The sequence below is a fragment of the Ictalurus furcatus genome, chromosome 12, assembly GCF_023375685.1.
Source record: "Ictalurus furcatus strain D&B chromosome 12, Billie_1.0, whole genome shotgun sequence".
In the NCBI taxonomy this organism is placed as follows: Eukaryota; Metazoa; Chordata; class Actinopteri; order Siluriformes; family Ictaluridae; genus Ictalurus; species Ictalurus furcatus.
In genome coordinates, this window is record NC_071266.1 from 28,003,514 (window position 1) to 28,075,602 (window position 72,089).

Here is a 72,089-nt window from a genome sequence, read left to right on the forward strand (position 1 = left end):
ATCTTTAGAAGAGGCTTCCTTCTGGGATGACAGCCATGCAGACCAATTTGATTCAGTGTGCGACGTATGGTCTGAGCACTGACAGGCTGACCCCCCACCCCTTCAGCCTCTGCAGCAATGCTGGCAGCACTCATACATCTATTCATTGAGGGAACCATGAATGCCAACATGTACTGTGACATACTGAAGCAGAGCATGATCCGTATGCAGTATTCCAGCATGATAACGACCCCAAACACACCTCCAAGATGACCACTGCCTTGCTAAAGAAGCTGAGGGTGAAGGTGATGGACTGGCCAAGGATGTCTCTAGACCTAAACCCTATTAAGCATCTGTGGTGCATCCTCAAACGGAAGGTGGAGGAGCACAAGCTCTCTAACATCCACCAGCTCCGTGATGTCGTCATGGAGGAGTGGAAGAGGACTCCAATGGCAACCTGTGAAGCTCTGGTGAACTCCATGCCCAAGAGGGTTAAAGCAGTGCTGGAAAATAATGGTGGCCACACAAAATATTGACACTTTGGGCCCAATTTGTACATTTTCACTTAGGGGTGTACTCACTTTTGTTGCCAGCGGTTTAGACATTAATGGCTGTGTGTTGAGTTATTTTGAGGTGACAGCAAATTTACACTGTTACACAAGCTGTACACTCACTACTTTACAGTGTAGCAAAGTGTCATTTCTTCAGTGTTGTCACATGAAAAGATATAATCAAATGTTCACCAAAATGTGAGGGGTGTACTCACTTTTGTGAGATACTGTGTATATATATATATATATATATATATATATATATAGAGAGAGAGAGAGAGAGAGAGAGAGAGAGAGAGAGAGAGAGAGAGATAAGATCATAAGACTTTTATTGTCCTGAAAAATCCATAATGATAATCCCTCCACCCCCAATACTGGAGCACAATCAGTTGAAGATAAATCAGTTACTGATTAAGTCACAATCAAAACAGATAAATATTTATTATTGATTTCATGCCACTCAGTGCAGCAGAAACACAAACCAGAGAAACAGCACTATACGAGTTAGATAAGTGATAAAGTTTCTTTTATCTTAGACATTTCCGTTGAACTTTCTTCAAAGCCAAAGTGAAGAGCGATAGAAAAATAAGCCTCATCTTCAGATTAATAGAAAAGTGTTCGGAATTAATGAGGCCACACTGCAAAACAGCCAAATAACTGAGACAGGGTGGGTGACTTTTTGTAACAATTGTGCAGAACTGTTCATGAAGATCACAGATAACAGCTTTATTATTGGCTATATTGGTTTATCCCACAACCCTTCCGAATCCTGGATTCTGATTGGGTAGAAAGTGTTGATTAAACACTCGGGAACATGCTGTTATAGGAAAACAATGAACACCTACCCTAAAATAGTGTTTAATTCCTTACATAGTCCTTTTACTGCTAACACTTTTAAACAGAATAGTGTTTGTCATTGTAAATCATTCACAGAAGTGAAATTAAATGAGATGATAGATAGTTAATCAGAACCACTTCATTTCTGTAATACTGACCTGTGTTGTACAAACTTGCTGAGTCAACAGCTGTGCAATCAAGTAGATATAATCAGTTAAGATAAGAGCAAACTTTGCCCATTAATCTGAATGTAAAAAGGAAACAGCAGTGAGAAAGGGAGACCAGACCTGACAAAGGGAGAGAATGAGAGAAGGTGCTCAGGATTTCATGAGGATAAATCTAACAACAAAAGTCGAGATTATCCCTAAGCGGGACGCAGAGCAGATCTGTGTGTAAGAGACAACAGAACGGATACAGGCATGTGGAATTTCTGGGTGTGTCTGTGTGTATTTGCATGCTCTTTGCAGGCCATGCCTCTCATCAGAAACAAGTTCTTAGATTGCAGCAAGGTGCTGCTGGTCTCCTTTGACGGGTTCAGGTGAGACACACATTTGTTGGAAATTCAGTGTTTTATCAATATGAAAAAAAGTCATTTTTACATAACTAGTTTAAATGTATTAATTAATATATTTACTTACTGTTAGCAAAAAAGTATGAATTTAAACAAGTAGCAGACATGCAGTAAAAATCATATTTATAATAACAGATCATGTCCCACACATTTTGACCCAAGAGTAATAATAATAAATGCGCTAGAATTTTAAAAATACGTATAGTGTGAATTTGAAATAAAAACCAGAAACTGGGTGTCCATTACCATCAATGTGTCTTATGACACATGCAAATTTAACATTTGCATAACATTCACAATAGATGCACTGATTTACTGACAGTCTCACAATTAAATGGTACAATACTATACCATTACTTATCACAAGGGTGGTACCGTTAAGTATGTATCTTTTACCTGAGAAGGTGCATTAGCGTTAAAATTCAAATTATGTACCATACGTTATTTTAAAGGTGTACTATATACACATTCTCATGTGAAAGATCTTATAATAAAGCTACAAACGGTGCCACCAATTGACAGCAGTTCTACATGCACATTTAGTGTCCAATTAACCCTTACTGTTCAATTCAATTCAATTTTATTTGTATCTATTTTACAATAGACATTGTCTCAAAGCAGCTTTACAGAAACATATAAGGGTGAGGAGAAACTCCCTAAGATGTTAAGAGGAAGAAACCTTGAGAGGAACCAGACTCAGGAACCTGTCCTCATCTGGGTAACAATGGATAGTGTGAAAAAGTTCATTATGGATTTATATGAAGTCTGTTTGGCCTTAGAAGCAGCCGTAGTCCCAACAATCTGGAATTGGAGTAGATAAGAGCTCCATCCAGAGGCAGGACATCCGAAACGGATCAGGCAGGTCCGGAGAGCAGAGAGAATCAGGATCTCTAGTATCTCTCTCTAGTATCTCTAGTATCTAGGGCGGTTGTGGCTCAGGTGGTAGAGTGGGTTGTCCACTAATCGTAGGGTTGGAGGTTTGATTCCCGGCCCACATGACTCTACATGCTGAAGTGTCCTTGGGCAAGACATTGAACCCCAAGTTGCTCCCAATGGCAAGTTAGCGCCCTGCATGGCAGCTCCTGCTACCATTGGTGTGTGTGTGAATGGGTGAATGAGACACAGTGTAAAGCGCTTTGGATAAAAGCGCTATATAAGTGCACCATTTACCATTTATTTTATCTCCATTAAATCGTACTGTTAAGTGCCTTAATGTAATTCAATTGCCTCTCTTAACAGCACTTTATAAAGGCACCAAATACCATAATGATTTACTAAGAAGTTCCCTGGTTAATTGCATGTTCTTGTCTGGTGTTACATGTTTGCTTTAAGGAATAAGCAATTAGGGGCATTTCAACATGAAATTGCAAGGGGGGTGGAGTCCATGCAATTAGATTTATAAATTAAGGTGTTAGTCACTTTCAGATGAAGCCAACATGATACTATTTACTTTATACTTTGCTTTACAGATGAAAATGTTTTAAAATTAAAGCTCAGTACCGCAAAATAATCAGGATGTGAAAAAATGTTTCAATTCCTTCTCCTATAAACCGAACACACAATCTTTTACTTTGCATTTATTTTCTGCATCATCCCATAGAGAGAGAATTATCGATCTGGACTTACATAATTATAGTTACATAATTTAGGTAATTATGAATGGCATTTTTTCATAATAAACCTGCAACATATCCACTTTCTGTGCCTGCAATTTATCCACTATACACAAATAGTGCACATTACATTAGATCAGGGGTGTCAAAGATTTACAGAGATTTACCCGCTTCTAACACACCAAATTCAGCCCATGAAATTCTTGGGAATTGGCTGATGAGTGGAATCAAGTGTGTTAAATGAGGTTGAAAGCTAAAAACTTTGGAACTGGAGTTTGACACCTCTGCTTTAGATCGTAGTTAAATAAGTAAATAAGTACGTAAGTAAGTAAGTAAATAAATACATTGTTATTATTACTACCGTGTTAATAATTGCTGCTGTTTCAGGTGGGATTACGACAAAGACGTAGACACGCCTCACCTGGACCAAATGGCTCTAGATGGGGTGAAAGCAACTTTCGTGACACCAGCCTTTTTTACCATGACCAGTCCTACTCACTTCACAATACTTACCGGTAACGATACATGCATCATTCAATAACCACATTAAAATTCACTTATCGCTGTGTGTCCTTCACGTGACCCCATTTTCTAAACTGTACACATGCAACCTGTCTTATCAGTAAAAGGTTTTTATTTATCTTATCAAGACATATCCTTTATCACGACAGTTATCCAATGCACTATACACTCTGTGGCCATTTTATCAGGCAACACCTAACAAACTTTATATCTGTGCCCAAAAGCTGTTGCTGTAATCATAAAGATGGTCCTGCTGCTCGCTCTATGATTCTTATTCACAATCTGCTCATACTGCACATCCTGTGAACAGACAGTACTCTTTATCTTCGTTCTTCTACACTTGTATAATATTTCAAAGTGTCACCAAAAAGGTTCCCTTTTAAGTCAAGGTTTCTTTCTCATGCCATCTGGGAGAGTTTTTCCTCACCACTGTTGCCTTCAGCTCGTTCAACAGGGATCTAAATGTACACCTGGATCTCTGTAACGCTTTCTGTAAGGCTGTGACAATATCTATTATTAACAGAACCATATAAATAAAATTGAGTAGAATTGTATTGCTGAGAATAATCCACCACATCTTTCAGGCTGGAGAGTTGCACATAGCACCAGATGTTGTACGTACCTCGAAAATACCCATTATAATGCCACAAAGCGTATACACCCTTTTTAATTTTTGTAAAGAATTTTAATAATTCCAAATCCATTAAAAATGTTAACTTCTGGCTTGTTGAATTTTGGATTCTGATTAATCAACACCTTCTGAACAATTTCAGCAGCTCTGACAGTAGTGCAGCTGCAAATCGCAGGTTTATATTAATACATTCCTTCTAATACGTTCTTGTTTCTATAGTAACAGCTCATTCATAGAGACTTGTACGACAGACTGTACAAGTCTTTAATTAAAAACCAATTGGAAATGGTCTGCACTTCTATAGCGCATTTTTAACCTTAGCGGTTCTACAAAGTGCTTTACACTGGTTCTCATTCACCCATTGACCCCCCATCAATGGTAGCAGAGCTGCCATGCAAGGTGCTAGCTTGCCATCAGGAGCAACTTGGGGTTCAGTGTCTTGCCTAAGGACACTTCAGTATGTTGACTCATGTGGGCTCGGAATCAAACTGTCAACCCTACGATTAGTGAACAACCCGCTCTACCACCTGACCCACAGCCGCCCGTAAAATTGTAAAATCATTGGCAATTTTACGTGTTATAAAAGAAACAAAACGGTTGGGGATGTGCTGTCATAAGAAAATAATCATCTTCAGGCTGGTAACAGTAACTCTGCTTCCTCACACCACCGCATTGTTAACTATTTTATCGTAACATTATGATGGGGTGTAATCTCTACTCTAATCTTACCCAAGACTGGCATTGTCATTTATTCTGCAGGTAAATATATTGAGAATCACGGTGTGATACACAACATGTGGTTCAACACCAGCTCGTCTGAGAAGAAGCCGTACTATCAAACGCAATTTGTGAACGAGTGGTGGGATAACGGCAGCCTGCCCATCTGGATCACTGCTCAAAGACAGGTACTGAAACCCTAAATGTGAATCTTCTTGTACAGTATTTTAAAGTTTCAACATGTATGTCAACTTTCTAAATCAATCAATCATACAAACTGTGGACTGAAATTTTTTAATTGGTATCCATTATATTGCAGAGATAAAACATTATATATCTTAGCTGTTTGGAGAATGGTAACATGGCATACAATAGATCATCTTGTGATAACCAACATGATTAGACTTTAGGTTTAGACCCATTATAATTGGTGCAAGCCTGAGATAAACGCCACAGTGCCTGGACATCTAATGCCCGAGGTGGACAAATAAAAGAAATTATTAGATAAGTGGAAACTCGTGTGTATCCCAGTCTCATGTTATAGTACAGGAGAACATGGAGTCCAGGATTGAATCAATGACCCTGAATTTGTGAGGATGCAAACCACTGCACCACCATGCAGCAAGATTATTAAACAGATTCAGTCGCTTAATACTACTAGACTACTCAATGTCCTGGATGATTATGTTTACACAACATTCACATTTAGTGCTGCAATAACATTTGACATCTGAACTGATGTTTTCTTTTCTTTTCCTTTTTCTTTAACTCAGGGTCTCCGAGCTGGCTCACTTCACTTCCCTGGCACAGCTTCAACCTACGATGGTGAGAAAGCAGTGGTGTCTGAAGTGGAGCCTCGCTTCTATGACTACAGCAATGAGACGGTATGGCGCCAGAACATTGACAAGATCATGGATGTCTGGTTTAGAGAAAAAGACCTGGACTTTGTGGCCTTGTATTTCGGAGAGCCAGACGGCATAGGCCACAAATATGGTCCAGATTCAGAGCAACGCAGGAAGATGGTGAGACAGGTGGACCGAACGGTGGGATACCTCAGATCTGCAGTCGAGCACAACGGCCTCACCCAGTGTCTCAATATCATCATCACTGCTGACCATGGCATGACTACGGTGTTACGTGGTGGTGAGGTGAACGAGATTGTACTCTTCAAGATCCCAGGATTCTCATTCCAAGATCTAGACTTCCATCTGGTGGACTACGGGCCATCTGGTTTGCTCCTCCCTAAAGCAGGAAGGCTGGAAAAAGTGTACAATGCCCTGAAGGGTGCTCATCCACACCTCCATGTCTACAAAAAAGAGGAAATGCCCTCCAGACTGCACTTTGCTCAAAATGACCGCATATTGCCCATTATCCTATGGGCCGACTTGGGATATGTCATTAATGGGGTGAGTAACTTGACTATTTAACCAGTTAAAAAATGAATTGTATACCTGTGAAATTCTAGTGTTGTTGAATTCTATATTCTGATTGGACAGTTGGAGTTGATTTATTTCCTGTAACAGCAGCTTTAACAGGAGTGCAGCTGCAAATCACTGAGACAGTTACATTTTGTTGTATGTGCCATGACAAATGTGTCAAAAAAGATGATCTTGTGAAACTTTACTTGCTAGTACCTCCCAGTGCAGTTCAACAAAGGAGAGCATGGCTTTGACAATGACGATTTGGACATGAAGCCTTTCTTCCGCGCAGTGGGACCTGCCTTCCGGAAGAATCTTATAGTAGAGCCGTTTGAGACAGTGCACATATACTCACTGATGTGCCACCTGCTGGGCATCACACCTGAACCCAACGACGGACACCTGAACGCCACGCGTGCCATGCTGCTCTCCTCTGAGCAACCTCAGGGTTAGCGAATTATCAATTATCATGATTTCACTTAAAAGCGTTATAGCGATAATCATTTTTTAGATATTGCCCAGTCCTAGTGGGAACAAGTAGCAAAGGTCTGATAGAAAAGGGATCTAATGTCTACAGCAATCCGTTTTTAAAAGCCCTGTCCAGTTGACATTAAAATCCACAGTTGTTTTAACTAATCAAATATAACAAAAGGAGCTAGTCTAGTAGTTGCCTTTGAAGCCTATAGTTCGACATACAGTATATTCTTGCACTTTTTTTGGATGCTAAAGGAAAAAATCCACCCTTAATAACTTGTCTACTAATACTTAAAATTTAAATATTATCTTCAATGATGTCCTAGATTTAATTTAAAATGAAATTCTAAGTTTTCTTATTTAGTTCACACTTCTTTTATTGACATGTCGGTCTCTTTACACTTTCACCTTTTTATGCAAAGTCTTCTATTCATTCCAAAAATCTCAAGTGTCCATCATTGGCTCACTGGTGTTCCTGGAATTTAAAGTCACAACCATCCAATTACAAATCATAATTTAACTGGCACTTAAATGTAAAATCTCACCACTCTTTTATACCACTTTTTTACTCATACTCTGTGCTTGTGCTGCAGAAAAAAACTCTGTCCTGCCCGGAGTGTTCATTGGCCTCGGGGCTGTGGCTGGTTTGCTGCTGATCTTGTTTGTTGTCATGGTGACCCGCAGCGTCCTTAAGCGCAGGAGGAAAAAACAGAGGTATGGGGATAAAAAATAGACTCAGATATTAAGAATAAGTTTTTAAAAAAATGCAATTTGTAGTATTAATTCATGCAATGTTAATAATTAAATACATCAATGATTTAATAAATGAAAAATAAATAATTTGAATAAAATAAATTTAAATTGTTAGCATTTAATTATCCATTATTAATTCATTAGGTTTCATTAATTCATTTATTCAAACCTGTAATACAGCATATACAATATTTGCCACTTAATATATTATTTGTTGTCCCCCCCCCTCCCCCCTCATTTTTTAGAGCTGGTAGTTGTGAAAAACCTGAAGGTGATGACAGAAAACAAACATCATTTTAGCCTGGTGTTGCATTTGTACCTTCTTGCCCAATCCACTGGGCAGAAAATTAGGAAATTTCAATAAACCACAACCAAAAAACAAATAAATTGTCTCCTCTGCCATACAGCAAAAAATAACTACGCTACATTTATTAAGCATAAACATATTATGGTCAATTTTTTGTGTTTGTTATTCTAAGTACTATAACAATTATGTTTAAAATTTTATAATTGTTAAAGTTTGCTTACCTGCCAAGATGTAAAGGTTTTAAAATGTTCATACACATGTTCAATATGGATATGTTTGTACACATTTTATATGAATATTCATGTCAATATAATTTTATATTTCTGAATTATTTCCATAATGTTCAATTAAAACATTTCACTCTTTTGTTCAAAAAGATAAGTACTAAATAAGGTAAATCATAATTTGCTCAATAAAAGGAACAAAAAAAAATACATTACGTAAACAGAAGAATAATGAGCAGAAAAGACATTTTTGCCGAGTCATTACCAGAAACACTATGTACCCTAGCTAAGAGTTTTGGGGCTACTGTAACCTAAACCTACATAATTATTCTTTCACGAAGACAATGAAAACAGATTCTTAACTTTTCCAACAAGTTTATAAAACTTGGACTCAAACTCTCTGGAACAGGAAGTGGTGGTGCCTCTGAAACCTTCTTGTCTCTTTCCCACTCAGATCCTGGATCCTGAAGATACAATTCTCCATATGAATCACACAAATAAAATAAAATGTTAAAACAAAAACTAACGAAAAAAATGCTCATCCAAGTTAAGAACTGAGCGAATTGATACATTTACAGAAATTATTTATGCTTATTGACGAGTGATGTCTACATAAATAGAAAACAAATGGATGCAAATTGTGCTTTGTTATCGCTCGAGATATATATATATATATATTACCAGTCAATGTGGTTTATTTATTTATTTGTTTATCTGAAACAAGTTCCAAAAAGTTCCAGTTGAAATCTGCCAGTCCCAGTGGTTTAGGCATTAATGGCTGTGTGTTGAGTTATTTTGAGGGGACAGAAAATTTACACTGTTACACAAGCTGTACACTCACTACTTTACATTGTAGCAAAGTGTCATTTCTTCAGTGTTGTCACATGAAAAGATATAATCAAATATTTACACAAATGTGAGGGGTGTACTCACTTTTGTGAGATACTGTATGTATTGCACAGAGAGTACAGCATAAGCTAATTTCCATCTCGACTCCCTAGAAAGGCTTTTCTTTAAAAAAAATTAAAAAATAAAAATAAATAGAAAAAAATGCTTATCATAAAACAAAACTTTTAGCTAAAGTGGCATATCATTAGGGCTACAACTAACGATTATTTTAATAATTGATTAGTTGGTCATTTTTTTTTTGTTTTTGTTTTGATTAATCAGATGGTGGGCAAACTTTCTGTACCTTTTTTTATTTATTTAAAATAAAATCCACAAACAGTGTTACAAATATAAACTTCAGACTAAAACTTTACACAACTGTTTGTCCAATTATATAAGACTGAAAAAAACCTAATACACATAGACACACACCATAATATATATTTTTCATTTAGGACTGTAGTTTAATTCAGTGTACTAATTCAAGTATATAAACAGTAAACTGAAGAAAGTCATTGTCGTTGACTCTGGGTGTCTGCTAAAGCAAGTGGCGTCACATTACGTGCATGACATCATGCACTGTCGACTAGGACGTGGCTTATACTTCCAGGTAGTAAAAAAACGCTAGTGTTTCTTTTGAGATAATATTACCTTTCTAAAATTCATACACTAGACGGTAAACAGTGCATAATGTAAGTGTATAGTACGTCATTTGGGACACAACTTTAGCATTTACTCTCCGAAGCGTGTTTTCGGAACACAAATAACGTAATGAGTAAACGTGTCCCGTGCTGCGCGCTGACCGACTAATCGATAATGAGATTCGTTAACAAAGATTTTCATAATCGATTATCATCGATTAGTTGTTGCAGCTCTACATCTCATTTATACATACATACATACAATATCGTTCATTTCAAACAAAGCGAGGAAACACCTGGAATTTGGCGAAGCACCTGGAAGACGGCCCTATATTATGTTTGTTTGAGACAGCTGGCATTGTGGTCATGAAACCAGCTAACGTTATGCTCCATGTAATGTTAGTGATAGCCAGTTATTTGTTAACGATGCTAACGCACTGCAGTGTTGCATCGTGTTGCACTTGTAGCCTCTACACGTTTACAAGTTAATAAAATGACCACTTTATTAGTCATTGTGAGACAGTGTTTGATAACTAAAATATCCCTCTCTCTCTCTCTTTTTGCAAGTATCAGCAAGAGGAGAATGTCCTCCAGGAGTTTTTAATAAAATTTTTAAACCACACCGTGGTATTGACTTTGGTATCGAGTATTGTGTACTTTTGGTGGTATTGGTACCGACTACTAGATTTTTGGTATCGTGACATCCCTATACTACACTGAATAATACTTAATAATAATAATATAAAATAATTGGGGGGGGGGGGGGGTCTGTTAGAAATAGTAATATAACAATAGTAATATATTTCTGACTTAATTCACTTTTTTGTGTTAGACCTTGAGGCTTTTATTTTGGCGGAAAACCGCAGGAAGACCTCCATTTATTTGGCAACAAATAAGTGAATTTTTTAATTCACTTCTCAATCAGGTCAAATGCTGTAAACCTCTGCCCACAGAAATATTTGAGATTACGGCAACATAAAACCAAAGTGAATCTGGTGCGTGTCTAAATGCAGGTTATAAGCGACTCAAACTCACAGCACAGACAGAGATGAATTTGTTGTGGAGTGGCGTTTACTGTGAACAGAGCCGCTCTAAAACACCAATGAGCCATTCACACACACTCTGAGTGCAATAAGGTGACACGGCTTTACCGTCTCAAAAATCAAGGAGCGAAAATAAAATCTAAATCTGCTTCACAGTGTCGGTTCGGTTGAATTTTTAAGACCTTTGAAATTGATTTAATTTTCACATTTTAATTCTAATTACGGCATAATTTTTACATTAAGGAATTTATCACTAATAGTTTATTAATGATGAATACAACGGATCATTGGGATACACTGTGTTAGTACCCCTAAGTGGGGTGTAATGAAACTTCCTACTATTCTTCCTTCCTTCCGTGGGTGGTTCAATCTGGAGATCAGAGGTGACCTCTCCATTCAGTTGCTTCATTCTCGCAGATGCCCAAGTTTCTGTTGGAAAAAGAGAACATCCATAAATATGGGCGAAACTTATTTCCACATCCTTTGTACTCTTGTCTTATAGAATATATATATTGATAAAGTGTAATCTATAAAGTAATATGTATAACCAACATTAAGGATTATTAAGATAAGATGATAAGATAATACTTTATTAATCCCCAGATGGAGAAATTAGGGTGTCACAGCAGCAGTCAAAAAAAAAAAAAAAAAGAAAAGAAAGAAGAATTAAAAGAGATAGTAATGAGAACAATACAGGGATATATAAAGAGTATATACAGGATGTATAAATATGTATAGACATAAGCACAAAACTCTATATACATTATATCTATCTAGCTCTCTCTCTCTCTCTCTCTCTCTCTCTCTCTCTCTCTCTCTCTCTATATATATATATATATATATATATATATATATACACACACACACACACACACACACACACACACACACTAACATATCGCATATGTGCAATATTATATACATATTCCAGCTGTATGGTATAATCAGTGTGGACATATAACAACAGCTTTGAAGCAGTGATGTGATATGTGAGCAGTGTAAAAAGTACAGTACTCATATGAAAACAGTGTAGCAGTGTATTTGTAGTGTAGTCAAAAGTCAAAAGTAAAGTAAAGTCAAGAGAGGGGGTGGCTAGGTGTTTTACAGCCTGATGGCTGTCGGCACAAAGGAACATCTGAAGCATTCTGTCTAGCACCTGGGGGGGATGAGCTTGTGGCTGAAGGTGCTCTCCATCTGCCGCAGCTCAGCAGACAGTGGATAAAGAGGGTTTCCCAAAATTTACCTGATTTTGTTTCTTATTCTCTTCTCCACCACTGTCTCCAGAGTGTCCAGTTTGTGACCAACAACAGAGCTGGACTTCTTCACCGACTTGTTGAGTTTGTCACCCTCCCTAGCCTTAATTCCTCCTCTCCAGCATGTCACAGCAAAGAACAGGGCACCGGCTACTACAGACTGATAGAACATCTGCAGTAGCTTGCTGCTGCTCATGTCAAATGGCCTGAGCCTCCTTTGAAAGAACAGTCTTCTCTGTCCCTTCTGGTAGAGAGCTTCTGTGTTTTCTATTTTCTTCCCCTGGATGGTAATAGGTGTTGGGGGCTTTCTGTTTCGGTGGAAGTCCACTATCAGTTCTTTGGTCTTGCCGATGTTGAGCTGAAGGTGGTTATCCTCAGACCATCTGACAAAGCTCTCCACTAAGCCTCTGTACTCCTCCTCCATATCTTCAGGAGGAGTACAGAGGCATAGTGGAGAGCTTTGTCAGATGGTCTGAGGATAACCACCTTTTTATTACTTAGAAGCATAATCTAAAACCATAGAACACTTTTTAATCAGGTTATATTCCAACTGTATATTGAGATAAATTAATTGTCTTACTACACAGAAATTGTGTTTCTGTATCGTCCTGCTCAGCAATTAATTGGCATTAGACAGTCGCTGAGAGTCGCTTTTTTAAGTAAACTACCTTGAGGCCCAATATCAATTAATGGGTTACTGTAGGCTAGGGCCTCAGGAAGGGAGGCAGATATCAGCTAGGACGGCAGATAAAAGCAGACAGAAGCTCATTGAGATATATGAAGGGAGTCTTGGTCAGAGAGAAACAAAAAACAAAGACTCTGTCTGAGTGAAACCTTGTTTTTTGATTGGTCTGTTTTTAATGAGAAAGGTAAAACCCAGCCTAAGATGAGTCTGCTGGGGCAGAAAGGTATGAAGAGGGTGTGAGTGTGTTGGCATGTTTTAGACATTCTACAGACTGTCTCACATTGTTGTTTCAATAAATTTTGATTATTTTTGGCATCTACAAACCCTGTCTCGTAAGTTATTTAACTTAAGCGGGAAAGTTTTTTTCCCCACGACAGTCTACACTGAACTGAATAGATTAGCTGGCTTCAATGGCATCATTACTAACGAGACTCAAATTACATTGCCTTTATTATAGCAAAATGTGGAATTTGCAAATAAAATTAAAACACAAACTTTACTCTCTTTTAAGTGGCGCACAGCATATCAGGCTTTCCCAACAGTTAATAAGCATACTGTTACCAATACACAGATTAAATGTATGAGTACAGCTACACAAGACAAGGGAAGTCCAGCAAGAACACACAAATAAAAAGCGAATGTGTGCAGTTATATATATGGTTAAATATGGTTTTAGTCAACATCAAAGTGCTGAATTTTTTTTAAATCCTAAGTTTACATACGTAATAATGCTAAAACTATTTGTATTTTATTTAACTGTGTCTTCAGGTCTTAGCCAGCAAGCTCGCTTAACATCGACTGGAAACACATGAAAAACAGTTTTTCTGAATTATACCTCTCAGAATTAACACACTGAGGCACGCAGCAATAAAGTGAAGAGCTGATTTAATGTCTTTGGTAAGAAAACCTTCTCTGTTAAACGGCCAAAACGCTCATTCTGATGACAAACAACTTCTTAACAAGTCACATAAAACACTTCTCTCAGAAAGCGGCGCTGAACCGGCAGCAGTAACGCGCGCGCTCGTAGCCGCTGAGGTAAGACAGACAGCGCCATCTTGTGTAACTATCCGCCATCTTGTGTAACTAACCGACTGAACTTCAGCTAGCAGCAAGCTAGTGTTAATATGTTCACTGAGAACTTTTAAAAAGCATACAAAAATCAGCTATTTACAACTTCAGATAAAATGTGATTTAAAGCCAACAAATTTTCACTCAGCTCATGTTAGCTAAAATTCAAGCTGTGCTAAACTAAACTCTTCAGTAGTATGCTAGCTACAATGCAAAATTTTTCCGGGAAATGAGTATCTTAGGGCTAACCACTAGTTAGCTGTCTTTTACCTTTAATCTTTGTAGCTGAAGCTCTGTTTAACGATTTAATTTAATTAAACTACACAACAGATTTGTAACTGTGAAGATTATGAGAAAAAACATTACTTGCTGTGAGCTGCTGCTCCTCCACTCCACAGATGGCGCTGTGAGAGAGAGAATGAACTCCAGCAGGAAAAAAAATGTTCAGTTGTTTTCCCTGTGGGGGAGGGGCAACTCTCTCTCATTTACATATACATTTACATGTATTTATTTAGCAAACGCTTTTATTCAAAGTTACTTACAAATGAGGAAATACAAGCAAAATGATATAACAAGCAGAGAACAAGTAATGCTACCATACAACATTTTTACTTGAGTTCTAGAGGAGCAAATCTGTCACTTTACATGTTTATCTTTATTATTAAATGAATATCTAAGTCTGATGCTGGTTTTAACACTGAAAAAAAAACTCTAAAGTTATTTCTTGAGGTATGATTTGATGTATTATTAATTATATTTTAAATCTTCTGTCACTCAGAAGTTCTAGTGAAATATATAAAATAACAAACGTTATATTAACTCACCAGGCCATAGCAGCCTAATTTTGATTTCTGGCAGGGGAACCCCAGACACTAGGGACTGCACTCAATGCCGGTCCCAAGCCCGGATAAAATGGGAGGGTTGCGTCAGGAAGGCAGGAAGGGTATCTGGCATTAAAAAAAAAACTATGCCAATCAAATATGTGGACCTATGATCCACTGTGTCAAACTGTAACGGGGCAGCTGAAAGAACAACATATTAACTTATAGGGCCCAGGTAGAGCTGTATTATTTAAATTATACGTGAACATGCATATACAGTCCAATACCACGCAATATTGTGTTAATTCAAACCTACAAAATTAAGCAAATTTACAGATATACATAGATATAGATGAAAACAGACAAACCAAATTTTCCTCGGAAGACTTTATTAATGAGAATGAATAACTGGCTGTTGGAAAAATGCAAGAACAACCATGCAGTTGGCAAGCAACTAATTCACTGTGCCACATATTTCATCTATTGTTCCCTAGAGCAATGAAATCATGCAAATGGAAAGTGTCCTCAGAGTACGAAGCATGAACACATCATCGGGAATAAATAGCTGAATTTAGAAAAGATTTCCAAAAAAGATCACAAAATTGGGAATGTTAGCTCGGTCACTATCAAACCGGCTAACTTTAGTATTTACAAACAGCAGTTAGCATAACTTTAGCTCACTGTGGGTAATTTTAGAATTTACACACAGTGGTTAGCGTATGTTAGCTCGCTTACCAGCAAACAGGAAGTCTTTAAAAATTAAGGTAAAGAATTTACGTTAAACGAAGTGTCACTAACCTGTGTGTATTCTGCAAAAGCAGTGGTATGCGTCATTTTAGCGAAAATAGTATTAACCGCCTCACATACATTACTTACAGCACTACCGTACACTAAAAATACAGTGAAATTGGAGATATTTTGAAACTTTAGTATTGCGACACTACCATAGATATGGAGTGTACTATGACATCACACCCAAATGATAGTCGTTAGCATGTTAGCATGTTCACCTCACACCTCCAGGGTTGGGGGTTCGATGTTTGATGGTGTGTGCATGTTCTCCCCGTGCTACGGGGATTTCCTCCAGGTACTCCAGTCTCCCCCCCAGTCCATAGACATGCATGGTAGGCTGATTGGCATGCCCAAAGTGTCTGTAGTATATGAATGGGTGTGTGAATGTGTGTGATTGTGCCCTGCGATGGATTGGCACCCTGTCCAGGGTGTAACCCACCTTGTGCCCCATGCTCCATGGGGTAGGCTCCAGGTTTCCCCGCGACCCTGAAGTATAAGCAATATAGAAAATTGATGGATGGATGGACTGTATTTTTTAAAAAGCAGGTAGCAATCTATATAGCAAAACACCAGTCACTAATGCTGAGCTAATACACCAATACACATATGGGTCATTCAAATTTTTTTAATTAATGGCTTATTCTGGGAACACTGGAAACGAGATGGGAATACACCCTTAATGAGACGACAGCCCATCGTAGGGCATAATGCGCGCACATATTCGTAAACCCTTCTACACTTTATCTTAGCAATTTCTTTTTCCAAGCCACCTACTGGCAAGTTTTAGGGCGGTGGGAGGAAACTGGAGAACCCAGAGGAAACACACGCAGACATGGTGAAAACATGAGAAACTCCACACAGACAGTAACCCAAGATCGGCAAAACGACTTAATAAGTAATAAGTAGGTTTAATGCCTTTTAAAATGATCAGTTTTTTTTTTGTTGTTTTTTTTTTACTGATAGCTCTGCTGAACAAAACCCAACAAAAACCATCACTGAAATTCTAATGGTTTCCACTACACATACCATTACAAAACATCGGCTAACAATTAAAATCATTACCATTATTGGTCCTTAATGGTATCCACTACACCACATAACCACATAACATACCAGCAATAGAAGGTAACAAATTACCACTAGAGACACATATGGACCATTACAGCTTCCATTAAAACCAATACATTTTGCATTAAAACCATAACAAATTCTAAATAATGAGATATTAAACCTCAGCAATTTTGTTTGTAATTTAATAAACTGGATTTGAATTTTATATTTATGTCATGTTACACTCCTTCTCCCTACTGTTTATAAACGACAGATAACCAAATCCAGTTTGTTTTCATCATCTGGTAAGCTGAAACGTTGTATTGTTCTTTTTATTCTAATTGACTCCTTGCAAATGATCCAGGAAGTGTGGAGCGACGAGCCATGACGTCAGCACCGACGGTGTCCGCGGAGGGCCAATATTTTCCGGGTTGTTTTGATTCATTCTTCGCCTTTTTCCCTCCCCCTCGTGGTTCCTTGTCTTTCAGTGGTAGTAGAGGAGGAGGAGAAAGAGGAGGAGGAGGAGGAGGAAAGCTGCTGCTGTAGCAGACATGGAGGAGTTGAGCGCTGTAGGAGAGCAGGTTTTCGATGCCGAGTGCATTCTCAGTAAAAGACTACGAAAGGTAAGATTACACTTTACTTGATTTTTTTTGTGTAATATTAGGTATTTGCGCGTTTGGGGATTGATATTGTTGCATTGTGTGACCTGTTTGAACGCTTGTGTGTGTGTGTGTGTGTGTGTGTGTGTGTGTGTGTGTGTGTGGTACAGGGAAAGTTGGAGTATCTGGTGAAGTGGAGAGGATGGTCGTCCAAGTAAGTCCCAATTTGAAACAATGAAAACAACAACAACGTGTGGCTTGTTGCTTCAGTGTAACAGTTCTAGTGCAACTCATCCCTGCGCAAAAAAGGGGGGAAATGTAACAATAATCCGGGATTAGTAACACATTTTTCCTCTTTGTGACACACGGTTGCGTTTGTTTTTCGTTACTGTTTCAACTCTTTCACTCTTTTGTTTTAAGATTAGCCTGAGCGTTATAGCATTTCAGGTTTAGATTATTGACACTGTCGGACAAACTTTATATCTAGCTATATGTATATATATAATGTGTGTGTGTGTATTTTCAGATTTTAAATATGTTTCTCAGTAGCATTGTCTTTAATCTCTGTGTGTTTAATGTTAGTGTTAATGTAGTTTTCATATCCATCCATCCATCCATCACACAGGGGTGTACATATTTACTCTCCGGGTAACAGTGTTACAACAATATATATATTAACATCCGTCGTCTTTTGTTTTCAACCGCTTTTGGCCCTGTGCCGTCTTTCATAAGCAACTGCAGCTGCCCTTTTACACACACACACACACACACACACACACACAGAGTTCACCGTTTCCCTTATAATAGTCCCTCATCCATACTCTCTGTTGCTTTCTTTGTTGTTCCTCTTATTCTTTCTAAGCTGTTTTTATTGCCATACTTTCTATCACTACATTCTCCCTTCTGTAATAATAATAATAATAATAATAATAATAATAATAATAGTACTATGTTCCTAAAGTTCTGCGTAAAGAAAATAGCCATAAGTAAGTTAATAAGCACGTAATAGAAAGTCTAAAAATATACATCTCTGTATTCTATCGTTTGTCTTAATAGGCTATAAAATAAATGTATATCTAGCACCTTAATATAAATGTAAACCAAAAATATCATAGAAAATGCAGTAAACTTTATTATTAATGCAACATACTAACACAAATATATATAAAAAAACAAAGATGCAAGAAAAAATTAAAATTAAATCTATATATTAAAAAAAGCAAAGAATAACAAACAAAGAAGAAGCAGAAAAACAAAACTGCAATATAAATTAAATATAACTATAAATAAATAATCCTACAATGATTAATAAATAAGTAAGCAAGCTAAAATAGTAATAACAAAAAGGGCAAAGCAGAGAATCGTACCTCTGGCGGGGAATCCAAATTATATATATATATATATATATATATATATATATATATATATATATATATGAATACGTCTATTTGTTTCTCTTCTGTCGTTTTTTAGTCTTTTCCTATCTCCCTGTTTTCTAAAATTTTGTCTTTTATTTACTGTCTCTTTCTCTCTCTTATTTTTCCTTAATTTCTATATCTCTGTGACATCACCTTTCTCTATTTGACTCTGTCTTTCTCCTTCCTTTTATATCTGTTCTTTTTCTTTATCTGTTATCTTCTTAAATCATTTTTCTGTTAGTCTTTTTTTATATTCTGTTTGATTTGTTTGATTTTGTGTTTATTCTCGCACGCTCCCTCTCTCTCTCTCTCCCTCCCTCTATTGTCACTCTTTAATCCTAGGCAGTGGGTATTTTATCTGTCAATCACACTCAGTTTTTTTCCCCAACGCTCCATCTGCTTCCACTTGCTTGGTGGCTATTGATTATTTTAATCACTTGCTTTTAACGTGCGTGTCCTCCTTTGTGCTGCTCGAGAGCCGATTTCACTCTCTCACTCTTTTGCGCAAATCTCTTGTGCTGTAATTAAAAATATAAATAACAGCGGCTTTGTTTGTTGAAAAGTAAATACTTTCCCGAACATTGAAACATTTTTTTTATTGGAGAAGAGGTGAAGAGTCTGATTATGAGGTGATTAAGGAATAATTAATGATAAAGTATGTGGTTTACGTGTTTCGAAAAATTTCTTAATTTTTCATGCTGGTTGTGTTGTGTGAAACTGCATTGCTGTAATTTTGTAAAAATGTTTTCCTTCCAGAACGTGACACACTTGTTATTTATGTGGAGCCATTTTATTTCTTTCTACTATTGCATGTTTATTTCTTTCTTTTTTTCTTTCTTACATCCTTTTTTCTTACTTTTCTATGTATCTCTCTCTCTCTATCTCCCCCTTCCTTTCTGTCTCTGTGACAGTGCATGTGTGTGTTGTTCATTAACATTGTTTAAGATCTGTTTAAGATCCTGATAAACTCTGCTTTGTGTAATAAAACTCATGGCATGGAGTTTGGATGATGGGGTTGTGTGTGTGCACATGGAATTGAATAACAGCTCTAATTTGTGTTTTTTGTGTTTTCAGGCACAATAGCTGGGAGCCTCAGGAGAATCTGCTGGACCCGAGACTGCTGGCTGCGTTTAATAAGAGGTGAGGGGGGTCGGGGCTCGCCGAGGAGAACGCTCCTCCTGCTTTGAATGTAAACAATACAGGCTGAAACGCTCCAGCGGGCGTGAGTGCTGCACCGTTTGTATTCTTTCACCTCTGTGGACATGCAGATAAGGCTTTAGTGGTGCCAGTGGGGCTCGTTTACAGAGACATTACACAAACGAATCACAAACTGTTGCTTTATTTATTTTTAGGTACAGAGACATTACACAAACGAATCACAAACTGTTGCTTTATTTATTTTTAGGTAGACTCAACTTTGATTATGAAAAAGACTCCATAGCAAAATAAATAAATAGCAGCAGGTTAATCGTGACGAAAATGTCTAGAGAGCTCCTGTAGAGTGCCATAGAGCAGCAATTAACGGTGTGGGATGAGGAAATAAGTTACTCCATGATCTGTGCTAATTTTGATAAGTTTGAGGCGCTTATGCATTTTTAACAGATGTCAGACAGCAGGGTAAGCAGTGATGCAGGAATTTGATATCTAATCTTTTCAGGCATGACCAAGCACCAACCAATCTCACCATATTAATGTTGGCATACATTCGGGGTGTAAACCACAAGTTTCATGATGATACAAACTAATATCAATTCTTTTAACCAGCGATACGATATTTGCTGATACCCCAATGTCTGCCACTCTGCGATTTCGTGTTGAATGATTCAGAGGCCTGCGATCCACATTAAACAATGTGTCTATTTCACACAATAAGTAAAATTCACAGAGGCAAACAAAATATTTTTTGAAAACTGTATTTAACTTTTTGCCACTACGAAATGCTACATATTTCATTGCAAATATGGATGAACTTTGACGGGCGTCACGTCCGGACGTGGTTGGAATTAGAATGTCCTAAATAAAGGTCCATCTTTAAAAATTATTCATTCCTCGATGTTCATGCATTGCAACGGTACATCGGATTGTTGATTATTTATCGATACATCGATCCATATCGATGGATCGTTACACCCCTACCGCATGTATAATAATCTGTAGTGTGTCGGTCCGTACAGGATTTTGCTGAGTGTTTTTTGCGATTGTTGCAGGCAAAAATACTTGATTGTGCTGCGGGTTTTTTCAAAATTATGCTTTTTTTGCAGAAAGCTACTTGAATTGATGATATTGCATGAAATTTTTCTGCACGGTCTTTCACAGTGATGTTTGTTTCTAAATATAGCTAACTGTTAGCTGTACTCATGTTCGACGCACGTGAATCAAATTTGGCTGAATTAGGGATGCCACCATGCCAAAAATCTAGTAGTCGATACCGATACCACCAAAATTACACGATATTTGATACCAAAGTCGATACCACGGTGTGGCGCACACACACACACACACACACACACACACACACACACGCACACACACACGCACACACCTTATACTCTGAATGCAAGCATTAGTTTAAATTCACTGATATGGTGGCAGGCCAAAAATATTTTTATTAAAAGCATGAACGTGAATAATTATTAGTGATATTAGTCTACATGTTGCTGACAGGTCACGGGCTGAATGGTGATGCATGGTGGTCCATTAGGAGGTAGTTTATAACACTGCAATGTGATAGCTTCATTAACAAATAACTGGTTATCGCAAACATTACGTGGAGCATAAGGTTAGCTGGTTTCACAGAACAACAATGCCAGCTGCCTCAAACAAACATAATATAGACCCGTCTTTCAGGTGCTTCGCCAAAGTCGAGGTGTTTCCTCGCTTTGTTTGAAATGAACGATAGAATCGGTTGCACACCGGCTTCACAGCATCAATTATATGTTTGTTGTCATCCACCTCAAATGCGAGGAATTTCCATTTTTGACTCGTACCACCTTTTCTCTCAACGAGTTGGGGCAGAGCTAAACGTGTCACCATCTTCTGTAGTTTTCCCGTGTGCTTGTAGGCGTTCTTCTTCTTCTTCTTTACCACTTGACCGACTAAAACACTGCCCCCATAAGTTCCGGAAGAATTGCAATCTCAGTACCTCCGTTTACATTTATTTACATTTATTAATTTAGTAGACTCTTTTATCCAAAGCGACTCACAAATGAGAAAATACAAGCAAACGATATCAAGCAGAGAACAGTACAAGTAGTGTTACCATACAAGATCTATTAATAGACTTCCAGAAGAAGCAAAGTGCACATAGTAGAGGTGTAAGTGCCAGAGTAAGTTTTTCTTTCTTTATATTTTTTTTTTATAGTTTGATAAGGTGTTCATGGAAGAGGTGGGTCTTTAGCTGTTTCTTGAAGATAGTGATAGGTTCTGCGGTCCGGATTGAGGTTGGAAGTTCATTCCACCACTGAGGAACAGTTATTTTGAAGGTTCTTGAAAGGGACCTTGAGCCATGCTGAGTAGGCACTACTAAGTGTTAGTTGTTGATTGATCGCAGATTGTGTGAGGGAACGTAAGCCTTCAGGAGAGAGTTGAGGTAGGAGGGTGCTGTTCCAGACAATATCTTGTAGGTGAGCATCAAGGCCTTGAATTTGATGCGGGCGGCTACAGGAAGCCAGTAGAGGGAGATGAAGAGTTGATGTTGTACAGGATGAACCTACAGGACTGTGCAGTTGTTGAGATGTGGTCTGTAAAGGTCAAGCTGTCATCAAGAATTACCCCAAGGTTCCTGGCCGTCCTGGTTGGCTTGAGTGTGGATGAGCTGAGCTGTACAGTGAGGTTGCGGTTGATTGAGGGACAGGCTGGGATGACGAGAAGCTCAGATTTTGCCAGGTTGAGCTTAAGGTGGTGTTCCTTCATCCAGACCGAGATGTCTGACAGGCAAGCAGAGATTTGTGCAGAGACGGATGGATCATCAGGCTGGAATGACAAATAGAGCTGGGTGTTGTCAGCATAGCAGTGGTATGAGAAGCCATGAGACTCAATCACCTGCCCGAGAGATGTAGTGTAAATAGAAAAGAGCAGTGGACCCAGAACTGACCCCTGTGGAATGCCAGTTGTGAGTTGCTAAGTTTCAGAAATGCCTCCCCTCCACAATACCTTGAAGGATCTGTCTGAGACATAGGATTCCACCCAGGCTGGAGAGAGTTGACAGGGGGATCTGATGATTCAGTGTCAAAAGCAGCAGAGAGGTCGAGTAGGATGAGGACAGATGATCTAGAGGTTGCTCTTGCTAGTCGTAAGGCTTCAGTGACGGAAAGCAGAGCAGTCTCCGTGGAGTGATTGCTCTTGAAGCCAGACTGCTTGGTGTCCAGGAGGTTGTTCTGTGTGAGAAAATTGGAGAGTTGATTTATAAACTGCTCTTTCAAGGGTTTTGGAAAGAAAAGGGAGGAGGGAAGCAGGTCTTTAGTTGTCATTACCAAAGGTACCTACGCTACTGCAGAAAAACAAGTACCGTCACGTTTTAAGAATGTTGGTGCCGACTTGGTACCGAAGTATCGGTTCTCGTGACATCCCTAGGCTGAATGCATGTTGTGATGACGTGATACGCCGCGTCTTTGCCCAAATCCGCGGTAATTTAGAAGAATTGCAAGCTCCTGTGAATATTGCGGTGTTTCCTTGATTGTGTTAATTTCTGCGATCACAAAATCCTGGAGAGACTGATGTATGCTATGTTAACCGCCCACAAATAAACATTTGGAACGGTCGTAAAATATTTCAGGGAGATTCAGTCCTGAACCTCTGCTTTATAGGGCTCGTTCTGGAAACTCTGGAAAGTCACAGGAAATAAACACCTGCACTGTCCTTGAAAAAACAATCAAATCAAATAAAAATGGTCTTCAAAAGGGTCTTTAAAAAGACCTTGACATGTTTACATACTAATAGTAAAAACTATTAAATGTGATGGATTATTCTTAGCTCATGCTAATACGTGGGCTGATGTTTTCAGTCAGGAAATGTTTCCAGACACTGGTGGTGATTGCATTGAGAGATTTCACTTCCCACTTCATGGGACACACCGACGTTGTGGTCGTTGCGACTAGATTTCAACGTAATACAGTTTTAAATGTTTATATAATTGGTGAATATTCATTCAATGGAGTACTTACGTTTTAGTCCTGGGTGAGTTAAGACAATTTGAAGCTTGTTAAAATGTACAAATCCTGATTTAAAGCATTAACTTAACTCATAAAATAGTTAAGTGAAATGACATTTTTTTGGTAAATTCTGTTTATCTCAGTGTTGTAATTAATTTGCATAATATCTGACTCTTTCTATATATATATAATATATATAATATATATATATATTATACTACAATGGATGATCAGAAATGCTCATTTGTTGCATCTCTAGACTGGTTTAAAAAAAAAAAAAGAGCGACAAGAAAAGAGAAAAGCCGGTCTGTCAAAATAACGTTTCTGCAACGAGGCCTCAGCAAGGGAGGAAGTGTGGAGGCGATGGTTTTAACTTATAAAAAAAAAACAGGAACTAGATTTCACAACCCGAGTTTGTGGCACAATGAAGATGGGGATTTTTTTTTTTTTTGATCAAAGAAAAATCTGTGTGACAAAATAACATGTTAAGCACATGCTGATCTGACATCAGACATTTAGAAATGGATTGAAAATTAGATTTCTTTGTATTTTTGAGAAAATGCATCAGTTCAGTTTTAATCTGAGGCAAATTTGGAGTGAATATTTTTTTATGGAGGGAAATAATTAAGGATGCGTCCACACCTATCTGTTGGTTACGTCCAAATCAGAGGAGGGGGGAAAAAGTTGTGTGAGGAGTGTATGAGGCTGAAACCATACTCCTAAAACTCTTATTTCACTGGTCAGAAATATGGCGAAATAATGAAGAATGTTAAACAAATCCATATTGGGTGTACGTAAAAAAATCTCCTGACTGGAAATCTCTGAGCTGGCAGGAAAGAAATAGTTAAATAAGTAGATTATAAAACATCAAAAACTTTTTATGTGTCATGTCCAGAGGTTTTTTTTTTATTTTATCTAAATCTCCAGAACACATGGCATTTCTGCAGTAGTACATTTGTTTTTTGGCTCAGTTTAACAGCTCATATCTACAGAAAATTGCTGCAATCCAAAACACCTGGCATATTTGATTCGCTTTCTACAGTTGAGTAAATTCAGTCTCAAATCCTTTCTTAGTAGGGATCATAACTCACCCGGAAGCGGGGCGTAAAAAAAAAGCTATAGTCCTTTTGGTAGCACAGTTAAAGATACACTTTTTCAAGGGGTACTCTTGGGCAAACTGTCTGGAACACTAAACAAAATGACTTCTTGTGTTTTATCTTAATTAGTTCAACTTCAGTTCCTTCATTATTGAGAGAGGTGCTCATCAACCGTGTTATTTCTTTCAACGTTGATGACTGTTTTGTGCTGGCATTTCTGACTTTTGCTATTCTGTTTGGCCAGGGAGCAAGAAAGAGAGCTGCTGATTCGGAAACGAGGAAAACGGCCACGTGGAAGACCTCGGAAAATCATGGTGAGGACCTCATATTAGATATGAATGCAACACTGTAGCTCGCCATTCAGTGTGCCAGGAGAACATGGCGGTGCATGCATCGCAGGGCTTGAAACATTATTTTTATCCACTACTAAGTGATTTTCTTTTCACCCTTTGTCACTTCAGCAGGAACCGGTTCAGCCAGTCTCAAAGTCAAGCAGCTCCTCATCATCTTCATCTTCCTCTGATTCATCATCATCATCATCATCTTCTTCATCCTCCTCATCCTCTTCATCTGAGGATGATGATGATGACCAGGATGACAATGACAGAAAGGCAAAGCCAGGCCCTCGAGTGCGGGAGCTGCACCCTGTCCCGCAGAAGAAGGCTCAGATCGTGCTGGCCAAACCGGATCCTCCAAAGAAAAAGAAGCGAGGAAGGAAGCCTCTTGCTCCAGAGCTGAGGGCCTTGAAGCAGAATCAGGCCAAAAATGCACGCAAAGTCATGAAGCCACCGCTAAAAGACTCTCTCTCAGACCTGCGTAGCAACATTAAGAAACCACTGATGCCTGCCAGTTTCACCTACACAGGCCTGAATCGAGCAGCCAACAGGGAGACGATAGCGGTGCAGAACCGAGGATCTTTTAACGCCAATGAATCTCCAAAGAACACCCTGGGATCCATGCAGTCCCAAGGGAAACCTGTCACAGAGTTTAAGCTTTCTGTCTCAGACATGGGTAATGGGGGAGGCCTGGATTTAAAAAACTCATCCTCTAAGTCTCCAGGAGTGGCTTCTCTGAGTTTGCACAATTCAAAACTTACCAACAGTACCAATGGACAGGCAGCAGGGGGAGCTCCTAATTGGATGAAAAAACAGGAAACTCCAGCTTTGCAGCGACCAGTGAACACAAAACCATCTGTATCCCCTCTCTCCTCAGTGAAAATCCCCAGTACTCAGGTCTCCAGCTTGTCTGGTGTCAACAAAACACAACTGGGTGTCAGTGCCTCTCCAAAAGATGTTACCAGCCTTAGGGATTCTGGGAACATAGTGAAAAAAGGTCCAGTGCAGGAAAAAAGTGCTCTGGCAGAAGGAGGGATTATGGGTCGTGCAGGATCCCGTGATATCAGCACACCAGCAGGGGTAGAAAAAGTGAAAATGGAGGATCCATTGGACAGATTGGGGAAAGTGACCCCGGGAAGGCAGCGGAAAGTACCGACATTTACTGGTTCTAAAGATGGTGGCAAAATGACAAAACCGCTAAGCGAGATGAGCACGGGTGAGGAGGGAAGCAGCTCAGAATCCGAGCAGGAGTTACCATTCACTGGGAAAAGGCAGGAGTTGTCATTGGAAGTGCAGTCGGAGTGCAAGGACTGGAGGCCAACACGAAGCCTCATCGAACATGTTTTCGTTACCGATGTCACTGCTAATCTCGTCACTGTAACTGTGAAAGAATCTCCCACTAGCGTGGGTTTCTTTAGCATCCGGAATTACTAAGAGAGTTGGAGAAAAGATTGTTTATGTATCTATTGATATCAGGTATCTTAGCAAAGTTTCGTAGATCACAGTTTCTTGTTACAACCACCGAGTCCGTTCTGGAAGCTTCTTCTTGAAGAAGAAGAGGATACCTGAGACAGGGCTATGAAGGAGTGAAGAAAGCATGTAAACCAGTTGGTGCTTTGAAGTGACTCAGTTTTCAACATTTGAGGTTTTTTATTCCTACTTAAAGTTGAACTCCGATTCAGGTGCTTAGCCATTTGGTGCTTTTTTTCATTAAACAACCACAGTGTCTTATAGTAAGACTGGAAATTCTGGAAACGTCTGGAAGCCTGGAAAATGATAAAACCTGAGACTTGGCTTTTACACTAGGACTGAACCATTTGGTGCTCGGCGGTTAGGAAACATTTTCTGGATTTTAAATTCGGAGCTTTTGGTTTTCAATTTTTTTGTTGTTGTTGAATTTCCCTGATTTATCACTTAAGTCAGTGGTTCTTAAAGTGGAGTCTGGGAGCCCCCTTGGGCCTGTGAAGCATACCCACGATTTAGTTTTTTCATTTTGCTATTGTGGAGGAATTCATTATTCACCCTCACTGATGTTGTAATATGCATCATTGCAGTCTTGAAGGTTCAGGAATAAAAAGCCCCAGTAAATATCCAGAGTAATACTTTAGATAATTAAATAACGAGTATAATATTTTTAATTGGTTTATGTTCATAAAATTAATCGGTAATGTGAAGTTTATTATAAAATTAAAGGGCTCCCTGGCTCCATAATGTTTGGGAACCACTGATCAGTAAGAATCCATACTGGAATATATGATACTCAGACAGGGCAAGGGGGTTTTTACATGCTATGGTCAGTTAATGGGGGGAAAAAAGTGGAAGAAAACATGACCTACAGTTCTCAGTGTTTTCAGAAGTGTAAAACTACAAAAGGAAGAAAATTTATCCAAAGTTCTTCTTGTTTGTTTTTATCTGAACCCTTCTGGTCTTTTTATATTTTTATTTTTATTTAAATGGCCAATTTTTTAGAGATGTGAACTTTTTTTTTGCCTTATTATAATCAGCAGCGTAGAACACGTGGCCTTCTCTCTGACAGAACACATTTCCTTCTTTATTTATTATTTCGTACTATCTTTATTATTTTTTTAGATCATATGCAAACAAAAAGGTTGTTTTGTTAAAAAAAAAATGCTGGCGACTCATTTTAAATCAAACCTTTTGAATTAAACTTGGGCGTGAGCTTCAATGTGGATATGTCAAATATGCATCTGTTATTCTTCACAAAAGTAATCCCATCTACTGTACACCATCCGTCAGAGGAAAAAGACCACCATACGAGCAGCATACTGCGCACTCATAGTTTTTGTGTGGGGGGGTGACGGGATCCCAGTGTCGATTCACACCAGTATTTCCAGCCCATGACCCATGAGTGGACCGTTTTAATTGAAATGTTGATTTTATATAATATAATATAATATAATATAATATAGTATAGTATAATATAATAATACAGTACTAATTTCTGATATGACAAAATCTTACTCAATAGAAACCTAGTCTAGTTTTGTGTCAATGAAAAGTTAGCACCAATGTTTGCACCATATAATTAACCTGGGACAAATGGACCCATTTAAAATTTTCACTTAATGTGGAACCATACTCATGTTTTGTTTTTCAACATGAAACTTTCGGTGATTGTCTCATTTTCTCTGCAAAAGAGGACAAATTGACTTTTGTTCTCATACGTTATAGTATATTTCATTACATTACACCAGTTATGTTCTGGTCATTTTGACCCGGGGGAAGGAAACAAATCGCAAATAGTGGTGATGCACACTAAAATTAAAAAGTATGTGGACACATCATCATCACACCCATATGTGGTTCTTCCCCAAATTGTGACTACAAAGTTTGAAGCACACAATTGTATAAAATGTCTCTGTATGCTATAGCATTATAATTTCCCTTCACTGGAACTAAGAGGCCCAAACATGTTCCAGCATGACGACGCCCCTGTGTAGAAAGCGAGCTCCATGAAGACGTGGTGTGTGAAGGTTGGAAGAAGGTGGAAGAACTCGAGTCCTGCACAGAGCCCTGACCTCAACCCCACAGAACACTTTTGGGATGAACTGGAACTGGAGTCTCCTCACCAAACATCAGTGCCTGACCTCAACCTCACTAATGCTCTTGTAGCTGAATGATCACATATCCCCACAGCCACGCCCCAAAATCTAGTAGAAAGCCTTCCCAAAAGAATGGAACGCGTTACAACACCAAAGGGGAATAAATCTGGAATGAGATGTTTAGCAAGCACATATATGTGTGATAGTCAGGTGTCTACATACTTTTTGGCCTATAAGACAAATTCGCTCTGTTCTTCAATCATTCCTGCTGGGAAAAGCATCTGCACGCATGGGAAGGTTTTTTGTTGCAGCTAAAAATTGCTGCAAATTTTTTAAAATGCAATGCAACTTGCTGAGTTTGTTTTTTTTTTTTTTTTTTTTTTGCTGAAAGCTACTTGAATTGGCCTTTCACAGTGATGCTTGTTGGTAAATGAGACCTTTTAGCTGTATTCATGTTCAACGGATGTGAATCAAAGAATGTGCGTTGTCATGACGTCTTGGCCCAGATCTGCAGTAATTTTGTAAATTGCAACCTCCTTCGAATATTGTGTAGTTTGCTTGACTTTGTGTTAATTTCTGCGGTCGCAAAATCGCTAATTCCTGGAAGGACTGTCTTTCTGTCTTGTCTACTCCGAACAGAGCACAGAAGGTTTAAACCATAGTCCCCCCTTTTGGAGACAGCATGCAGTTCAGCAGATAATGAAAAGTTGTTTTTGTTGGGGTTCTTTTTTTTTTTTTTTTTAATGCAAAGATTTGAAAGAACAACCAGTACACAATATCTACTTTTCTTGTCAAGGAACCATAAGTATTGTGTCATGGACAACACTGAAGTAAAGAATAAACGCTACAGCCAAGTTAGCATCTGTGCCACAGAACACTATAGTCTACAGCTAATCCAGGTTTCCCACAGCACTATCGAATTCTGGATTTTGACTGGTGTTGATTAATTCTCTATGCCAGCAGCTCTAAATCAGATTCATATTAATGTGCTCGTTCTAATATGTTATCATTTCTATAGTAACAGCTCATTCACAAGGGCTTGTACAGCAGATGCTCCACGCATTCTTATAGTTTTCTGTGTGGAGACGTTTGTTTAATGTTCGTGGAAGGAGTCTCCAGTGCCAGCGCTTTGTAAACAGTCAGAGGTAAAGCGGTGAGTTTTAAGTTTTCCGTCATGTTCAGGACAGAGGAGTTTACGCTTTGTAGTATCAATTAACATGACAAGCTGGGCTTTTTTTTTTTGTTTTGTTGTCTTATTACAGTTTTTTATGATTGCTATGACTATTCTTTTAACAATTTTTCTGAACTATTAACACACCTACAATACACACAACTGGCAACACGGTTAATTTCACGCTCAAAATCATACTGTAAACTAAACTCCAACACTAAATACACTAATACAATAAACTATGTCTACCAAAACAATAACACACTTTCTCTTCCAACAGAACATTTAGTCAATCATAGCACAATGTCATAAAAACACTAACATCAGATGGAATTACAGAAACTGAATTATTTTACATGTGTCAGGTCTGCACTTATACAGTAGACTGTATATTGTATTGATCATAGATTGTGCTTTGCACTGCAGTTTTCTTTTGAAGCCTCTCTACATTTTGGTTTTGTTGGGTTTAGAATTTCGCATTTTGTTTCTTTTGCTGCAGAAATTCAATGTAAAAAATGAATGACCCAATCTCAGAGTAGCTTTATAGAATGTAGGGTTTATGAAAAAATAGAAGCCAGAGACAGAATTGCTGCAGTAAATGCTCTATTTGCAATAGGACATTACTGCAAGATAACAAAAATATGCAATATAGCTGCTGTTCATTGTGTGAAAATACAAAATATACAAACAGAAAAAGCCATAGAACAATAAAAAAAAGAAAGAAAAAAGTCATCTTCTGGTCTGCCATACAGTCACTGTACAGTAATACATGGTAAAATGACTGTATTTACACTTTGCAGTAGGAGGAGCCCTTATGACTTATCCTACCTGTTGGATTCTTGAAAAATCCAGACAACGGATGCCACTGTGTCCCGGCCGATATTTGTTTGTTCTCGTTCACCATCCTCACTGTATGATAGCCCGTGGTTTATGACATGGTCTATGATAGTAGCGCTTATTTCATCAGGTACCCTAGATCTGGCCCTTCTCTGAACGCCACCATGAATTCTAACTCCTCTCTCCCCCTACCTTGTCCTGGTACTCATCTTCTCTTTTTGCTGATCTATATTGTTCCTTTTCCACACAAGATCAGCCCAAAGAGGTCATCTTTTACTGTATACCATATGGTCATGCCACTGGAAGAACCTCAATACCTGCGTGTTTCCTAGATGAGAATCAGCTGTGATTGATTTATTTGCACTTCATTCAGCTGTTTCTCAGTAGCAATGGAATAAAATACAGGGGAGATATACAGTATCAGTACACAGCCATTAATGTCTAAACCTCTGGCAACAAAAGTAAGTACAAAAATAACATAGTTTTATGCCAGAATGTCTCTTTACAGCCCTTTAAAAAATGAAAATTAAAAACATGCATCTTAATTTGACATTCACGTGTCAAGATCTGATGGCTTTATGTTAGAGCACTTGTGTGTCCTTAAAGAACCCGAATGAGTATAGCTCCGTCCACATTGTCCGCACAGGTACGGCTTCTGTCCTGTATGACTTTGCTGGTGTCTACGGAAGGCCCTCTGGTCACGAAAAAATTTCCCACACTGTTCACAGTGATACGGCTTCTCTCCTGTGTGAATACGCTCGTGTACTTGGAGATTACTCAGAGAAGTAAAACTCTTCCCACACTGTCCACAGTAATATGGCTTTACTCCTGTGTGAATGCGCTGGTGTATTTGGAGATTACTCTGACAAGTAAAACTCTTCCCACACTGCGAGCAGTGATACGGCTTCTCTCCTGTGTGAATACGCTGGTGTATTTGGAGATTACTCTGACAAGTAAAACTCTTCCCACACTGTACACAGTGATACGGCTTCTCTCCTGTGTGAATGCGCTGGTGTATTTGGAGATGACTCTGACGAGTAAAACTCTTCCCACACTGGGGGCAGTAATACGGCTTCTCCCCTGTGTGAATGCGCTGGTGTTTTTCGAGATTACCCTGGAGAGTAAAACTCTTCCCACACTGTCCACAGTGATACGGCTTCTCTCCTGTGTGAATGCGCTGGTGTATTTGGAGAGTACTCTGGCAAGTAAAGCTCTTCCCACACTGTCCACAGTGATACGGCTTCTCTCCTGTGTGAATGCGCTGGTGTATTTGGAGATGACTCTGACGAGTAAAACTCTTCCCACACTGGGGGCAGTAATACGGCTTCTCCCCTGTGTGAATGCGCTGGTGTTTTTCGAGATTACCCTGGAGAGTAAAACTCTTCCCACACTGTCCACAATGATATGGCTTCTCCCCTGTGTGAATGCGCTGGTGTATTTGGAGATTACTCTGACAAGTAAAACTCTTCCCACACTGTCCACAGTGATACGGCTTCTCTCCTGTGTGAATGCGCTGGTGTATTTGGAGATGACTCTGACGAGTAAAACTCTTCCCACACTGTCCACAGTGATACGGCTTCTCTCCTGTGTGAATGCGCTGGTGTGTCTGAAGATGAACCTCTTGACTAAAACTCTTCCCACACTGTCCACAGTGATACGGCTTCTCCCCTGTGTGAATGCGCTGGTGTTTTTGGAGATTACTCTGACGAGTAAAACTCTTCCCACAATCTGAGCAGTGGTACATCTGGAAAACATAACATTATACAAGATGCTTAAATAATTTTAGATTTTGTTCCCATGTATTTATGGAATTGTTTTTGGAAACGTCTCCTACAATACTGTAATACAGCTTGGCCACACAATCACCCACCTTTAATGGCTGTAACAGCTTTGTAATTTTAGATTTGTCATGTAATTCAATTGATTGCAGTCCAATTTTACTAATGCCAAAACCAGTGTCACTGATCATTTTTAGGAGCCAAGATGAACAACAGTTGACCAAACTTACACATCATTTCTCATCACACAGAAATAGTTAATGTAGATCTTTACGTTTATACAATTTAGAGACTGGCCATACAAATATGACCTTGCTCTGTGCGTCAATGTTTTTTTCAAGCTAAAGCACTGAATGTGTTTAGACTCTGGAAAATCAACATGGAACTTTGTTTCCAAATACAACAGATTACAGTATTACTGTAATCTACTCACATTCTCTGTTAAAAAAATTTTCATCATTCAGGTGTGAAGTTACAGCTCATCCCACATCCATGCTTCTTAAAATCCCATTACGCTGTATTCCTGGGGACTCGTATGGTGGTCACTAGGTTTGTGTGATATAAATCAGTCCATACAGGATTTTGCTGAGTTTTTTTGCAAAGTGTTGCAGCCAAAAATGATTAATTTCGCTGAGGCTTTTTATTTTCAAAATTTGCAATGCAATCTGGAGCGGGGTCTTTTTGCTTCTTTTGCAGATAACTGGATAATCAGTGAAAATGTTTTGCATTTCACAAATGCAAATTGGGGGAGTGTTAGAGAATCTGCTTTTTAAATCTGCTGACTCACACATTATTCTTTTGTTTTTGTGTGTGGAAGTAAAATGGACTGGGAATAAATGACACCCATTTAGCACACTTGTCTGAAATTGTGGATATTATCCAAAAGTGGCAGAAAGTTTACAGAACTGTGGTCCTGGAGCTCACATTATGGAGATAAATTTGTGCCAAAACAAATAAATTTACCATTTTGCAAACAAACACAATCTGCTTTGCAAAGGAAAACTCGACTCTCAAACAAACAAAGCGATTAGCAAATACAAACTGGAATTTTAGAGAAAACGCAGAGGTGTAACAAAAATGCCGCTAATTTTGATGGTTGTTTGATGGATGTAATGCAATGCGTGTTGTAATGCTTTGCTCGAGAGACTAGTGTAAATTAACCGATAGCACGGTTGTTGTGTGAATAATAAAGTCCATCTTTTCACATCAAAACCCCGAGACTCTTAGAGAGCTTTTTGCTGAAGATTCCACGACACTATCTAACAAGTGTTACACATTTCCGTCTAATGAACTTTACTTATCTAGCTAACACTTAGCAGGCTTATCTTTTGGTTTGCTAATCTGCTAATTGTATGGAAAATTTCTATGAAGTGTAAACAATATGTGTGACTGACATTTGGATATGTTAATGAAGTGTATTCAAAATGTAACCAACATTTAGAATTATTACTTAAGCATAATCGTATAATCAGTATTCGTTAAAAAACAATCTATATGTATAATCAACAGTTAGAAGCATAATCTAAATCCATAGAACAATGTTTGATCAAGTTATATTCTGAGTGTATTTGAGTTGAATGAACTCTGTGTTTCAGTGCACAACAGTAGTTATTCTGTATTAGCTGGCACCTGTCTCCACAGCAATAAAAATTGGCAGTAGATATTCGCATGTGTAGGTAAATAACCTTGAGGCAGATTCCAATTAGGGAGTTAGGACAGGGCCTCTGGAAAGCAGGTAGATATCAGCAGGGACAACCAATAAAGACAGACAGATGCTCATTGAGGCCTAAGAAGGGAGTCAAGGTCAAGACACACAAGCCTGTGTGAAACCTTTTTTTGTTTTTTTGTAAAAGAAACCTTGTCCTCGTGAAACCTTTTCCAGAAAAACCACTAACTGGGCATACTCCACAAATTTAAGCTAACACATAGACATGAATATTTAATTGTGGCAAAAAAGATTGTTTTAATTTAGAAAGGCAAAACCCCACCTACAAAGACTATGCTGTGGAGAAAGGTATATAAAGACATGTTTGTGTATGTATAATTCAAACTTTCTGCAGACTGTCACACTTTATTGATTTTCAATAAAGTTTATTTACTTTTTGACATCTACTAAACTCTCTGTCTCTGAAGTTTTTGACTTAGGCTAAAAGGTTGATTTTAGTCACAACAATTGTTTCAGAATTTACAACAGAAACATGCAATGAAATCAGTTCCTTTATTAATAATCTGAAGAGATTAAGTGTTACACATTTCCATCTAATGAACTTTATTCATCTAGATAACAGTTAGCAGGCTTGTCTTTTGGTTTGCTAATCTGCTAATTGTTTCAGAATTTCCAACAGAAACATGCAATGAAATCAGTTCCTTTATTAATAATCCGAAGACCACATAAAGTGTGAGTCCTGACCTGAAGTCTTCTGCTTGTTGTATATAGTGTTGTAAAGGTTACTTAATTATAAATAAGTTCTCAGAGTTTAAAAACTAAAAGAGAATTCAGACACATGAGTAAACTTTACCTTTGAGCCAGTAGCAGCAGGAGTCTGTGGAGATTTTCCTAAAGAGCGGCGTCTGGACTCTGATTTCATTATAAGAGGTGTAAAGAATCAGGACACTGGAAGGAAAATACAGAGATTCATGACTCCAGAATCTCCACTAACCTGTTAACCGAGCAGCTCAGGTGGTAAGTTTCAGATGAACTCACCTTTAGTGATGTTACGCAGAGTATCAGAGATCCGAAGCCCGTGTGGAGAAAGAAGAGCTTCTTCTTCTTCTTCTTCTACCTCTTCTTCTTCTTCTTGTTTTAATGGTGGTTGGCAAACCAACTGAAGGTGCATTACCGCCACCTACTGAACTGGAGTGTGGGCAGCAGATTCTCAGGAAAAAAGAAAAAACTCATCAAAAGGGCTCATGATCCCCCCCCGTTCTTCTTCCTGGAAAACTAGACGTTTTTAGTTCTTATATCACTCGAACCTACGTAATAGATGTTTTGATTTCATCTGTTACCTGCTCCAATTGACATTTATCAGTCTTTATCAATATTTATTGTGTGTATGTATACTATTCTTTCTTTATCATTAAACTAAGAAGCTTTCACTGAACGATGGTGTCAGTGTGACTTCTTACCGAGCTTGGATGAGAGGAAATCAGCCAGTGCAGGGTCCAAATTCTGGTTCTGTGACTGGTATCGGATGAAGAACTTAACACTGGGCCCAGTGGGCAAAAGTCATAGCCCAATAAATACTATATCCTATTTCAATCCTATGTGATATGTGTATGCTGTATTGATGGATTAGATATAATTAGAAGCGCTTATGAGGCTAAACGTTGTCAACCTGCACAGGGCTTTGAAAGTGAGACTGACTGCCCAGAATTTCATAGAGTTAAGAGCCCATGTACAGTCATTCAGAATTTTAGGAAGAACAGGGACTCAAATAAAAAGTTACAGAAGAACTGAGGCAGTTGTTGGCTGCTGTGAACACCACACCAATCTCCAGTGGAGCTTGAGCAGGGTTTCTCCAAAATCAATGTCGTTTGTAGCTCACAGCGTGCATCTCTTCTCGTCCACATGATCTCGTCTCTGATGTTTGTGAACATCGTCAGTCCACGGCTTACAAAGTTCAATCCCGAACCATTTGTGCGCTCATGGATATGTAAGGGACACAGGGAAGAGTAGAAGGACACTGACATGACAGCTTTGTTGAATATATTATCTAAAGTAAGACAATTTTTTCTTATGTTGTATAGTTAATGTTTATTGTAAGTACGCTTACTGCATGAAACGTAGCCTTGTTTTTGAAGTGCTTTGGTGAAGTGTGTTTTTTAACTAACTAAGGTGACAGCACATAAGCTGATAGACTGTGCAATTCATAAAATGTTTCCTTTTGTACTGAGAATACTCACTGCTATTAAGTTTGTTATGCTATTATTATGTCGCTGTAGCAGTGTGATCAATAACATAGGATTATTATCATCATTGAATATCATTGGCTACGTGAGATACTGGAAGCACTTTTACATGTCTGTAAGTTCGAGGACCGTGACCTTTCACGTGCCTCCTGACCTGCCGGATCACTGCCCTCTTAGTGTTCCAGGACTTGTAGATTTACAAATTAACCACTGCCAAAGAATCAAGTCTCACAGACATCCCATAAAAGCACAATGTGTTGTTCATTAATAAATAAAAAATAATGGTAATTGTTGGCAAGACAGTTGAAGCCCAAAGTCATTTGTCCATATTTTGTAGCTAACAACTAACTAACGCCCTTTTTGTTCTTTTACAGCTTTTCAAATGGAAAGGAGTGGAAATCTTCTTCCCAGTTGGCAGGGAGCTTTGTAAGAAGATGCATCAACTCCAATTCTTACATCTGTCAAATGTTTTAATGATTTTAATAAATGTCACCTGAATTTCTTTCAATTGTTTGTTTATTTTGTGAGCATTTTAGTAGAATATTAGCATACAAACAAATTGCATTTTAGAATAACTTTATGGAAAAACGTATAAACACCACATCTGTTATTTTGTGTTATTTGGTAAAACATGTAGTATGAAGTATTGAGCATCTGTGGGGCATCCTCAAACGGAAGGTGGAGGAGCACAAGGTCTCTAACATCCACCAGCTCCGTGATGTCGTCATGGAGGAGTGGAAGAGGACTCCAGTGGCAACCTGTGAAGCTCTGGTGAACTCCATGCCCAAGAGGGTTAAGACAGTGCTGGAAAATAATGGTGGCCACACAAAATACTGACACTTTGGGCCCAATTTGAACATTTTCACTTAGGGGTGTACTCACTTTTGTTGCCAGCGGTTTAGACATTAATGGCTGTGTGTTGAGTTATTTTGAGGGGTCAGCAAATGTACACTGTTACACAAGCTGTACACTCACTACTTTACATTGGTAAATGGCACACTTCTATAGCGCTTTTATCCAAAGCGCTTTACACTGCGTCTCATTCACACACACCAATGGTAGCAGAGCTGCCATGCAATCATATGCCATCATGCCATCCATCAGGAGCAACTTGGGGTTCAGTGTCTTGCCCAAGGACACTTTGGCATGTGGAGTCATGCGGGCCAGGAATCGAACCGCCAACCCTGTAATTAGTGGACAACCCGCTCTACCAATTGAGCCACAACCTCCCCTAGCAAAGTGTCATTTCTTCAGTGTTGTCACATGAAAAGTTATAATCAAATATTTACAAAAATGTGCGGGGTGTACTCACTTTTGTGAGATACTGTATATATATATATATATGTGTGTGTGTGTGTGTGTGTGTGTGTGTGTGTGTGTGTGTGTTTAAATTCACAATATGAACAGCTGTTCGCTTTGACTTTAGCCTATAAATCAGGTTTGGAACATGATGTTATCTGTTCTGACATACAGTGTGAAAGTATGTGTAAATCTGGCAGTAAAGATCCATTGTTTTGGTCTCGGTTGAGCGCGTGTGTTAAAAGTTCAAGCATTTTATATTTGTGTTAACTGTATGCATTTTGTATCAAAGCAACTAGAAATGTGTTAATTGTACAGCCTATACAGATGGGTGTTGTGCTAACTTTAGGAAAATTAGAGTTTAGGAAAATTGTTAAAAATATTGAAAAAATTGACATAGCAATCGTAAACGACCATAACGTAGAGTGAAAAGAGAGGCTGTTGACGAAATTACTGTTTATAGCTGGTATAGTGTAAGTGAGAACAGGATCCAAGTTGTTTTGCCAATATTGCACAGCATTAAAATCTACCCATAAATGGATAAAAAGTCATTCTTTAATATGCAAAAACTTGTCCTCATTGACAAATTGCTACTGTTTAAAAAGAAGAAAGCACTTCAGGATGTGCTGTTATAGGAAAATATTCAGCTCTGGTGTAGTAACAGTAACTCCGCTTCATCACACCACACTCTCACTCAGTATTCCTCTATTACAGAAACATAGACAGTGATTTATTCCTTAGCTATAAATTACCAAATGGTATTATTAGTATTATTATTATTGTAGCATGTTGAGTGTGAAGTAGGGACGGGCGATATCTTGTCGTTTGCGATATACCGGTAGAAATTCTACCAACGATAAGAATAAGTCGGCCTGCGATAATAACGATAAAGCCTTGTTGATGATGTATTTCTGTGTGCGACGGTATGCGCCCCATTCGCAGCTCACGTACAGAGTGTAAACGAGTACGGCGGAACACAGACGTGAAGCTGAGGAGTTTATCGCTAAACGAGGATTTACCCCTACAATCTGGAACTGGTTTGGTTACAGAAAAAAAAATCAGTTTTACTTTTAGATCAATGTTTGTGTTTCTGAGGCTCTCAAGACTGCATGCAGCTGTCACTTGTAGCCAAAAGCAGTGGTTCATGGTACTGTATTTATATCATCACTGATATCATTATCGCAATAAATACCAGAAAATATCGTAATATAGTTTGAAGTCCATATCGCCCATCCCTAGTACATCATCAGTGTCTTAATTGGACAAGAACTCACAGAAGAGTTTACATTATTCGCGGTCACTTGCATGCATGTACAGATGTGTGCCAGCAGATGGCGCCGCTGTATTAAAGCAGAATAAACCGCTCTTCCTTTTACAGATGGCTTTTGAACACTGGAACACAGTTTGGCTTTGTTTCAGAAAAAGCCCAAACCACATTCTCAGTGTCTCCAATCAGAATAACTGACAAATATCAAACATAAATGGCAGCGGTCTGTTTGTTTGTTTGTTTGTTTGTTTGTTTACCTGTAATTGTATGGTGTTTATATTTTTATTTTGCACTGCATTGTCATTGTAAATCAGTTTAAGTCTGTTGTGCCTGTTGAGCAAAAAAAAAAAAAACCCACAATAATTTGCCCACACAATAAAGTTCTATTCTGTTCTAATCTGATCTAAACCATTCTATTCTGTTTTATTCTAATCCAATCCACTGAATCATATTGTACTCTATTTATTCTACTCTGAGCTACTCTGTTCTATTGTATCACATTCTATTCCATTCTATCATATTCTATTTTATCTGGGTCTAATCTGCTCTACTGTATCATATTCTATTCTGATCTATTCTATTCTATTCTATTCTATTCTATTCTATTCTATTCTCACTCTCATTCACTCACATTCAGTAAGCTGTGAGATCCTACCAACTCTTTTGAGGACCATAGAGTTTACCAGAATAGGTGTGGAATATTGTATACTGGTGTAGTATAACAATATAATGTAAAGAAGAAAAGTTAGACAATAAAATATTTGCATGATATAATAATAAAAAGTTTATAAAAGTAGTGAAATCCATGCTAGGCATGTTATTATTTTCCACTTTAACTACATTACTAAAACTTCAAGTAAGCTATAATGTTTTGCATTTTGTTGTGAGCTGACTAACGTGCAGAGAGGAATGGAGCTGAACATATTCTAAGTAATCGCGCGCACACACACACACACACACACACACACACACACACACACACACAGTCATTAATGTATGATATATAAAGGAAATATTTTTGTTACTGCTCTGGCTTCAGACCCTTTGGTGGTGGTGGTGGTGGTGGTAATGATGGGGGGGGGGGGGTCTGTGTATGTGACCTGAGTGTAGCATCTGACCTGCTGCCCTGCCAAACCCAGCCATGACTGATAACACACATACTACGAGACAGAGAGATAGATATAGAGACAGGGAGAGAGACAAAAGTGTGTGTGTGTGTGTGTGTGTGTGTGTGTGTGTGTGTGTGTGTGTGTGTGTGAGGCAGGCATCAGGAAAAAAATTCCTGTGAGGAATCAGTTTACATTGCCACCGATGACATAACTGCACTGCCGCTGTTGTACTGCCATACATCATACTACTACTATTACTGCTACTACTGCTACCACTACTACAGCTGCCACACACACACACACACACACACACACACACACACACACACTCACAGTCAGATTTAAAAGACTGGGTTTGCAGATTAGAGATTTGATCCTGTGTCAACGGAAAGACGAAATTTGACTGCTGTGCTTTATCAGCTCTGAGTTCATGACATACGAGAGAGACAGAGAGAGAGACAGAGACACACAGAGACAGAGAGAGAGAGAGAGAGACAGATAGAGCACTACTGTTTTACATCACAATCACAGAGCCAATAACACAAACAATTAGCTTAATTCATAAAACTCAGCACATCACATTTTATAACACAATTATAACTCTATATATAACACTTTATTATCAATATATCATAATGAGTTCAAAAATAAATTGGCATTGATATCACGGATTCATATGTTTATGTGGCGACAAGCACTGTCCCGGGTTGGGACTGATACATTTACCCCTTTAAACCCACTGTCCCTGGTCGGGACTGATACATTTACCCCTTTAAATTTTCTAGAAGAGTGGAATGGAGTGTGTGTGTGTGTGTGTGTGTGCGTTTTGTTTTGGATCTCCAGCAGGGCTGCTTGTGTTTAGGACTTTAACGATGGTCTGGATTTCAAAGGCCTGTTTAGAAATCTGAGATGGCTCTACTGTGCAGACCTAGAATACCTTTACATATATACACACACACACACACACACACACACACACACACACACACACACACACACACACACACACAGAGTGTGCTTCTAAATCACTTGGCTTCAGTAGAGTAAACAAACTTTAGTTTGGCCAGTGATATTTGAGAGCTGAGACAGAGACTGGTGCATACACACATACACACACAAACACACAGAGCCAGAGACACACACTGTCATCTGTCTTACCCCGCTGACCATCCATCAAGCAAGCGGAGTCGACATGTCTGACACACACACTCTCGCTTTTCACACTGCTGCTGCTGCCACACACACACACACACACACACACACACACACACACACACACACTGACACCTGAAGTGGTCTGAAGCAAGAGAAGTGAAAACTTATTGATTAGTCATGCTGGCTGATGTCATCCTGCCATGTTTCATAAACAGTGTTGGAGTCATCATCTTAATACCTGTGACTGGTGTGTGTGTGTGTGTGTGTGTGTGTGTGTGTGTGTGAGAGAGAGAGAGAGAGAGAGGGAGAGAGAGAGTCAAGGGCAGGGTGTTAGAACCATCTCTATAAAACAAAACCCTGCATAATCATTTAACCCACTTCATATTTTTATCGTATCATTTTCCTGAATTTTTACACGGTAGAGGAAAATAAAATGTTTTGCAGAAGAAGACAATGAAGTGGAAGAGAGATTGGAAGAAGAGAGAAATCAGTGATAAATTTTGCTGAAGTGAAAGCTGGCATGGCCTCAGTGGTGAGATGGTGGATGAGTACAAGAAGAAAGCTTGCAAATTTCTAACACATTCACAGCACACCTGATTGCTGTGAGTAGATTACAGTTACAAGTTGCACTGATTGTTTTCTTTTTGTTTTATTAACTTCAGGAGCGAGGCATGGCGGTGGTACAGTGGGTAGAATTGTTGCCTCACAGCTCGAGGGTCCTCAGTTCATGTTACTGTCTATATGGAGGTTCTCATGTTCTTCCAGTGACAGTGTGTTTCCCAAAACATATCAGTATCTGAACTGACTAAGATAAACTGTAGCTCTGTGTGTGTGTGTGTGTGTGTGTGTGTGTGTGTGTGTGTGTGTGTGTATGTGCGCATATGATGGGTATTCACCATGACCCTGACCAGGATAAAGCGCTTACTGAAACTGAGTGAGTGATCTCCGACAATCCTTCACTCCTATTGGTCGTCACCAGAACGCTTTGCTTGACGTCATTTGCATAAAGTTAAAGTCTGCTCAACTTTATTACATCATCTGTCCCCGCCCACTAGTGTAGGGTTTCAAATGAAGGTAAAACTATTTGCAATATGTAAGAATATATGAATGGAATCGCTTTGAATGGAAGAGCATGTGTAGCGTTGCGCTCGTGGTGCATTGTCCTCTCCTGTGTGTGTGTGTGTTAGTTCCTGGCTGGCTTCCCTGTAGGGAATCTTTCCACTGCGTGAAACAGAGGCGACAAATTCAAAGTGGATTTTAATCAAATCACACACACACACACACACACATACACACACACACACACACACACTCACACACACACACACACACACACACTTTATTGTTCCATCGTACTCTCTAGCTTCTCTTTGCATTTCTCAGCATCTGTTGCTCTCTTTCTCTCTCTCTCTCTCTTACGTTCTTTCTTTCCTTTTTTTCTCACTATACTTCTTTTCTTTCCATTTCGATCTCTCCCCCATCTTCTGACTCTCTTTCTTCTTCTTCTGTCTCTCTTTCTTCATGTTCTTCTGTCTTTCTTTCTTCTTCTCCTGTCTCTCTTTCTTCATATTCTTCTGTCTTCTGTCTCTCTTTCTTCATCTTCTCCTGTCTCTCTTTCTTCATCTTCTGTCTCTCTTTCTTCATCTTCTCCTGTCTCTCTTTCTTAATATTCTTCTGTCTCTTTCTTCTTCTTCTGTCTCTTTCTTCTTCTTCTGTCTCTCTTTCTTCATCTTCTTCTGTCTCTCTTTCTTCTTCTTCTTCTCTCTCTATTTCTTCTTTTGTCTCTCTTTCTTCATCTTCTTCTGTCTCTCTTCTTCATCTTCTTTTGTCTCTCTTTCTTCTTCTTCTTCTTCTTCTTCTTCTTCTTCTTCTGTCTCTCTTTCTTCATCTTCTCTGTTCAGTTTTAACTGATATTTTCAGGTGTTTCATAAACAGACACATAGATAAATCAATACGGTTTGTGGTAAATGTAAATGTCTAGTAGTGTGTGTGTGTGTGTGTGTGTGTGTGTGTGTGTGTCTCCACGCTCCAGACTTAAGCCTTGCACGGCTCTTAGTCCGTTAGACTCTTGATTAAGCTGAGCTGCAGAGCAAACCAGAGCGCAGACATCAAAGTGTCTCACCGCTCTGGTCTTCCCTCTGTGCTTCGGCTCCGCTCTGTGTGTGTGTGTGTGTGTGTGTGTGTGTGTGTGTGTGCATGCCCTTTTGTGCTCCGTCGAGCCCCTCGGGTGCCAGCATGGTGTCAGAAAGCTGAGGAGGGGCTTCAGTGTGGCAAAAGATCCAAAAACAAGAGGAAAAACACACATATATACATCCAGAGTGGCAGCAGGAACATAAATCACAGCGCAGGCCAGATGGAGAACGAACCAGAGAGCCAACGAGTGATGTGGCTAGATTTATAACTGTTTTCAAAACCAAACTTTATCCTTTTTTTTTTTTCCCACGACTGTGTGACCGAACCACTACATCATCAGACTCGTAGTGATGACACCACTGAGATCAGTGTGATGATCAAACGGCATGAGGGAGCGCCAACAGCCAGACAAAGTGTGAGGGGGAGAGTTGTGTATCCGTATGTGTGTGTGTGTGTGTGTGTGTGTGTGTGTGTGTGTGTGTGTGTGTGTGTGTGTGTGTGTGTGTGTGTGTGTGTGTGTCTCCCTGGGAAAACTTCACATGGTCAAATTTCGACATTTTCTACTATTTAGCAAAGTTCTAAAAACTACAATATTTTCATAAACTGAAATATATTCTCTCTGTCACACATCACCAAAATCAACATTCTAACATTTTACATTCCCACACAAGTAAACATGGAGAAAAATCACAGTTAAAGATTTTATTGTAATTCCACTGAATACTCCGTGCCTACCTCTACAGTTATAACGTTATATGCTGATGGGGAAGCAATGTTAAATCAAGGCAGTGTCAGAAAGTCGCATCCAGACAATTTCACATTTATTTTCTCTTACCGTTGTGGCATCAACGCATAATGTTGGAAGAAAAACCCCATTTTGACCCAAAATTGTCCATCAAACAAGCAGGGTTAAAGGCAGCTTGAAATCAGAGCACCCACTGACTGATTCCTCCACCTTTCATCTGTCACTACTGGCCAGTCAGACCTTTGTGTTTTGGTGGTTAAGGCTCTGAGATCACAGCATCAGCACATCAGCGGGCTCGTAAGCAAAACCCTTAACCCTCCACTCTTCAGCTCAAAAACAAACACAAAAAGGCAAAAAATGATATTTTAGCAGTGCAAACTTGTCAAATATGGAAAAATGTACTAATGTTTCTTATTATGAGATTATTATAAATCAAAGATTGGACTATTCATCCTGTTTTTAAAGATACTTTTACTTTAGATCATTTTACTTCATGCAAATAAATGCTTTAAATGAGAAAAAAACGATCTGCCAATAGACCAAGACCTTTATTGTCGTCTTATAATAGGAAATATTTGATCAATGTGACTATTTTCTAGATATTTTCACCTGCTAAGATGGCACACGTTGTAGCGTAGTTCTAAAGCAAAGCAATGTTTCGTTCCTGAGCTTATTCTAAGTTGCAGTTGTGCAAGATCAACCTCAAAGCTCTACGACCTGTCCGATACATTCCTCAATTCAATTTAACTCTCTCAGGATTTCGACTTCGATCCCTAACGAGCAAACCCACAGGTGACCGTGGTGAAGAAGAATTCCCCGAGACGACACGAGGAAGAAACCTTGAGTCAAAAATGGAACTTGTTACTCTTCTGAGTCTGGTTCCTCTCAAGGTTTCTTCCTCATATCACCTTAGGGAGTTTTTCCTCACCACCGTCTCCACCGGCTCGCTCAATAAAGATAAATTCACACACTTAAAATCTCCATCCTTTGTTTATATGTTTCTGTAAAGCTGCTTAGAGACAATGTCCATTGTTAAAAGAACTTATACATATAAAATAGAATTGAATTGAATTGGAACCTGTTGTCTTCTAGGTGACACCAGATTATACGATTATACAATTATACACTTAGAAGAGTGCAGACAAGCAGTACTTTACTGAGTGTGTTTACAGGATGTTCAGTATGAGCAGATTGTGAATGAGTGTCCTGGGATGAGCCACAGGACCGTCTTTATGATTCCAGCAGCAGCTTTTGGCTCCAAATCTACAGTATCTGGGAGATATTAAACACTGGCTTGGATATAAATTGTTTTTTAGGAAGTGGAAATTGTCAGCACGTAAAAGTTGAAGTAGGTTACGCATTCTTTATGCGATTTGCCGAGTCCATATTAAGACTTTTCGTATGTTTGCTCTTCGGTTTGTTTTCACACGTCACGTGATTGCACAAACCAAACAAACAAAAAAACAAACAAACAAAAAAGGTTTGTCTGAGGGGTGTGTAGTGCCAAAAACCTCCTCATAATTATCGTATTCAGCAGGATTGGGCAGAAATACGGCGAATAAGAGAGAAGAAAGGAACGGACAGGGAGATGATGTAGACAGCGAGGCTCTACGGTGAAGTCTGGAAATAATCATCGGCCATCATCGTTTGTGCAATCACATTTTTTGATAAAGAAGAGAGAGACACTGAGAGTGAGACAGAGAGAGAGAGAGATCAGGCGCCTGCCGGACAGCGTAGCAGTCTGTGTGTGTGTGTGTGTGTGTGTGTGTGTGTGTGTGTGTGTGTGTGTCTGTGTGTGTCAGTAGTGGTGTGTAGAGCAGCAGGATGTCTCTATCTGTGAATTTCACACTTCATTACTCCGGCTCCAGAGCTCAGAGGCTACAACACACACCAGCACAGCCCTGTCTATCTCTCTCTCTCTCTTTCTTCTCTCTCTCTCTCTCTCTCTCTCTCTCTCTCTCTCAATCATTCTCTCCTGACCACACACACACACACACACACACACACACACACAGTATCACAATAATGATCTGAAGGTCAAACCAAGCTCGAATATGTACACACGTTGAGTTAGTAAAATACTGAGTGACGGGGTGGTGTGATGAAATAAAGTTATCCTTTTCCTATAAGAGCGCGTCACTAATATTTAATCCTCTTATACCTCAGCAATTTGCCAACTTTCATAGTTACACTGAATGTAACATTTACAATTACACTAAATCTTATGAAAAGCCAGTGAAACAAGCTACTTCCTGTTCTCAGCCGTTCACTCACCAGCCTCACTTTTTTTTCTCTATCTCTCTTAAAGATAAGACAGAAAAATCGCAGCTTGTCATGTCCACGAGAAACCGCAAAGAAGCGTAAACTCCTCTGTCCTGGACATGTCTGAAAACCTGAAGTTACAGCATCACCTCTGACTCTTACAAAGAACTAACACTGAAGACTCCCTACGTAAATGACACAAAAGCACATTTCTCCTTACAGAAAACGTCACCATGTCAGTTATTACGCAGGTTTTTAATCTGTTTACGTGGAGCGTCCGCCATATGAGTCCCTGTGAACGAGCTGTCGCTATGCTATAGGAACGACATCGTATTAGAACGAGTGCGTTAATATTAACCTGTGATGTGCAGCTGCGCTACTGTCAGAGCTGCTAATATAGAAAACGAATCAACACCTCCAGACCAATCAGAATCCAGAATTCAGCAGCACTGTGGTAGAAGGAAATGTACTTGACATTGGTTAACTCTCAATTATTTGAACTTTTATTATGGTTCTAAATACCATGTTACTATTTAGGAATGTATCCATGACTATGACCATAAACTGTTTAGGCTAGGTACATATCGATGCTTAGCTACACTGTTAATAAACAATTATTTTAAAAAAGCCAGCATAAAGATAATGATAACTCTAAGATGTAACCGTGGCAACACTCTGAAATTTTTTTAGCCAGTACCGGCTAAATGTTTCATCTAAATGTTTTTTTGGACCTTCATCAACCAGAATTTGTCAGGAATTTTAATGCAGCTAATCAAACATTCAATCAGAGAAATGAACGCAGCCATAAAATCGTGAAATATGTCATAATTTTTACAGTCATCAGCGTGACTGTTCCAGTTGTCTCGCTAGATGGTGGAATCTAGACATAATGTAGACATTAAGGACCCTTGAACCATATCCGGGTAAAATACCAGTCTCTGACTGGCTACTAGGTGTCTGTTATTTTCTTATATATCTCATATTATCTTATATTTTCCTATTTCGGAAAATAAACTAGAATCCCAGGTTCTGTCTATAGCAAGATTGATAGATGTGAGTCAATGTGACATTGCCAGTCTAAAAATTCCTCCAAGCTGAAGTTCCGATCTCTTCTTCAGCAGCCCAGAAGCCTGTTTCGCATCACTCCTGGCGTCAGTCTTCGTGATTCCTCCATGCTGCTGTTACCCTGAGATCACGTGGCCTCATAAACTACTGATGACTCTGGAGATAAGACAGAGAGTGAGAGATGGAGAGATGATGGGAGACAAGAGGAGGGAGGAGATAAAGGGTCCTTAGACATGCACATTGCTACTTTGATTAGCGACGGCGACATGCTCGTAACGTCCAGTTAAGCGAGCTGTGAACAGCGCTTTTAGAGTGCGTAAAACTTGCATTGGAAAACGAGAGAACAGCCAGAGCAGGGTTAAAGTGGAAACTGGTTTATACACACACACAGAATGAAGGGTTTTACACCCCTCTGGGCAGTGGGGGTTGTGGGCTTGGGGTAATAAAGGGGGCTAAACCATCACACTCTTGTAAACTTAATCTACACAGCCTTAATTACTATCTGGCGCCTCTCTCTCTCTCTCTCTCTCTCTCTCTCTCTCTCTCTCTCTCACTCTCTCGCTCTCTCTGCTTGAGCTCCTGCAGACAGGCTTGGAAACGAGATTTGCTCAGTCGGGGCTCCTGGTTGACCGATCAGCATGGAAGAAAATTAACAACACGCACCACCAAAGCTACATCTACATGGCCCCCCCTCTCCGTAACACCTCTGTTTGTCTTTGCTTCCCTCCTCTCCTCTAAAGCACTGGAGCCGACTGGTCTTTCTATTAATCAAGCGTTTCCTAGCAGCAAACACACACACACACACATACACACACACACACACACACACAGTCTCTGTCTGTCCCACTGCTTAGATGATGCAGGTCAGCTATAGCCCGTGTCCAAATCACCACAGACGCAGATCCTCGATGAAGCCAAACTTTCCATCACGTCTTTCCGTCTCTCTTCGCCTCAACTGCTTTGGCTGTGTTTCACTGGAAAACTTCTAGAGTTTTTGCAACCCATATCAATTCAAAGTATATTTACTAGGATAGAGGTTTGGGGTAAATCTTCTTTCAGATATAGTTGCATCAGTTTTTGTCCATAAGTAGATGCAACAGTTCTCTCTTAGGGCCTTTTTACTCTTGGCCGTGCACACAGGTTTGTACATTATTCTCATTTGGTACCAACACTCAAGTGGCAAAGAAAGGCACTTTTTGAGACCATGTCGGCTGCTCGAAATGCGCTGCTTGCATATACAGTAGATAACAGCAATTACTAGATTTTATGTATTGTTGCCGTTTGAGTTTGAATGCCATCTTCACTTCACTTATCACGTGAGGTGTTTCATCTCTTCTGCTGACCATAACATCCCTTTCCATGCCATCACAAAACCTGGAACTGGAAGTAACTTGACAATAAGTTGAACCAATCACATAATCACACTGCGTTGAGACCGAACAGCTTCCTCACCTGGTGTGAACCACACCTGGGTTTGATTGACGCGATCCCCAGTCCACCATTTTCAAGAGAAGCAGAGATCAGCTCTCCTACTGGCTCCTGGCCTCAATGGCAGCTATTGACCAAACGTGCCAAACTCTTAGGACCAACTACTCTCAAGTGTGAAAGTGACCGTAGATTCATAAATTAAGTTTACTTATCAGATGAGTAGCTGAGTGAGCCTTTTGCTCAAGAGCCTGAGATGGGTCAAGTCATGCTTCTTGTTTTGTTTCCAGAGCCAGTGCTTAATCTGGAACCGTTCTACATCTGTACACCACACAGGAGCAAAATCAGTACAACTCCTGGTTCCAGCACCGAAATACTGCTAGTTGGAAACGAATAACACCTTGGACTTTATTATTATTATTATTATTATTATTATTATTATTATTATTATTATTATTATTATTATAGATAGATAGATAGATAGATTATTCTACTAGCTGATAATTTTGCTTCTTTCTTAAAATAAAATATTTAATAATCATATAGTGTATTTGGTTTATTGTAATCTGATAACATTGAATACTAGATAAATCTTCAAGATTTTCATTTGCTAAGATGTCTAGAGTGATAGACATATAGATAGATACAGAGAGAGAGAGAGAGAGAGAGAGAGAGAGAGAGAGAGAGAGAGTACTCTCAGTACCCAGACTCAGGGGGACAGAGGAAGAGTGTGTAAACCACTCGCAAATATTTGCTGTGATGTGAAGACGGAGTGGTGTGAGAATGAGTCAGATTAAAGAACATCGACAAACACACAATCATTACACATTTACACGTCTTCTCTTAAGTACATTCTGCAATGCATTTCAAAGCTTTTGGCAAAATCAGTTATTTTAATCACACACACACACACACACACACACACACACACACACACACACACACACACACACACACTTCAATCTTCCACTTTTTTCTTTCTGAGGACAAATTGCATGTTAACACCCACTGATAAGGTCATGAACAGATATTATTTCTCTCTCTCTCTCTCTCTCTCTCTCTCTCTCTCACACACACACACACACACACACACACACACAGGTGGTATGAGTTTCATACAGCATCACATAAAGACACCTGTTCAGTCTGAGCTTACACACTGTATAGAAAATGGTCAAACAGGTGGCTGATGGGAAAAACACAATTCTGTTTGTTGCTGCCAAAAATGAATGAACTTGTGCAAAAAAAAAAAAAAAAAAAAAAAAAAAAAGGTCTCCTGAAAAAGACCACTCTCAATAAAGGAGAAAAAAAGGGGGGGGGGGCATATAAGCATATAAGCTCCTTTCTTCAAAAACCTGTTGGAGTGTGTGTGTGTGTGTGTGTGTGTGTTATTTTGTTATATTTTGTAAATTTGTATGTGTGCATTTTGTTGCTGATGCCAATATGATGAGAGAGGGGTGCAAGATAGGGAAATTGTATGTGTGTGTGTGTGTGTGAGAGAGAGAGAGAGAGAGAGAGAGAGAGAGAGAGAGAGAATGTGATGGACGGCTCACACGCCAGCCATTGTGAGATTATTACAGCGAGGTGTTGCCAGAGGAATCGCCATGGCAGCAAGCCAGGAGACCAGCAGAACAAAGGAGCAGGATCCTCTGAGTGCGGGACCATGTGTGTATGTGTATGTCTGTGTGTGTGTGTGTGTGTGTGTGTGTGTGTGTGTGTATGTCTATGTGTGTGTGTGTGTGTGTGTGTGAGAGAGTGTGTGCACACTGCTGCCACCCACAGCAGGCCTCAAACACTCATATTTACATGCGAGTATGAGGAGGTAATTGCAGCGGATTCCTGGGCCTGGTGTAAAGTGGGTGTCTGTTGGGTTTTATTTTGCATAACAAACATGCCGCTTCCAGCAGAGAGCGAGAACAAAACTCCTGTTCTGCTTTCCTGAGCATCTCGAGAAACCCACCGAGGAGACCACGGATGATAAACAAGCTGAGGAAGCCCGAGAACAAGTGAAGAGTGTTGACATGAATCTGTTAAACTGCTAACAAGTTCATTTGTAACCATTTCAATTCGAGAATTTATCCTCAAACCTCAATTATTGACATTTTTGACACTTTATGCATAGATGGCCACATTATACAAAATAATGAGTCTTTTTAAGTCACAGAAACATTACAGCATAGTGAAATTCTTTTTTTTTCCCACATATCTCAGCATGTTAGGAAGTTGGGGTCATAGTGCAGGGTCAGCCATGATACAGCGCCCCTGGAGCAGAGAGGGTTAAGGGCCTTGCTCAAGGGCCCAACAGTGGCAGCTTGACAGTGCTGGGGTTTGAACCCCCGACCTTCCGATCAGTAATCCAGAGCCTGCCCCCACTGCCCCAACATTCTAATACACTCTAGTACTGGGTAGGACCCCCTTTGCTCTCAGAACCAAGACAACCCTTTTGAGATTCTGTTCACGTTGACGTGATTACACCAGGTACTCGGAGCAGATTTATCAGCTGCATATTTATGCTGCGAAACTCCCATTCCGCCACATCAGAAAGATGCTCTGTATAAAATGGTAAATATCTCAAATAATAATAAAAAAAAAAATCTGTAAAGAGATTTATAGCTGGCACACGGCCAGCAACAATACTCAGATGGGTCGTGGTGTTCGAACAATGCTTTTGCAAGTATTAAATGGTACATGGTCTGCACATATAAAACAAAACAAAGAAAAGAAGAAATAAATACCAAATATTATTTACGGTTATGATACTCTGTTGTATGTAGGATCTTTCTGAGATTTAGGGTCTTGAGACAAACGAAGCCTGCCTTCACATCCTGTACAGACTCCCCACAATGCACCACAAATCAGACACACACACACACACACACACACACACACACACACACACACACACACACACACACACACACACACAAATATACGACCCAGATAAGAATGCAGAGAATCTGAATCAGCCTTGTCTGCATGTTGGGTGTGGACTCTGTGATCGCCTCCCAAATCAGCATCAAGGAGAAATGCATCAAAAGGCTCCCAATTAGGCCGAGTGGGGGAGACGAGGATGAGTCGAATGAAAGGCTTTAACAAACAAGTCAAATTTATAACCATGTGTATCAAAGAATTTCACCCTCTCCTCCAACAGGAAAAAGTGAAGCCAGGGCAAGCGGCTTGGTTTAACCTACATTTCTGTATAGGTTCTATGAATGCATGCATTATATGAGTGCACAGTTGATAACACACCTGTATAGCTGAACACACACACACACACACACACACACACACACACACACACCCAGATGATGTCAGGAAAGAGTGAAAAAATAATAATAATCGTGGGTTCAAGGAATTGACATGGTGTGTAAAAGCCAAATATGGACAAATATGAATTAGAATATAAATGGAATTGTTGAATGATGGAATTAAACCATAGATATGTCAATTGGTGTGGTATACGTGGTATTAAACACTGTGGAAAATGTTGTTATAGCAAAGTAATCAACTTCGGGGTGATAACAGCACCGCACACCATGATATCAGTCCATTAGGGAAACATGAAATCCCATGACTTTTTCCGTTAATGTTTTCATCAGGGTTAATACAACTCCAGATGATTTTTGAAATTAGTTGGCAAAGTTACTCAATTGAAATAACGGCATTTTCCTCATTCCAATAACCCACCCAAAGCGATTATAGTTCTTTAGAATGGACTCTAAAATAAAGCACGGTGGTGGGAGCATCATGTTGAGAATTACCCTTGGTTGCTTCTCTCATTAATTCTGGCTTAAACCAATCAGCGATTTTGTTGGCAGAGTTGCAGTTGTGCCGTATTATTGCAGGTTGTTCAACATTTAGGACCAAATCCTGTTTGATATTTTTCCAGAACGTTGTCTCGTAATTGTTTTTATAGCAGCTTGATTTTCATGATGCTGTTTGTTTAGGTACAGTATGTTCTCTAGCAAAGTTTAAGTTCCTCCAGGAACAGGTGTCTTCATACTAAAATCATACTGTGGCATGTGGCACTTTAATTGCACACATTCATGTAATTATGTGTTTTCTGACGTTAAGTGGTTGCACCAGAACTAATTGATGAGCTTCACGGTGACGAAGTGAGTAATTAACGCTATCAGAACAAATGTAAACAAATGCGCTTAAACCAACTTCAATATAATTTGTGCAGATGATAAATTTATGGCATAAAGTCACATTTAAGTCTATTTCAGTTCCAACAAAACGGGGAAAAGTTCAAGAGGCGGAGGGAGGTTGAATACTTACGCAAGCCACTGTATCAAAGGTTACATTTTTGAATTTGGACAAAAAAATCTCCATCAATCTAGTCCCAATAACAGGAGTCAACAAACTTTTCCATTTCTTACTGAAAGACTCGACCCACGGGCGAAATGAAGTATTTCTAAGCTCTTAATAAAGGATTGTCACGAAGTTTCAATTTCACTTCAATGGATCCACACTTGCGACGTATTAAACAATACCACATGCATGGGTGGAGGGATGGGGCGGGCGCTCGGGCGCACCGTGCACACGGCTTTCCTCAAACACACAAAAGAAGGAGAAGAGAAAAAAAAACACAACATTATAGATGCCTTTTATCCCTCAATGAGAATCATATGTCTCCAGTGCTGTGTTCCAGCAGATCAACACACACATATACTTCTCGTAAACGCGCTAACAGGACAAAACACTCGTCCTTAAGTTTCCTCTTTACGTTTTCATACACTCCCTTTATTTTAGTCCCCCATGGTGTCTAGATAGAAGGTTTATTTAACCACTGGGATATCACTGTAGTTCCCAGTGGTTAAATAACATTTCTATCTAAAGTTCTAAAGTTTCTATCCTACGCTAGTCTATAACTGATGTTTATTAGCCATTACAAGGGTCAAGAACGCAACACCTTTACCTAATGAATTGCTCAGACACACACGAGCGCACACACACACACACACACACACACACACACACACACACACACATACACACCTGACAAACCTTTCTGGATGTAAACATTTTAAATAACTGCTCCACATCTAACTATTAAACATTAGAGTATATTAAATGGTTTTTAATGTTTTCTTTTCTTTTTTTTTTTTTTTTTTTAGCATAGAATTAGCAAATACATGAAATGTGGTTAACTAACATCCGTGGTAATGGCAGGAGGACATTAAAGATGAATTTCAATCCATAAATATTTTGTGTAAACTTTCAGAGTGACCTCTTCAAATATGACAATACCATTTTATTATAAAACTAAGGGAAAATATTTTATAATTAATTTTTCTGCTTCCATGATCTTCAGGAAATTCGTGTTGAACATTTGACTTCTTGTGCGTTGCGATGGATTGGCACCCTGTCCAGGGTGTACCCCGCCTTGTGCCCGATGCTCCCTGGGATAGGCTCCAGGTTCCCCTTGACCCTGAAGGAAGGATAAGCGGTATAGAAGATGGATGGATGGATGGATGGACATTTGACTTGTGGAATATTCCAAATATTTCATGGAGGTGAGTGTGTTTTAGTAAGGGACTTGAGGGAATGGACTCAAATGTGCATTTTTCACAAAATATCAATGGAATCATGAAAATGACCATTTCAAACACGGGAAGTTAAACGGATTCACAGATGCAAAAATAATATGATATTAAATAATATTAATAATATTAAAACAAAGAAGTTGAATGATTATTGCAAAGGTAAAGTTTCTTTACCTGCGTTTAAAATGTCCGTTACGTTACTATAAATTCATATTCGTAAATGTAATATCACTAGGGTTTGGATTTGGTGTATAAACCTTTGACTTGTGTGATTTTAAGATAATTATCACGCACAATTCAGTCATGGCACTTGGGAAAAAAAACTTTAATATCAGTACACTGGGGATAAAAACCGAGGTTAATTAGTGTGTCTTTGGCAGCATGTACTGTAAAAATGGAAAGAGATGGAAAAAAAAAACCCAAAAAGAAAACAGACTTGGCAGGGCTGTGAATTCCTCATTAGAGCCGACTAGTGTTCTCGCGGCGTGTATAAATCAACACCACAGCATTCTTTTCATGTCTACAACTAGAGGACACAGTGCAGATCAACAGGGGCTTTGAACTCTCTGGCAATGCGTAGATATATTCGTGGCCAGATCTCCAGTTCATATTTATACGTGGAACCCGGCGCTCCAGGGGGAAAAGCCACTTGTGCAACGCTAACAATTACAAAGCAAACAATTCATCAGCTGCTGTCTAAAGATGATTACAGGAACTCAAATTATGGAAATTTGATGTTGATTCAAATAATTACATGTTCCAGACAAGATGTCAGATAGACGATCCAAATAACCGCAGGAAACTGTATGTTAAGGGTCACTATATTTACCATAGTTGGTTCTTAATGGGTGAATTAATGCTGTATTAGACCAGAACACTGGGTATATGAATAACAAAATTAAAACCTGAGCAGCAATATATATATATATATTTATATATATATATATATATATATATATATATATATATATATATATATATATATATATATATATATATATATATATAATAAATACATAAGTTCATAGTCATTGAAAGCCAGTATTATATACTTTTTTAAAATATTTTTTTATACTTTTTTTTTTTTTAGATGAATATATGCAGTGTGTGAGGTCTTAACTGGTTTAGACTTATTAACCAAAAAAATAAAGCTCACTGTGTTGTGCTGTTTTATGAAAATAATCAGCAGCTTAGTGGTGTGATGTAGCAGAGTTACTGTTACCACAGTGAAGTTGATTCTTTTCCAAAAACAGCATATCCCCATGTGTTTTATTCCTCTAATACCACAGCAATTTGCCAACTATTTATTTGAATTTTTTTTTTTTTTTTTACATTTATTTAAGGAATGTCCCTTCATATTATTATTATTATTATTATTATTATTATTATTATTATTATTATTATTATTTTACCCATTATATAGTTATATTTAATGCTGTGGACTACATTATAGCAGCTATAAACAGTCATTCCCTCACCAGCCTTTTCTCTGCCTCTGTCAATAATACAAAAACACAAGGCTTGTCGTGTTACCACAAACCCCTCTGTCCTGAAGATGTCAGAAAACAGCTTTACCGCTGACTGTTACAAAGTGCCGACACTGGTGACTCCTTCCATAAATGTTTAATAAACATCTCCTTACAGAAGCATTTTTAAAATCCGTTTATGTGAAGAGTTCATCCTTCAGTTCCTAGTAACCGAGCTGCTAATACAGAAACGATAACATATTCGACAGAGCACACTAATTTAAACCTGTGATTTGCAGCTGCGCCGCTGTCGGAGCTACTGCTGTAGAAAATTAATCAACACCTCCTGACCAAATCACAATCCAGATTTCAGCAGCACTGTGATATAAATCTCAATGTTACATAGTGCTGTGATGGTTATGCCAGAATCAGTGCTTGACTGCGTTTCCCATCAGCCACTGCACCCCACTGAATCACATCACATGAATGCCTACACCTGTGTCATGTTTTTGTTAATTAGCATTGGTATTTAAGTCATGTCTCACACCTCACTTACTGTGTTTGTTTTTAGCCCTGAGATCCTATTTCATGTTTTTTTCTGTGTCGAGTTTGCATTGTCTGTGTTGTTTATTTTTTCATTAAACACTAATCTGCACTTGTATCCAACTTCACCTCCGATACATGACAAGTACATTCACAACTTCACAAATTTGAATAATTTTGATTTGATAATATCCATACATTTTCTGTACCACTTATCCTACACAGGGTCGCAGGGAGCCTGGAGCCTATTCCAGGGGACTAGGCAGTGGACACACTGGACGGGGTGCCTACCCATCGCAAGACACAATTATACACACTCACACATTACGGACAATTTAGAGATGCCAGTCAGTCTTTGGACTGGAGGAGGAAACCGGAGCACCTGGTGGAAACTCCCAAAGCACAGGGAGAACTCCACACACACGGGGCAGAGTTGGGAACCAAACCCCCAACCCCAGAAGTGTGAGGCAAACGTGCTAACCACTAAGCCCCCGTGCCCCGATTGAGATAATATTATGTTTGCAAATGTTTGTGCTTTTGCTTAAAAATTTAAATCAACTGAGTTGATGACAAAGTATGACGAATTTGCAGAGTCAGCTATCACTGTTGATCAATCGTGGATTTAATTAGTGGGAAACTTATACACACCCTTAAAAAGTAAACCTTAATTTTATCCACATCATTAATAATGTAACTATTGCTACTTGGGGAAAAAGCAAAACCATTTAAAACAACAACAAAAAAAAAACAACACCAAAAAAAAAACAAAAACAAAAAAAAAAAACACAACTGAAACAAATAGCACTTAATGGAAACACTTGGTTTAATTAATACTCTAAGTGTTGGTGCTTTCCTTCCCTGCGGTGTAACTGGCGCTGGGTTTTACGTCGATACGGTTCGCTTTGTAATGGTTGGCATGGCGATTTAAACGCTGTGCTTTGATCACAGAAGGCTCTGTAGCCCTTCAGGGCAATTTAATCAGAGCAAAGCTCCATCCAGAAAAACTTAAACTGACCGTACCAAGCAGGAAATGTAAAAAAAAAAAAAAAAAGTACTAGCAGTCTTGTTATTAGCCGAGAATTCTAGAACGTGATAAAGCAAAGCGAGTCGAGGAGCTCTTGAGAAGTTCTGACCCACAAAACCGTAGCTGCAGTGCTGAGCGTTTTCCGTAATGGAAAATCACGGCTCTTCTTCAGTCTCCACCATGTCAACAATAGTTTAAAGAGAACAAAATATGTAAACATTAAAATTGTACAAACTGAAGCAGCATGCGTATTAAGTGTTTAAAGATGCTCCGCTGAATAACGGGGACTGTTTAATCTTGTCCTGGGTCAGGTTCCAGTCCAATCCCAAACCGTCTCACTCAGACTTCCCGTCTATCACGACACACGGGACCTAATCGGAGGAAACATCTCCAACTGGATAACATTATGTCATGGAGAAGCACTTGGAGGTAATGGTAATTGTAACCAATAACACCTCCTGCATCTTATAAAATCCACTGTGGTATGAACTGTTTGACTGACAGCTTTCCAGACCAATCAGAAACCAGGTCTTGGTTAAACATCATGAAAAAAAAAAAAAAAAAAACAGCAGGAGGCAAATTAATGGAGTTGTACCAGAACAAAAACCCTCAGAATTCTAGAATTTGATCGTAAAGTCATTAAACGTTCAGTACTGATTCTAGAATCAGTTTTCTCAGCGGAAAAACTGACAGAATTCTAGAATTCGATACGAAATCCGTTACGATGATATTCCATCATCTAAAACCAAACATTCTCGAATCTTATTTTGTATGTTCCAGAATTTAGACTGGATTCTAGAATTTAACTGTTTAGTCATTAAACAACCACAAAAGAGAATTCTAGAATGATTTTTACTGAATTCTGGATTGTTATGTCCTTAAACACTCATCTCTATTCCGATTATAGAATTATTTGGCTCAAGATTCACAGACTTGGATGTAAAGTCTTCGACACTAGTGAATCACTTCCTGCCATTTAATAAGCGAGATAGGATTGAGAATTTAATTTCATAAACATTGATCGTGTTGACATTACATAATCTCAAACTGAATCCTAGGCCCTTTTTGTGTTAATGAATTTACACTAAATTCCAGAATTTCGATTGTTAAGTCTTTAAACGCTGGTCATGAAACCACCCTTCAATCATTCACACTGAGGACGGAACAACAGTAGTCTTGCTAGTGAGGCAGCATGAGAAGCTTTATGTGTTCAATCGGAGCTACTTCAGTGTCAGGATTTTAACACTGTACTGTAACCCATGACCACAAATCTGTTCAGTTTGGAAGTTAGGTTGATGTCATGGACCAGTCCAACTTTAACTACTGGTTTTCTGTCTAGAAAAAGCTCATAAAAGCTGCCTCCTTGCCTTAGATAGACTAAATATTGAATTATTATTATTATTATTATTATTATTATTATTATTATTATTATTATTATTATTATTATTGATGTTGTTGTTGTTAATAATGATGATAATAATAATAATAATAATAATAAGAAGAAGAAGAAGAAGAAGAAGACGAAAAAGAAGAAGATTGGCTATTTGGCTTGCAGTAGCTAGGCATTGGGCACTCAATTATTATTATTATCCATCCATCCATCTTCTACCACTTACTCCTTCTTCAGGGTCACGGGGAACCTGGAGCCAGTCCCAGGCAGCATCGGGCACAAGGCGGGGTACACCCTGGACAGGGTGCCAGTCCATCGCAGGGCACAATCACATACACACTCATTCATACGGACACTTTGGACATGCCAATCAGCCTACCATGCATGTCTTTGGACTGGGGGAGGAAACCGGAGTACCCAGAGGAAACCCCCGCAGCACGGGGAGAACATGCAAACTCCGCACACACAGAGCCGCGGGAATCGAGCCCCGACCCTGGAGATGTGAGGCAAACATGCTAACAACTAAGCCACCGTCTGCCCTTATTATTATTATTATTATTATTATTATTATTATTATTATTGATGTTGTTGTTGGTAATAATAATAATAATAATAATAATAAGAATAATAATAATAAGAAGAAGAAGAAGAACAACAACAAGAACAAGAATTGCTGTTTGGCTTGCAGTAGCTAGGCATTGGGCACTCTCACTGGATAGCACTTTGTTCTGTACAAAAAAAAAAGAAAGAAAAAAAGAAAAAAAGTGTGAAAGCAGCATTAAATACCCACCTGAGAGACAGCTCTTTTGAAGTATAAATATACGTAAATATTCGTACCGGCTCCAGCTCCAGCACCATGAAAGAGTGCAAAAACGACTTTATAAAATGCTCAAAGTTGTGAAAAGGGGACATAGTTTTCCAGACATCAAAAAAGAAACATGCACTTTCATCAGTAAAACCTCAGACTTTGGGAGTGGCTTTGTTTTATTCCCATGCTCATTAACTCGTGAGCATTATCAGTGCCGATCACTTCAAAGAGTGCGCAAAACTCTCCAATGCCACCGAAACGTAAAAAAAACACGTTCAAAGCACATCACGGTGTGAGGTTCAGACTTCAGTCAGAGCATTTTTACTGTATCACACAACAGAAATGTGTCACTGATGTGTGAAGCAGGAAGCTAAACACATTTAGGATGAATACATGAATATAAACTCTATATCTCATGTTTCAACAGAACTTTACTCAGTCCTGTTTTTTTTAAAAAAAAAAAAAAACCCAAATCCACACGTGTCCTGCATGTCCGAGATGTTCCTTTGCTTCTACAGCCACAAAAAAACAATGACAAAAGAAAGGACATAAAGGAGTCTGACTGCTTTACTGTGGTTTATTGTCTGTAGTCTAAAAGACAGAATTAGCATGGCTAGTAAATCAGAGAATTGTGAACAACAGTCCAGTTAGCAAATCATACAGAGACACAGTTCATCACAACAGCTGGGACATGGAGAGAGAGAGAGAGAGAGAGAGAGAGAGAGAGAGAGAGAGAGAGAGAGGGTGGGGGGGGGGATTTATCATTTGAAATTCTCACTAATCACTCTATACAGGATATCACTGAGTTTTTTTTTTTTTTTTTTTGCGATTGATCCGATCTTGAGTTTGCTGCGGCTATTAAAAACATTTGCGATGCAATTGGCGAAAATTTTCAACTGACGAAATAGTTTTGAGCAGCCTTTCACAGCGACATTTGTTGGTAAATGAGACCTTCATAGCTGTGCTCGTGTTCGACACACGCGAATCGAAGAGATAGTGACGTCACATGACGCGTCTCGGTCCAAATCTGCGGTAAATCCGCTGCAATTTTGAAAAATTGCGAGCTCCTCCGAGCATTGCCGAGTTCGCTTGATTTTGCTTTCATTTCAGCGATCGCAAAATCCCAGAGGGACAGACTTACAGGAACGATGTCCAGTGTTCCTGAGAAAGATGAAATGCCCAGAATTTTAAAATTATATATATATATTAGTAGTAATACATGTAGTAAATGGCAAAGTTGGGTGAGGACTTTGAGCATTTCAGGTCTTTTCATTTTCTCTGTCAAGTCGATAAAGAAAGAAAGAAAGAAAGATGTCCATTAGTTGTGTAGAATATTAGCTTTCTGTTTTTCTGTTAATGTTAAACTTCCTCTAACTAACATTATTCACTGAATCGTTTAATGTTAACAAACTACATAAACTACATTATTAATAAACTGTAATTAATATCAGCCAAGTAACACGTTGAATTAACTCGTCTCTTCTACTCGTTTCAGCGTTAATGCAATTTGTATAAATGAACAAAATTCAAAGACATCATAATCCTAAACACAGAGATGTTCATTTACGCGCTGTTCATGTCGGTCATTAAGGCCTTCATTCTACTCACTGATGCGTCACTGAGGTGTTCATTATTCGGCTTATTAGATTGATTATTTAAAAAAAAACATAAATTAGTACATAATTGAATGTCGCTGCTGTAGTGTTAATGCTGAGGTGGAGGGTTTATTCAATAATGAACTAATGTGTTCAGTAATGTCAGTTAAAACAAGCAAACAGACAAATAAATAAAATAAAATAAAAGGAATAAAGTTGTAAATAGATGTGTGTGTGTGTGTGTGTGAGAGAGAGAGTGAGTGAGAGAGAGAGATGAAACACCAAGATGACCTCTGTGAGAAATGGAGGAAGAAGACGTATGGAGGGAGAGAAAAAAAATGATTTAGAACTCAACTCCTGCTGAGTTTAAAACACACACACACACACACACACAGCATTGTGGATACACACTGGGCCACCCTCAGTGAGCACAGGGGTCATCACAAACTGTTTTACTGCGGCAGAGTGTCACAACACCCCCCCCCCCCCCTTCACCAACACACGCGCACACACACACGCACGCACAAACACACACACACACACACACACACACACACACCCGTATAACTCTAAAACAGCAACCATCAAAAAACTCTGCTGCTCTCCATTCAGTTCTCTGTAGGAATATGGAACATTACTGCTCTAACACTAAGCCACACCACAGTGAGGTAAATAACCGAGTTTGGGGCGTTAGCTTTAGTTGTTATTTGAGGCTGAGGTTCAGCTCTCATGCTCTGTCTAAGCAGTTATCAATTTTGATCCTTCACTGTGTAACAGAAAACACTCAACACCTAACACTATCACTCCTGATCACCCTCGCAGCTTACCCAGCTAACCGACCAAAAAAAAAGAACAAAAAATATCAGAATTTGGTGTTTTTTCATGTTTGCATAGTTTACCAGCATGCACGGCGTATCTGTTCCCACCTGAATCCTTTACGCTCATAAACGGTGATAAGAAAAAGGTCATGGATGCAATTCTCTTGTTCTCCAGACAGATCCCTGAGAGTGGAGGTGCACCTACACATGTTCTACACTAACTAGCAGAAATATTGATTGTGGTTCTGGAAGGAAATGATCATTTACACATTGTTTATTACAAAAATAATTTTGAAGCTAACTGCTGGAAAAGCTAGATTATTTTTAAAACAGCTCAGCTGTTAAAGGTGTGGCTAAGTTACTTGTAGCTTGCTACTTCCCAATACTGCTTATGCCTACATTTGCCAAAAACCTTTATCCACAGCGACTTACATTTATCTCACTTATACAGCAAGGGTTAAGCACCTTGCTCTAGGACCCAGCAGGAGAACGGCAGGGATGGGATCTGAACTCATGACCCACCAAACAGTAGTCCAGCATCTTAACCACTGAGCTAAAGCGCGAGCTTGCCTTGCTTTATGTTCCCATGGCAACCGCTCATGTAGTTTGCACAGTTCCATCACAGTGATGTTCTAAGTCTGTGAATGATCACTGAGGCACCAATATTTTCAAGCATGTTTGATTTTCTCAGAGAGGAATCATGTCAGCAATGTAGAAACGGTAATAAAGTACACTCAGGTTTGCACTTTAGCACTTTAGTATATGGACATCTCGAAACATAACATGTTGACCCCGAAAGTAGAGGAGTAGTCTGCAGTCAGCCTCATGTCCTTCCACACCCATAAGACCTTCGTTCATCTTCGGAACACAAATGAAGACATTTTAAATAAAACCGGGAGATTTCTGTTCCTCCATTTATAGCCTAGTAACCAAACCTTTCAAGCTACAAAAAGTTCATAAAGACATCATAAGCGTAATCCACGTGTCTTTATTGGTCATGTATACATTACAGCATAGAGAAATTCTTTTCTTCGCATACCCCAGCATGTCAGGAAGTTGGTCAGCCATGATACAGCGCCCCCTGGAGCAAAGAGGGTTAAGGGCCTTGCTCTGGGGCCCAACAGTGGCAGCTTGACCTTCCGATCAGTAACCTAGAGCCTTAACCGAAAAGCCACCACTGCCCCTAAGGCTGAGTGCAATTAACCTTTAACACTACGACTACGCAAGACCAAGCCCGTGTGAACTCATGATCCACGAATCCATCTGTTTGTGTGGGAAGATGAGGGCGACAGTATAATAATAATAATAATAATAATAATAATAATAATAATAATAATAATAATAACACTTATGCGATAACAAAGAATTCATGCAACATGATGAAAGCTCCAGTTCTCTTTGCAGAACAGACAATCCTCACTGCCTGGGTCTCCGCACCTAATCCTTCCGCCATGCTTTTTTCTCTTTTATCTCGCTTCCATATAAAATTATGACAAAGTCACACGAACACTTGAACTCCGTGATCAAACACATGATGGTGTAGTGTGTGCACCTCTACGTCCACAAAGCAACTGATATCGCAATCGATTAAAGTCGTATAGTCTGCACTTGGCTCTAGCTGGCGAGGGCTATCAGGCTTCGCATGCCCATCGGTTCGCTAACGTCGAAGACAAAGTTTCCTAGTGTGATAAAGTTACCAGAAGAGACGAGTCGGTTGGAACACTGAACGAAATGTGAATCCTCGTCTCTGTGGTAAGACTCACGGTGCTAATGCTAATGCTCATGTGAGTCAATGATGGTGTAATCAGCAGAGCTACTGTACACACAGATCGACTTGATAGCGCTGTTAGTGTTTTAACTGAAACAGTTTGCAGCTTCGACGCTTTCTGAGAGAGACTTTGAATGGCACCCCTGCGTGGTGGGTTAGTTTGCACTGGAAGCGGTGTGAGCACCAGTGTGTGTGTGTGTGTGTGTGTGTGTGTGTGTGTGTGTGTTCGTGTGAGTGAGTTTGTGTGTTCTAATCAAAGCTGTGTTTAGATAAAGCAGTAGTGTGACAGGTCAAACAGAGCTGTGTTTGATGCCCTTTATGAGCCTGTTGTTTATTCGTGGCTCCGAGGGCCGACCTCCTGCCGGGACGCAAATGGACGCTGGGGAGCTTCAGATGAGTCCTGTCCTCTTTTCTGCTCTCCGTCTCTGCTTTCCTCTCCTCTTTTTTTTTCATTTTATATATCTCAGCGGCTTCTCGAGCTTCACGCCGCTCACACTCACTCTCACTATCTATCATACACACACACACACACACACACACACACACACACACACACTGTGTAACAGGGTTTTTAGGCTACTTTTTGCTGTAGTGGATTTGAACATCTCAAGAGGAGAATTGTGTGAATCACAGGGTTATGTTAACACACTTACTCTTATATAGTATCGTTTCCATAGTAACAGTTCATTCACAGGGGCGGATTAAAAATCGTTGTTGATGCGGTGAAGTGTTCTTGAAGTAAGAAGACGTTTATTTGACATTTATGGAAGGAGTCTCCAGTGTGAGCTCTCTGTAATTCTACGTTGATGAAGGGGAGTTTTTTATGTGTTGTGGTTTTTAAATTAAATATATTAACGTCACTGGATATTAAAACATTTAATAAAACAATTTCACCCTTGTGTGAGAAAATAAATAATTACATTCATGAGAGTGCGTTCAGTTAATGCTAAATGGCCTAAAGGAACACTTTCAGACCCAGAATGAGTGGCGTGCGTTCAGAAGATTAATTCATTTACCAAAATATGACTGGATGTGTGAAAATAGTGTTATATCTGTTTATATACAGAACGATGATGATGATGATGATGATGATGCAGAAATAACGAAAGAAATGAAAAGTGTCATTTATGTCACTTTTATTTACAGATATTTTTTATAGGCTATGAATATAAAGAATAAATAGCAATTGCTCTTAATTTACAGGATGGCACGTACCTCAGCTGTGTGACATTAAAAAATTATAGATAAAATTAAATCATTAAAACATGAGTCCAGGGTCTGCGCGCGTGCCCCACGCTTCACTCTCAGCGACATAAATACAAAAAAAAAAAAAAAAAAAAGGAAAAAGAAAAAGTGACATATAAACATTTTATTCTTCACAAATACAGTAGACTCTGGGTTATACATAATACTGTCTATCATCTTTACATGGCACAACATATACATCAAGAAGAGAAAATACATTCTTACACTTCATAGTGCATAACGACAACACAACAAGGAATTAAAAAATAAAAATATATAAACATTATACAAAATAGAAACTTTTATACCTATTATAAAGTAATTTATAAGTTAAAAAACGTTGAGGAAGTTTCAGGGGTTCAGTTCGTGCACGCGCACTTGCACTCGGTGATGATGGGGTATTGCACGGGAATCCACGCGCATTTGAGGCTGCCTCTGCGGCGCGCGCATCTCCAGCGCAAGAGCGTGACGCGCGAGGACCCCGCGGGCGTGCACATCATGCCCTCGGGCACGGAGCACGAGCGCTCGTTGCGGCAGCTGCCCACGCGTGCGTAGCGCGGCCAAAAGCGGCTGCCGAGGTCCGTCCACGTGTAGGACACCGGACACGCCGAGTGCGCCCACAGCCACATCTGCAGCCGCCGTTTCAGCTTGCGGCCTGCTTTACGGCGGTGCGCGCCCGGCACCACGAACGGCGGCGCGTCGAGGTCCAGTGCGCGTATGTGCGCGGGCATTGGGCCGTCGGGGAACGAGCTGTCCGCGTGCTCATCGTCCTCGCGCTCCTTCGGCGGCGGTGGCGTCATGGAGAGGAAGCGCGAGTCCAGGTCGCCGCCTAGCACACTCCGCAACTCAGTCTCGTTCAGGTCGCGCTCGCGCGGGTCCAGCGCGGGATCCGGGTCCTCCTTGAGCTCCACGAGAGGCAGACTGTCGCTCGGCACCGGCCGAAGCAGGTAGTAGTGCTGGCACGCGCCCTCCTCCGTGCGCAGCGCGAGCGTCACGAATAACACGTACATCGCCGCCACGAAACTGCGCTCCATCACCAGCACCATCATGACGTCCTTTAAAAATACTCAAAACAACACACAAACAATACAAAAAACCCAGCGCGCGTCCTTTGCAATGTCAAAACACCACACGCGACAACTTATTCGAAGTTCTGTCACGCGCAGTTTTTCTCCATAGCAACCATGGAGAAACTCCGTTTCCAAGCTGTTCTGCTTTATAACATCCCCATTAAACACACAGAGACACAATCCTGAGGACGATGATGAGGATGATGAGGATGAGGATGATGACTCTTCAGTCTTTCTAGTTCCCAGTGATAAAGAGTTAAAGTCACTGTTCCTGCGTGCACAGGATGCTCGCGGATGCTCGCGGTCTCTCAGGTCATCTCCTGCGTGCGCGCGCGTGTATAACGACAGTGCATGTGATCGTGTCTCGTGAGCGGAGTGTATGCATGGTGTGTGTGTGTGTGTGTTATTTCTCCTGTTCTCGGTGTGCTACAAACCGCTCGCGCCGCTCGGACGCCACTGAGAAGAACCCCAGCTCGAGCCCTGATATAGCCTGAGCTCGCGCGGGTCGTGATGTAATAGGGTTTTTTTTCTCTCTCTTTTTTCTTAAGGAGATTCCCGACACGCAGGGGGGCGTGGCCTTCACCGGGGCTAGGAGCTGCTCGCCCTCTGTCGGCGGCTACCACAGTGTGATTGATCAGACAGACAGACAGACAGACGGACTGACTGACTACTACATACTGCTGTTCCACAGAGACTTTTAATTCACTGCCGGTGTGAGAAAGCGCATCGGTCCTCAAGCACATCTCACACACTCTCACACACTCTCGCGCGCACACACACACACACACACACACACACACTCTCTCTCTCTCTCTCTCTCTCTCTCTCTCTTTCTCTCTCTCATACACACACACACTCTCTCTCTCTCTTTATCTTTTTCTCTCTCTCTCTCCGTCTCTCTCTCTCTCTTTCTCTCTCTCTCTCACACACACACACATGCACATGCACGCACACACACACACACACACACACACACAGTGACTGAGTTGCACCCTCAATTCAGAGTTTAATGGAACACGTTAGCAGTGGATGTGAGAAAGAAATGGAGAGAGAGACAGAGAGACAGAGTTGGAGAGAGAGATGGTGAGGGACAGAGAGACATGTATAGAAAGGGAGAGAGACAGAGATGGAGAGAGAGAGAGCGTGCGATGGAAAGAGATATGAGAGAGAAAGATGGAGAGAGATGCAGAGAAAGGGAGACAGAGCAAGATGGAGAGAGAGACAGACAGACAGAGCTGAAGAGAGAAAGTTGGAGAGAGACAGACAGAGAGAGAGACAGCGAGAGAGACGGAGAGAAATGAATCCCTGTTTGTGTGTGTGTGTGTGTGAAAGAGCTAATTCACACGTTCACACTTCTCATCGTAGCACAGATCCCCTCACTCACTTTATGATCAAGAGGCGCTGAGAAGTCTGGAACATGTCACATGGATATAAATCTGGAACATATACGTGTGTGTGTGTGCGTGTGTGTGTATGTGCGTGTGTGTGTGTGTGTGCGTGTAATATTCATTAGGCATATTTACTGTGAATGGACAAGTACTCATTATAGTGGAGTGCATGATTAATAAATATTAGTTAAAAAGTAAACTAAGCAGTTTATCTTCTTTACTTTTTTTCTTCTCTCTGACAGATTCAGAGGAGAGACTTTTGTAGGGTTCTTTAAGATTCCACTGCACTCATCATTTCTTAAATAATGTTTCCTTGTAAAATCAGGATTTCCTCCTCTTACCGAAACTCCAAAGATTTGTTTTTAAAGTTGAATCTGCTATTTAAATCTTTCAGCACTTTATCAGTAAGGAACATAACAAATAGCAGTAACGTTTTAAAATCTGATAATAATCCAGAATACAGATAGATAGATAGATAGATAGTTCTCTTTCCATCTTTTTCTCCTGGATAATGAGTGTTTCAGTCTGAGAGAGAGAGAGAGAGAGAGAGAGAGAGGGAGTCATTAGTGTTGAGTGAAAGTGTCTCCATTTCCTGCTCCTATAAAAACATTGAGCTGAATGTGGAATAGAGAGAGAGAGAGAGAGAGAGAGAGAGAGAGAGAGAGAGAGAGAGAGAGAGAGCGAGATACAGAGAGAGAGAGAGACAGAGAGCGAGATACAGAGAGAGAGATAAAGAGAGAGAGAGATACAGAAAGAGAGAGACAGAGAGAGAGAATGATAGAGATATGTGTGCACTTTTTCTCTGCTGATGCTCAAAATGTGAAACAAACCAGACACGTTCCTGCCATCAAACAAAGCTATTGTCTGCAGTCTGTATGTGTGTGTGTATGTGTATGTGTGTGTTTGTGTATGTGCGTGTATGTGTGCGTATGTGTGTATGTGTATGTGTGTGTATGTGTGTGTGCGTGTGTGTGTATGTGTGTGTGTGTATGTGTGTGTGCGTGTGCATGTGCGTGTGTGTATGTGTGTGTGTATGTGCGTGTGTGTGTATGTGTATGTGTGTGTATGTGTGTGCGTGTGTGTGCGCGTGTGTGTATGTGTGTGCGTGTGTGTGTATGTGTGCGTATGTGTGTATGTGTATGTGTGTGTATGTGTATGTGTGTGTGCGTGTGTGTGTGTATGTATGTGTGTGTTTGTGTATGTGCGTGTGTGTGTGCGTATGTGTATGTGTGTGTACGTGTGTGTGTATGTGTGTGTGTGTGCGTATGTGTATGTGTGTGTACGTGTGTGTGTATGTGTGTGTGTATGTGTGTGTGTGCATGTGTGTATGTGTATGTATGTGTATGTGTGTGTGTATGTGCATGTATGTGTGTGCGTGTGTGTGTGTGCGTGTGTGTGTGCGTGCGTGTGTATGTGTTTGTGTGTATGTGTGTGTGTGTGTGTGTGTGTTGATAGGGCGCGCTGTGGATTGGTGGTTAGCCCGTTTGCCTCACACTTCCAGGGTTGGGGGTTCGATTCCCACCGTGGCCCTGTGTCGGCAGGGTTTGCATGTTCTCCCCATGCTGCGGGGTAGGCTGATTGGCATTTCCAAAGTGTACGTAGTGTATGAATGGGTGTATGAATCACTGTGCCCGTCTTGACTCAGTCTTGCCACTGGATCATGGCGGTCACTGGGGAGTGAGGCTGTGCAAGTCTTCCTCACTTTAATCCAATTCACATGCAAGTCGAGTTCCAATCGACGGCTGAACTCCTGTGTATGTGTGTGGTGTTATACAATGTATACGCTGGCCTTATTGTTGATTATTTTACTATATCAGCAAGTCCTGAAGCGTTTTATTCCCCATTATACCGCAGCACTATCCATTTATAGTTACATTTAACTGTGGAACATTAAGAAAGTCACTTCCTGTTCTCACTCACGCTATAAATTCTCTCATTCTCTCACCAGCCTTCTCTTTATTCTCTCAAGTTTATCTCTCTTCAAGTTAAAAAGACGAAAACAAATCACAGATCACTGTGTTACAGAGAAACCGCAAATAACCATAAACCTCTCCACCCTGAAGATGTGGGAAAAGTTAAAGTTACAGCTTTACCTCTGACTGTTACAACGTGCTGACACTGGAGACTCCTTCCGTAAAACGTTAAAGAAACACATTTCTCCTTACAGGAAACATAAAACTAAGTGGATTAAATGGATCGTCCACCACACAAGTCCCTGTGAATGGCCTGTTCCTATAGAAACGATAACGTATTCGAATGATTTGCAGCTGCACTCCTGTCCGAGCTGCTGTTATAGACAATTAATCACAGCCTCCTGACCAATCAGAATGGTTCTTATTATTATTTATAAACGTATTCATGCGCTTAATGTGGAATAATTGCTGCTCTTTATAAGGTACGAGTCCGTCATTACACTACTGTTATAATTATGGAGGTCTTCAGAGGTCAGCATAAACACACACACACACACACACACACACACACACACACACCTGTGTGGCACATTCTTTGTGACAGTCCATTTCACACACTATCTCCCTCATTACCATTTTTACACCCTTACCTAATGGAGACCACATTCCAGGAACTCTCTCTCTGTCACACACACACACACACACACACACACACACACACACACATTTTGCACACAGACACACAGGGATCAGAGTGTTATTGTGTTTATACTGGCACACCCAGGTGTGCAATTTGGTGGTTTATTTAGTATTTTTCCACACTCTTTGTGTGTGTGTGTGTGTGTGTGAGAGAGAGAGAGAGAGAGAGAGAGAGAGAGAGAGAGGGGTTAATCTCAGCTCATTAGGCTCCAGTGTCGAGACTGTCTGGTTTACTTACAGCTCCATTCAGGGATTTGTAAAGCTGGTTCATGTTCATTAGGCTCGTGCTTTATGTGGACTGCTTGGGAAAGACAATACTCTTTAAATGCCGTGCTTCGTCAGTAGACGTGCAAATTACACACTCATTTTATTCCACTGCTAATAAAAACACACGGTTTACAAAAGCGGTGTGTACTGAGGTGTGAAAAAATATTTACAACAACTAGCCATGTAATATAATACAGTTTACATCACGTAACGGTTCGGCGGCGTGCCGCAGTTTAAATAGCACAAGCATTAGGAGGAGTGTGAGGCCATGTCTGCTTCTCTGTGACTGACAGCTAATGAGGCCACACCCCTGAAAGATACAGAGGCCACACCTCCTTCACTGAGACAGGTAGAGAAGACACGTCTGCTCAGAGAGAGAAAGATGCCAAAGTAAACTCTTTTGATGACTTCTATAAATAATAGTACATTAGTGGAAAAAAAAAAGTTTTCATTATCCATCCATCCATCCATCTTCTACCGCTTTCTCCTTCTTCAGGGCCACGGGTGAACCTGGAGCCTATCCCAGGGAGCATCAGGCACGAGGCAGGGTACACCCTGGACAGGGTACCAGTCCATCGCAGGGCACAATCACATACACACTCACACACTCATTCATACACTACGGACACTTTAGACACGCCAATCAGCCTACCATGCATGTCTTTGGACTGGGGGAGGAAACCCGGAGGAAACCCCCGCAGCACGGGGAGAACATGCAAACTCCGCGCACACACAGCCCCGGCGGGAATCAAACGCTGGACCCTGGAGGTGTGAGGCGAACATGCTAACCACTAAACCACCGTGCGCCCAGTTTTCGTTATATTAGGTGTCTATATGCTGATCAGCCATAACATTAAAATCACTGACGGGTGACGGGAATAGCGTTTATTATCTCATTACAGTGGGAAACTGTCAAGGGGTGGGATATATTTATTAGGCAGCAAGCAAACACTCAGTTCTTGAAGTTGATGTGCTGGAAGCAGGAAAAATGGGCGAGTGTAAGGATCTGTGAGACTTTAACAAGGGCCAGATTGTGATGTCTAGCTGGTCAGAGCTTCTCCAAAACAGCAGGACTTGTGGGGTGTTCCCGGTACGCAGTGGTTAGTACCTACCAAAAGTGGTCCAAGGAAAGAGAACCGGTGACAGGGTCATGGGTGCCCAAGGCTCATTGATGCACATGGAGAGCAAAGGCTAGGCCGTCTGGTGCGATTTACTGCAGCACAAACTGCTGAGAAAAAGTTAACACTAGTGTTTGCTTGCTGGCTCTGATAGAAAGGAGTCAGAACACACAGAGCATCACAGTTTGCTGCATATGGAGCTGTGTAGCTGCAGACCGGTCAGAGTTCCCATGCTGACCCCCTGTACACCACCGAAATCTCCTACAATGGACA

The 72,089-nt window shown here is 39.8% G+C and overlaps 4 protein-coding genes and 1 long non-coding RNA gene across 6 annotated transcripts; 2 read left to right on the top strand and 3 right to left on the bottom strand.

Moving 5' to 3' along the window:
- The first annotated feature begins 1,555 nt into the window (after positions 1 to 1,555).
- LOC128615574 (ectonucleotide pyrophosphatase/phosphodiesterase family member 7) lies at positions 1,556 to 12,528 on the top strand. Of its 2 annotated transcripts, none has more exons than XM_053637774.1 (7): positions 1,556 to 1,905; positions 3,939 to 4,066; positions 5,464 to 5,609; positions 6,195 to 6,827; positions 7,053 to 7,287; positions 7,907 to 8,027; positions 12,454 to 12,528. In XM_053637774.1, the coding sequence occupies exons 1-7, from the start codon at positions 1,787 to 1,789 to the stop codon at positions 12,467 to 12,469; spliced, it is 1,398 nt and encodes a 465-aa protein (XP_053493749.1). In that variant the 5' UTR covers positions 1,556 to 1,786; the 3' UTR covers positions 12,470 to 12,528. The 2 variants fall into 2 exon arrangements, with proteins under 2 accessions (XP_053493749.1, XP_053493748.1); XM_053637773.1 differs by lacking the exon at positions 12,454 to 12,528 and adding an exon at positions 8,312 to 8,461.
- Positions 7,665 to 14,734, bottom strand: LOC128615632 (uncharacterized). The gene is made up of 5 exons (XR_008387233.1): positions 14,542 to 14,734; positions 11,509 to 11,598; positions 8,961 to 9,061; positions 7,889 to 8,001; positions 7,665 to 7,788 (listed from the first exon to the last, which is right to left on the bottom strand). It is a non-coding gene; the product is annotated as an uncharacterized LOC128615632 (long non-coding RNA).
- A 2,464-nt stretch (positions 14,735 to 17,198) lies between these two features.
- cbx2 (chromobox homolog 2 (Drosophila Pc class)) lies at positions 17,199 to 28,391 on the top strand. Its single transcript, XM_053637761.1, has 5 exons — positions 17,199 to 17,461; positions 17,608 to 17,651; positions 19,930 to 19,995; positions 25,347 to 25,416; positions 25,567 to 28,391. The coding sequence occupies exons 1-5, from the start codon at positions 17,390 to 17,392 to the stop codon at positions 26,869 to 26,871; spliced, it is 1,557 nt and encodes a 518-aa protein (XP_053493736.1). The 5' UTR covers positions 17,199 to 17,389; the 3' UTR covers positions 26,872 to 28,391.
- Positions 28,392 to 29,920: 1,529 nt separating this feature from the next.
- Positions 29,921 to 35,645, bottom strand: LOC128615582 (zinc finger protein 585A-like). The gene is made up of 2 exons (XM_053637790.1): positions 35,306 to 35,645; positions 29,921 to 32,752 (listed from the first exon to the last, which is right to left on the bottom strand). The coding sequence occupies exons 1-2, from the start codon at positions 35,372 to 35,374 to the stop codon at positions 31,562 to 31,564; spliced, it is 1,260 nt and encodes a 419-aa protein (XP_053493765.1). The 5' UTR covers positions 35,375 to 35,645; the 3' UTR covers positions 29,921 to 31,561.
- A 29,825-nt stretch (positions 35,646 to 65,470) lies between these two features.
- Positions 65,471 to 66,885, bottom strand: LOC128615611 (noggin-1-like). Its single transcript, XM_053637838.1, has one exon. It carries the CDS (start codon positions 66,408 to 66,410, stop codon positions 65,721 to 65,723), a length of 690 nt encoding a protein of 229 aa, XP_053493813.1. The 5' UTR covers positions 66,411 to 66,885; the 3' UTR covers positions 65,471 to 65,720.
- Positions 66,886 to 72,089: the final 5,204 nt, after the last annotated feature.

Bases quoted from the DNA above. Each gene is read 5' to 3' on its own strand.
- LOC128615574 (XM_053637773.1), top strand. From the start codon at position 1,787: ATGTGGAATTTCTGGGTGTGTCTGTGTGTATTTGCATGCTCTTTGCAG. The intron at 4,067-5,463 runs GTAACGATACAT...TTTATTCTGCAG, and splicing joins TCACTTCACAATACTTACCG to GTAAATATATTGAGAATCAC. The intron at 7,288-7,906 runs GTTAGCGAATTA...CTTGTGCTGCAG, and splicing joins CTCCTCTGAGCAACCTCAGG to AAAAAAACTCTGTCCTGCCC.
- cbx2 (XM_053637761.1), top strand. From the start codon at position 17,390: ATGGAGGAGTTGAGCGCTGTAGGAGAGCAGGTTTTCGATGCCGAGTGC. The intron at 17,462-17,607 runs GTAAGATTACAC...TGTGTGGTACAG, and splicing joins TCAGTAAAAGACTACGAAAG to GGAAAGTTGGAGTATCTGGT. The intron at 19,996-25,346 runs GTGAGGGGGGTC...CTGTTTGGCCAG, and splicing joins CTGGCTGCGTTTAATAAGAG to GGAGCAAGAAAGAGAGCTGC.
- LOC128615582 (XM_053637790.1), bottom strand. From the start codon at position 35,374: ATGAAATCAGAGTCCAGACGCCGCTCTTTAGGAAAATCTCCACAGACT. The intron at 32,753-35,305 runs GTAAAGTTTACT...TATGTTTTCCAG, and splicing joins CTGCTGCTACTGGCTCAAAG to ATGTACCACTGCTCAGATTG.
- LOC128615611 (XM_053637838.1), bottom strand. From the start codon at position 66,410: ATGATGGTGCTGGTGATGGAGCGCAGTTTCGTGGCGGCGATGTACGTG.